Source organism: Arachis hypogaea, chromosome 10 (assembly GCF_003086295.3).
Source record: "Arachis hypogaea cultivar Tifrunner chromosome 10, arahy.Tifrunner.gnm2.J5K5, whole genome shotgun sequence".
Taxonomy (NCBI): Eukaryota; Viridiplantae; Streptophyta; class Magnoliopsida; order Fabales; family Fabaceae; genus Arachis; species Arachis hypogaea.
The window spans coordinates 21862880-21934968 of NC_092045.1; the positions used below are offsets into that span (position 1 = coordinate 21862880).

The 72089-nt window shown below is 35.0% G+C and overlaps 3 protein-coding genes across 3 annotated transcripts; 1 reads left to right on the forward strand and 2 right to left on the reverse strand.

The window, feature by feature from the left end:
- The first annotated feature begins 27754 nt into the window (after positions 1–27754).
- Positions 27755–32002, forward strand: LOC140175603 (uncharacterized). Its single transcript, XM_072204126.1, has 9 exons — positions 27755–27936; positions 28233–28538; positions 28969–29162; positions 29234–29406; positions 29712–30256; positions 30368–30449; positions 30615–30867; positions 31350–31433; positions 31764–32002. The coding sequence occupies exons 1-9, from the start codon at positions 27755–27757 to the stop codon at positions 32000–32002; spliced, it is 2058 nt and encodes a 685-aa protein (XP_072060227.1).
- A 922-nt stretch (positions 32003–32924) lies between these two features.
- Positions 32925–34750, reverse strand: LOC112715365 (probable leucine-rich repeat receptor-like protein kinase IMK3). Its single transcript, XM_072204014.1, has 2 exons — positions 33813–34750; positions 32925–33695 (listed from the first exon to the last, which is right to left on the reverse strand). Exons 1-2 carry the CDS (start codon positions 34603–34605, stop codon positions 33082–33084), a joined length of 1407 nt encoding a protein of 468 aa, XP_072060115.1. The 5' UTR covers positions 34606–34750; the 3' UTR covers positions 32925–33081.
- A 7386-nt stretch (positions 34751–42136) lies between these two features.
- LOC140175604 (anaphase-promoting complex subunit 5-like) lies at positions 42137–44245 on the reverse strand. Its single transcript, XM_072204127.1, has 8 exons — positions 44078–44245; positions 43764–43926; positions 43528–43649; positions 42999–43248; positions 42598–42775; positions 42418–42496; positions 42258–42343; positions 42137–42173 (listed from the first exon to the last, which is right to left on the reverse strand). The coding sequence occupies exons 1-8, from the start codon at positions 44243–44245 to the stop codon at positions 42137–42139; spliced, it is 1083 nt and encodes a 360-aa protein (XP_072060228.1).
- Between the last annotated feature and the right edge of the window lie 27844 nt (positions 44246–72089).

The window sequence follows — 72089 nt, forward strand, 5'->3', positions numbered from 1 at the left end:
AAGCCTCTAGATATAGACCTCAATATTGTGCCTGAAACTGATGAGGAAGACACCACTATACATGAACAATGTATTGTGAAAATGAACGACCAAGATGTCAAGATTACCAAGGAGCAACCTATGGTACCATTTTACAAATTCCCACCAACATATCCTACCAGTCAGCTTCTCAATGGTACTCCGCGTGTTTTTTCCTTTGCTAGATTCAACAATTCATGCATCATTCCATTCTTCCCTAGCAAATGGTCAGACAATGCACTTTATTACTCATTCATGTGCATCCTTACTAATCAGGAGGTCTGATGCTCCTACATGGTAGCTTACATTTACATCGATGCGATATATAAAATGCAGTAATTGATATCTTATAAATTTATTAGTTTCTATGAATATAACTTTTGTCACTTTATGATGCAGACTAATTTTGCCATCCATGCCTTTCCGTCTAGATTCAATGATGTTTGTGTTTTTCTATCTAGCGAATTGCAGTACCACATGTATCTCAATTGGAATATTTCCTATAGGTTCGTTGAGGTCATAATGGATAGAGAATGGAGAGCTTTTGTGAGGAATCACTTTCTAAGGGCTGGCAGTGTTTTGAGATTCAGAGCATCACCCTTTAATGAGTATTTCATGTATGTAGAAGTCTTGCATGTTTGATGGACTCACTACGACATTAGTATCTATTAGTTATTTCATGTTTAGGTGGTATATGGGCTAACATGTAACTTTTTTGTAGAGTAACTCTGTGAACCATTATGCATAGATTTTCTCATGTTGTTCCATTGGCATATTATGAACAATTAGGACACATGAGGACATGAAAAATAGTTCAACAAGTTACTTTTCCTGCACTGGTGCTTGGACTATATGATGTAGCTATCAACTCAACACGCTATGTATCATATTAATCTTACCTGATTAATCTTATTATTTATTAATTTGAATGAAAACATAGACTTTGTGAATTCTAAGTATGAAATGATCCACTGATTCTCTTTGTAAAATCTCATATTATTATCCCCCTTTCTTGATCATAGATTATATATTTGGTTCCCTTTGAAGATCGTGCTTTCAATTTTATAAAAATTATTGAAAATTACTAATATATATATATATATATATATTAAAAAGATAACTTTATGTCAAACAAGAGAGAAAGAAGTTACAAATCAAGGGATGCCAATAAATCTTCAGAGATGGCATTTCATGTGTTAAGCATTAATTAACTTACACAGACCAGCACCTCTTACCAGGTTCAGTTTAATTTGTCATCATGTCTTTTGTTTAATATTTAGTATTAATTATTAAATTATGTGACCGTGGAAACTTATCACTATGATTTAAATTTAGATTACTCAACAAGCTGCACACACACACACATGTCAAATTGGCTGATAATCCATACGTGAATTTGCAAAGTTACGTCCAAAAATATAAGGACAAATTTATACAATTCATAATCTCCCTCCTGAAACTTTCATCTCCATTTACAAAATAAATACACAATGATCAGATATTAGATGTCATAAGTTTTAGTTTATTTTGTCTATCATGGATTATAATGATTATATACTGAGACCCAAATTAGCCAGATTAAGGAGGAAAATGATACTGCATGAGAAAAGAGGAAGGAGACAACAATCATTACCCCAAATTCATGCCACGATTGGTTAGTTTATTGCTCGGCTATCCTTATTAGCCAATTCATGGTTTAAATATATCCATTGCCCCCTGTCAAAAAAAAAATACATATATACATTGCCCTACTCCTTCATATACTTCTTCTAACATATTCATTACCCGTCATGGCCTCAAGTGCGGCATCAATTCTTCCTCTTAAGAGGCACTCAAATATGGTATTCAGGGGTTCATCTTCAACGCAACCATCAGTGAGCCCAACGGATCCAACCATACAAAGTTATTCGTTAAATCCTTCTGAGTTGCATGTGATCGGTCTCAAAGATGTTGCTCGCAAGAAAAATAAGTCTGTGGCCCAACCAGATTGTTTGCGCAGTCCACTTACAGCTTTGATTCCTTCTACAACTGAACTTGTTCTATACATTCATTAGAATTCTTATCTTAAAATAATGCTTTTCAATTTACCAGAGAAACCAATATGCACATGAATCCATCAATGGAGGAATTAGAATTACCGATCCATGCTCCTCCATCATTTAATGCATGCAAGACTTTCGACACACGTCTGCAATGAACTGTACCCCCTCCACTTCATAGGATAATTTGGTTAATAACCAAATGCGACAGTGAGCAACTTTGGTGCATTAGATTTAGTTCCAATGACATATTCATTGTCCATTAATGGTTTGCACTTTTTAAAATTAATAATGGAAAGATTTTACCCGATTCCCAGTCATGCGGTTCCATCACCTAAAGCCCAAGTGCAACTAATCAACTTGGAAGCCATGAACATAACACCTCACATGTACCATATTTTTCACTGAATAGGCCCTTTCCGCACAATAATAGGAACAGAGTTGTTGCTCAAGGTCAAGGTTTGTTTTTCAAAAACTGATACAATTCTAAATTCATTATTTTTTTAATATATACATAGATGCCAGGGCATTGCCTAACCGGATACTTATTATTTGGCAAGTGTTATCACGGTTTATAAGCCATATCATGAATCAAACTAATTAATCATTGTTCAATTCGCAGGGCGGATGCAACATCGCTCAGTTATAGAGCAGTCACAGCATCCTTATGCGGTACAAGCGTCCTTCCTTACCACTAATTCGACCTAAAATACCAATGGTGTCATCGAGGATGATGAAGGTACGTCTTCGGAAATGATCGTTAAATTTTTGTTTCAACTTAGCATTCGGAATGAAAAATCTTGACTTGCTTATAACCTATGAGAGCAATGGTGTCTAGGTTAATTGTCCCAAGTAATGTAGTACTTTATATATAACAATTTTGAGTTAACACAGTATGCCTTTGACGATGCCGGCATGGATTCTGACTATGTAGAATATTTTTACACCGATGGACAACAAGGTACACTTATAACCAACACATTACCTAGATAGCAAAATTTATATTCAGTATTTTCAGCATGAAATTTATCTTTGTGCTCAATTCCATTTTTTACTGCTCTTCCCTTAATAAAATAGCAAAGAATCAACAAAAAATAAATAAGAATAAAAAATAGTAAAAAACCATCACTCAAACTTTTTGTATCACTAATTCATGGCATATGGCCAGAAATTCTACTTCTCTTTTGAAGCACATGTTATAATGACATGCAATAACTTGGAACTAGGAACAAGAAGTGGCATGGAGTCTCCATATAATCTATACTAACTCTTTTGCATAATGTAAGAGTAAAGAATCATACTGATAAACCACTATTTTATGGTTTATCTTCTGCTTAATTGAGTGGATTTTATCAATCTTTCATACACTTATTCATATGATTTGCATGGTTTTACATTCTCCTTCCTGATTTTGTGCTATGATTGAAAACATGCTTCTTTGGCTTTTATTTTCTTTTATTTGAATCATCTCTTATTATCATTCGATGCCTTGATATGTGTGTTAAGTGATTTCAGGGATTACAGGTCATGAATGGCTCAGAGGATGGAAAGGAAGCATGCAAAATTGGAAGGAATACAAGAAGTTGAAGAAACTGCTAAGCTGTCCAGCCTGACCCTCTCGCACTAAAACGATCATAACTTGAGCTATAGAAGTCCAAATGAGATGGTTTCACTTGCATTGGAAAGCTAACGTCCTGGGCTTCGATTTGATATATAATTTGTCATAGTGGCCATACAGATAGGCAATGCGAACGCGCACTCCACGCGGACACGTCGCATCTGCGAATCTCATTCCACGCAAATGCGTGGACGACGCTTTTGCGTCACTTTTTCGCGACCTGTACATACCAGATTTCGAAATTAGCGATTTCTGGGTTGTTTCTGACCTATTTTTTGGCCCAGAAAGCACAGATTATAGGCTATAAAGTGGAGAAATGCATCCATTCATCATTATACATTCATAATTCACACTTTTCACAATTTAGATGTAGCTTTTAGAGAGAGAGGTTCTCTCCTGTCTCTTAGAATTAGGATTAGGATTAGGATTTTTTAGAATTAGGATTTCATCTTCTTTAATCACAGGTTCAATGTTCCTTTAATTTATTTTCTACTTTTATTTATTACTTTAGTTGATTACTTGATGTTGCCAATTTGGCTTATGGATTTCTATGTTCAATCTAACTTTCTATTTAATATAATTCGAGGTATTTCAGATCTATGATTTGTTTCTTTTATTTATGATATAAATAATTTAGATTTTTCTACCTTTTGGATTTGGTTAATTAATTGGTAACTCTTGAGTTATCAAACTCATTGTTGACTAAAAATTGGAATTCTTCAAGAATTAATTCGAGTTCCAATAACTCTAGCCTTTCCCAAGAAAAGACTAGGACCTGAGGAATCAAAATTAATTCATTCACTTAACTTACCTTCATAGTTAGAAGTTGACTTAGTGGGAGAAAAATTCAATTCTCATCACAATTGATAAGGATAACTGGGATAGGACTTCTAGTTTTCATACCTTGCCAAGAGATTCTTTTGTTATTAATTTATTAATTCCCTGCAATCCCTTTCTCTTGTTCAAAACCTTTTCAAACCCCAAAAATACTATTTTCCATAACCAATAATAAAACACACTTCCCTGTAATTTCTTGAGAAGACGACCCGAGGTTTAAATACTTCGGTTATCAATTCCAAAGGGGTTTGTTACTTGTAACAACCAAAACATTTGTAAGAAAGGACTTTTGTTGATTTAGAAGCTATACTTGCAACGGAAATTTATTCTGAATTCTAGACCACGCAAAAGTTCTCTCTTCAAAATGGCGCAGTTGCCGGGGAATCGCAAACGTGTGCCTTATTATTGATTATTGTAAATATTTTTCAAAATTTTTTTTTTCAGATTTTAAAAATTTTTAACTTATCTTATCCTTTTTAAAAAATCATATCTTTTTCAAAATCCTATCTTATTTTTTTCAAAAATTATATCTTTTTCAAAATATTTTCTTTTTGTTAGTTTTTGTTTATATTTTCTCCTACTACTATGAACTCTCATCCCTTCGGCTATGAGTCTGGTTATAACTATGTTGCAGAAAGAGAAAGCTATAATAGGAATATGTATCAAGGTCAAAGCAATCAAAGATGGACGGAGCCAAGAGGATCTGATCAACCCTTTAGGCGACAACACCCTCCAAGATATCATGGATAAAGACCATTCTACAATGCATACCAAGATGATAGATATGGTGGACCCCCTTGTAGTTACCAACAAGAACCACCATATGCCCATGAACCCCCTCCTCCTCAATATAATTTTGAACCACCATACTCACAAGCCCCTTTCCACCATTCACCTCCATATGACCCTAACCCGTATCCATCATACCAACCACCTTATGAGCCAAATGAACCATACACAGAACCACCACCTCAATATACACCATCTCCTTATCATTATCAAGATGAACCACCTTCCTACCATGAACCCTTTCTCCCAACAAATGAACCCTCATATCCACCCCAAACCTCCATGGAGAAAGTATTTGCCGATCTAAACTCTACTATACAAGCTCTCGCCGCCCAAATCGGACCACCAAATACCTTCAATATTCAACCGTCAAGCTCCAATGCACTTCCATCTCAACCATATAATGATCCATCCATTCCATCACCACCATCCATGGAAGAACACCCACATCCACCAATCCAAGAGCAAGATAATCCCAATTATGCTATTGATATGGAACAAGAGAGAGAGGATCGTCTTCGCGAATCCATACTTCATAAGGAGCTAGAGGAGGCACTAAAGGTGAAGGTAGAAGAGACCCTTGAAGGTGAAGGAGTAATTGAAGGGAGTTGTCATGGAAAGATAATCATCAAGGAGGAACAAGAGTCAAGGGATTATTTCCAGGAAACAGTAGATCAATTTCATGCAACCCTTCATCAATTGGAGCAAGCAATAAAACAATTACCTTCCAGACGTTCGGACACTCAAGGAACCCCCATGGCTTCATGTGGAGAATCTAATGAAGAACGTAGCATGAAGGAGATACTAGAGACTCCAATGGACAATAAAGAGCATGCCTTTGCACTGGAACAAATGGAGGAAGCCATAATAGTTGAAGAAGAAGAAGTGGTTGAAGACTTAAGAGATGCAGAACCTCCATGGGAAACTCAAGTTATAGAACCTCCTTCCAAGACGTTTGAAATTGATGTTGAGGAGGGTGTACAACCTCCAAGGCATATCGTGGTTGAAGACTTGGAAGAGGTTTATCAAAAGATGGAGATTCAAGAAGAAAAAGTACAACCTCCCATGCTCTTGGTAAGCAATGAAGAAAAGATTAAAGTGGAAGAAAGCTACCAAGCGAAAGAGGTTGAAATTGAAAAAGCTTGCAAAGAGGTGGTAGTTGTCAAAGAAGAACACAAAGGAGTAGTGCTTGCAAGTTCATTAGAAACCCCTCCCCCTAAGTTGCCATCATCCTTCACAACATTCAAGTGGGTAAAATTCATATCCCTTAGCTTTCTAATTCCACTTGAATATGGGCTACTGGAGATGCATGGTCAACTTAGAGTTCTCTGTGGCATCAAGAGTAAGAGGAAGATGGTTAGTGGTAAGAGTTGTCCTGCATCAAAATTTAAACGCAAAGGTTGGTGTAACGCTCAACTGAATGGGTCTAGGAAGTTGTTTGGCCGCTTCAGTGAGAATTTTGATTGCCTGCCACCGGTTGGAAACTAAGGATCAACAAGAAGATGGGTGCAAAAGCAAGGTTTGGGACCCCGGAATTCAGACTAGAAATCAATACTCTTGGGGTCTTGTCACTTGCTTTAACTTACTTGAAGGCTTTCTGTGCCTAGTTTGGGATCCCGGAGGCTACTGGAATTCCAAACATTGATGGAGATTTTTGGATGAATACAAGCACAAACCACCATAACAGAAAGCTCATCAAATGTCCAACTTAAGGACTTTAACTAAAAGTGCTAGGTGGGAGACAACCCACCATGGTATGATCATTCCTTTTCAATTTTAATTTTATTTCATTTTGTTTATTTTTTATTTTTTATTTTATTTTATTGAACCTGGAATTATTCATAACATCTGCATCAGCATCTACGTACTGCATTCTGCATTTTGCATAAAAAAAAAGCACACACATGACGCGGCAGCGTCGCTGATGCGTCTGCGTCACAAGTGAATTAGGAAGAAAAGAAATTAAACAAAGAGTCACGCGAAAGCGTGGCTGGAGGCGCGCTTTAGGCACAAACATGCCCACGCGTCCGCGTGACCCACGCGGCCGCGTCATTTGGAAAAATAGCCTCCCACGCGTCCGCGTCACCCACGCGAACGCGTGCTCCAACAATTCAACGTAAATGGGTGCATGGCCAAAAGTTGTGATGGAGTAAGGCTGGACTGGCGCTAGACGCACAAGCTTTACCATGTGAACGCGTGCCCCACACTACTGCGTCACCCAAATATCTTGGCCATCCACGCGATCGCGTCACCCACGCGACCGCGTCACCCTAAAATTTGGCAATATGAGTTTCAAACAGAGAGTTGTGCGACCGCGAGACTGCCCTCACGTTAATAGCACAAATCGTTCCACGCGACCACATGGATGACGCGTCCGCGTCACTTGACAAAAATCACACACCACGCGATCGCGTGACCCATGCGTCCGCGTCATATGCGACGCACAGAATATCCAGATCAGCTAAAATATCTCATCTTTTCTTCCCCAAATCCTAATTTCTTTCTTCTTCTTTCTTCTTTCTTTCTCTTCTTCTCCCCATCTACTCTTCTATTCCTTTAATGTAATGCATTTATTTGTTCTTTCCTTTTGGTTTCTTCTTTTTAATTCTTTTTCATGCATTTTTATGTTTGTGTTAGAGTCTTATTTGAATAGTACCTTATTTTATTTGAGCATGTGGCTACTCTGAGGAGAGATTTGACAATTGACATTTACTTATGGGTCTCATATACATTTGGATTACATTATTTTCATCCCTAATTTAACTTGCACACCCAATGTATTTGGGAATATCATTCACAATTGTCATCATTACACATGCTCTTTAATTTGGCACATTTATTACTTGATGCTTGAGCTATGCTTCTCATGCCTTTGCCTGCATGCTTTTACAAATCTTACATCTAATTGATTTAATATGCCTTGCTATATTTCTATTGATGTCCTAATTGCATGTAGTCGCGACCATGTATTTAAGACATTATCCCTTACCTTGGCATTGATTATCACTTAAATCTTCCTCCTCCTGGTTCTAGCTATTTGAATTACATGTCCTTTTCCTTTCTCCCTTTTTCAGAATGGCCACCAAGAAGGGTAGAGAGAAAGCTACTCCCAAACCACCGGCAAGGAAAGGAACAAAAAGAGCACCAGCTGAGGAACCACAACCCCATCCACCTGCACATCTCAGCATGCACCGAGGACGGTGCAATCTTTAAGTGTGGGGAGGTCGATACCAATCTCCATGGGTTAGTTATTTTCTGACTCAACACCAATGTTTAAACTTCTCTGTAGTTAGTTCTTGTATTTGCATGTTTGATTGCATTATAGTTAGATTTTGTGCATATTTTACCACCACTTGGTTGAAGTAATAAATTTCTTTTCAAGACTTTATTTTATAATATTTCACTAATTTAAATTAAAAATTAAAATTTTCTATGTGTTAACTTTGTTTGAAGTTGTATTTGGAACATGGTTTTTGAGCCAAAGAACACACAACCTGTGAGATTTGAGCTTATTTACATGGTTACATTATTTAACCATAAATTTTTATTCTTGTGTGTTTTCTTCTCTATGATTGCAATCGTTGCTTTGTTCCATTCTATATGTCTATTATTTAGTGTATGTACATGCTTGCATATGATTGAGGCCATATTTGATTATTAACTCACTTATCCCAAATAAAGCCTACCCTTTTATGTCACCCTTGTTAGCCACTTTGAGCTTTTAATCCCCTCTATTTTATAACCACATCACTAGCCTTAAGCAGAAAAACAAATTAAATATCCCAATTGAATCTTTGGTTAGCTTAATATAGAGGTTGTGCATAAACTAAGTGTGGGAAAACTGTGGGAACATGGGTTAATAAGGGAATGTATCATGTTTCTAATTCTGAATATTGGGAAATTTGGGTATCTACTCATGTAAAATAGAAAATTAAAAATTCCATATGCATTGATATGTTATTTTAGTTTTTATGTCTCAAAAAAAAGAGAAAAAAAGAGAAAAAAAGAAAAAAATATATAAATAAATAAATAAATAAGGGGACAAAATTACCCCAATGTTAAGTTAATAAAAGATCAATGCATATGTGACACAAATTAAAAGAAAAGTTGATACATGAGTATGTGATACAAAAGTGGGAATTATGGGTAGCTAGGCATGATTTTAGAAGTTATATAGAATGTATGTATGTTAGGCGATAGCCCAGGTTATTCAAAGATTCAATTTATAGCTCACTTAGCCATACATATACCCTCACCCTTGCCTTGGCCCCATTACAACCTTGAAAAGACCTCATGATGTTTGCATTAGTACATTAAATATTTATTGATTTGTTAGATGAAGAACAAAGTTTAGAAAGCATGATTAGAGAAGAGTAGAGTGAATAACCCTATACACCTGAGAGACTAGAGTGATATACATGATGAGCGGATATTTTATACGCTTTTTGGGGGTAATTTCATGTAGATTTTAGCATGTTTTAATTAGTTTTTAGTTAAATATTATTAGTTTTTAGGCAAATATCATATTTCTGGACTTTACTATGAGTTTGTTTGTTTTTCTGTGATTTCAGGTATTTTCTGGCTGAAATTGAGGGAGCTGAGCAAAAATCTGAGTTAGGCTGAAAAAGGACTGCTGATGCTGTTGGATTCTGACCTTCCTGCACTCGAAATGGATTTTCTGGAGCTACAGGAGTCCACTTGGCGCTCTCTCAACGGCGTTGAAAAGTAGACATCCAAGGTTTTCCAGCAATATATAATAGTCCATACTTTGCGCGAAGATAAATGACGTAAACTGGCGTTCAACGCCAGTATCATGCTGCTGTCTGGCGTCCAGCGCCAGAAACAGGTTACAAGCTGGAGTTCAACGCCAGAAACAGGTTACAACCTGGCGTTGAACGCCCAAAACAGCCCCAGGCACGTGAGAAGCTTAAGTCTCAGCCCCAGCACACACCAAGTGGGCCCTAGAAGTGGATTTCTGCACTATCTATCATAGTTTACTCATTTTGTGTAAACCTAGGTTACCAGTTTACTATTTAAACAACTTTTAGAGATTTACTTTGCAACTCATGACATTTTTAGATCTAAAATTTGTACCTTTTGGCAGCATGAGTCTCTAAACTCCATTGTTGAGGGTGAGGAGCTCTGTAGCATCTCGATGAATTAATACAATTACCTTTGTTTTCCATTTAAACATGCTTGTTCCTATCTAAGATGTTCATTCGCGCTTAAACATGAAGAAGGTGATGATCCGTGACACTCATCACCTTCCTCAGATCCATGAACGTGTACCTGACAACCACTTCCGTTCTACATCAGACTAAATGAGCTTCTCTTAGATTCCTTAATCAGAATCTTCGTGGTATAAGCTAGAATTGATGGCGGCCACTCTTGAGGATCCGGAAAGTCTAAACCTTGTCTGTGGTATTCCGAGTAGGATTCAAGGATTGAATGGCTGTGACGAGCTTCAAACTCGCGATTGCTGGGCGTGATGACAAACACAAAAGGGTCAATGGATCCTATTCCAACATGATCGAGAACCAACAGCTGATTACCCGTGCTGTGACAGAGTATCTGGACCATTTTCACTGAGAGGATGGGAGGTAGCCACTGACAATGGTGACACCCTACATACAGCTTGTCATGGAAGGAGCCTTGCGTGTGGAAAAGGATTTCAAGGAAGAGTTGAAGTCAGAGGACAAAGCATCTCCAAAACCCCAACATGTTCTTCATTAATAAAGTAACAATTACTTATCCCAAACACTTTTACTTCTTACAATTAAATCCAAATAACCTTATTGACACCCTGACTAAGATTAATAAAATAAACATAGATTGCTTCAAACCAATAATCTCCGTGGGATCGACCCTTACTCACGTAAGGTATTACTTGGACGACCCAGTGCACTTGCTGGTTAGTTGTGCGGAATTGTCAAGAATTGTGATTTTCAATTTCGTGCACCAAGTTTTTGGCGCCGTTGCCGGGGATTATTCGAGTTTGAACAACTAAAGGTATATTTTATTTCTTAGTTTAGAAATAATTTATTTTTGTTACTATAGAGTCATTAAATTCTGATAGGATAATTTCTTTTCAAAAAATTTTTTCAAAAAAATATTATTTTTCTTTATCAATTTTTAATTTCCTTTCGTGAGTTTAGTGTCTTGTTCAAAGTTTGGTGTTAATTGCATATTTTATATTTTTCTTTAAATTTTCGAACTTGTGTTCTTTGTTCTTCATTGATCTTCAAGTTGTTCTTGTTTATTTTTCTTGTTTGATCTTGAGTTTTTCTTGTTTTGTGTCTTTTCTTGTTTTTCTTGTGCTTTTTCAAAACATTAACTTTCAAAAATTATACTTTTATCCACAAAAATAATACATCTTTAAAATACGTTACATTTTTAGCTCAGTTGGTTATAGCGTTGGCTTATGTTCTTGGCAATTGGGCATCTTCTTTTAAAAATCTTTTTCAAAAATAATTTTTCTTTGATTGAATCTTGTGCCAAACTCTAAGTTTGGTGTTTTCTTGTTAATTTTTCTTTAATTTTCGAAAATTTGTCTTGGTTTTCTAAAAATTTTAAGTTTGGTGTTCTTTCTTTTGTTCTTGGTGTTCTTGTGAATCTTCAAGGTGTTCTTGAGTCTTTCTTGTATTTTGATCTCAAACTTTTTAAGTTTGGTGTTCCTTGGTGTTTTCCCTCCAAAATTTTCGAAAATAAGGAGCATTAGATCTAAAAATTTTAAGTCTTGTGTCTTTTATATGTTTTTCTCTTTCATCATAAAATTCAAAATTAAAAAAAAATATCTTTTCTAACTAATTTTAAACAATAATTTTGAAATTTTTATATAAAAATTTCAGATTTCAATTTTAAAATTTTTCGAAAATCTTCAAAAAAAATATTTTCATTTTTTTATTTATTTTATTTCGTTTTTATTTGTTTTATTTTTACTTTATTTTATAAAATAAATTTTTATAAAATAAATAATATCAACATCCATACCATCTCCTTTATTCCATCATGGAACTAAGTGGAAATGAACAGTCCAGGAGGACTCTGGGGTCATATGCTAACCCCACTACTGCTTCATATGGGAGTAGTATCTGTATACCCTCCATTGGAGTTAGTAGCTTTGAGTTGAATCCTCAGCTCATTATCATGGTGCAGCAAAGCTGCCAGTATTCCAGTCTTCCACATGAAGAACCTACAGAGTTTCTGGCACAATTTTTGCAAATTGCTGACACAGTACATGATAAGGAAGTAGATCAGGATGTCTACAGATTATTACTGTTTTCATTTGCTGTAAAAGATCAAGCTAAGAGGTGGTTAAATAACCAACCTAAAAATAGCATAAAGACATGGAAACAGCTGTCAGAAAAATTCCTGAATCACTACTTTCCTCCAAAACGGATGACACAGCTAAGGCTAAGCATCCAAGGCTTCAAACAAGGAGATAATGAATCCCTTTATGATGCCTGGGAGAGATACAGAGAGATGCTAAGAAAATGCCCCTCTGAGATGTTTTCAGAGTGGGTGCAATTAGACATCTTCTACTATGGGCTTACAGAAAAAGCTCAGATTTTTCTAGATCACTCAGCTGGTGGATCTATACATATGAGAAAAATAATTGAAGAAGCTCAAGAGCTTATTGATACAGTTGCCAGAAATCAGCATCTGTACCTAAGCAGTGAATCTTCCATGAAAGAAGAAGCTAAAACAGTAACTGCTGAACTCAGTCCTATAGATCAGGCTAATGAATTCAATCAGCAATTAGACTTTCTAACTCAGCAGCTAGCCAAATTCAAGGAAATACTACAGGAAACAAGAATGGCTAACAGGAATATGGAAGTACAGTTAAGGTAAACAGAAAAGAAACTGTCAAAATAAATAGCAGAAGAATGCCAAGCAGTTCAATTAAGAAGTGGGAAAATATTAAATACCTCACTTCAAAGCAGCAGGAAGCCAAGAAATGAACAAATGGCTACTCAAAATCCCTCTGAGGACAATCAGAGCCCAAAGAGGAATAATGCTGGCGCTGAACGCCCAGACCATGCTCATTCCTGGCGTTCAACGCCAGAAACAAGCATGAATCCGGCGTTGAACGCCCAAAGGGAGCACAGTTCTGGCGTTCAGATGCCAGTAACAGATAAGGAGTTGGCGTCTAACGCCACTCCAGCTCCCACCCCTGGCATTCAAACGCCAGTGGGGGATCAGTCACATACAAGTGCTGATAACAACTCTTCTAAAAAGGCTTTCCAATCCACATCTGTAGGCAATAAACCTGCAGCAATTAAGGTTGAGGAATACAAAGCCAAAATGCCTTATCCTCAAAAACTCTGCCAAGCGGAACAGGATAAGCAATTTGCCCGCTTTGCAGACTATCTTAGGACTCTTGAAATAAAGATTCTGTTTGCAGAAGCACTTGAGCAAATACCATCTTATGCTAAGTTCATGAAAGAGATCTTAAGTCATAAGAAGGATTGGAGGGAAACTGAAAAAGTTTACCTCACTGAAGAATGCAGTGCAGTCATTCTGAAAAGCTTACCTGAGAAGCTTAAAGATCCCGGGAGCTTTATGATACCATGCACATTAGAGGGTAATTGTACCAAGCAAGCTCTATGTGATCTTGGGGCAAGTATCAACCTAATACCTGCATCTATTATCACAAAGCTTGGTTTGACTGAAGAAGTCAAACCAACCCAGATATGTCTTCAACTTGCTGATGGCTCCATTAAATACCCATCAGGAGTGATTGAAGACATGATTGTCAAGGTTGGGCCATTTGCCTTTCCTACTGACTTTGTGGTGCTGGAAATGGAGGAGCACAAGAGTGCAACTCTCATTCTAGGAAGACCTCTCCTGGCAACTGGCCGAACCCTCATTGACGTCCAAAAAGGGGAAGTAACCCTGAGAGTCAATGAGGAGGAGTTCAAGTTGAATGTTGTCAAAGCCATGCAACATCCAGACACCCCAAATGATTGCATGAGTGTTGATATCATTGACCCTCTGGTAAGAGAGGTCAATATGGCTGAGAGTCTCGAATCAGAGCTAGAGGACATCTTTGAAGATGTTCAGCCTGATTTGGAGGAATCAGAGAGAATAATAGAACCTCTGAAAATCCCTCAGGAAGAGGAGAAACCTCCAAAACCCGAGCTCAAACCATTACCACCATCCCTGAAATATGAATTTCTGGGAGAAGGTGATACATTCCCTGTAATCATAAGCTCTACCTTAGAGCCACAGGAAGAGGAAGCACTAATTCAAGTGCTAAGGACACACAAGACAGCTTTTGGGTGGTCCATCAGTGATCTTAAGGGTATTAGCCCAGCCAGATGCATGCACAAGATCCTATTGGAGGGTGACGCCAAGCCAGTGGTCCAACCACAAAGGCGGCTAAATCCAGCCATGAAGGAAGTGGTGCAGAAGGAAGTCACTAAATTACTAGAGGCTGGGATTATTTATCCTATTTCTGACAGTCCCTGGGTAAGCCCTGTCCAAGTCGTCCCTAAGAAGGGAGGCATGACAGTGGTTCATAATGAAAAAAATGAACTGGTTCCTACAAGAACAGTTACAGGGTGGCGTATGTGTATTGATTATAGAAGGCTCAATACAGCCACCAGAAAGGATCATTTTCCTTTACCATTCATAGACCAAATGCTAGAAAGACTAGCAGGTCATGAATACTACTGCTTCCTGGATGGATATTCAGGTTATAATCAAATTGCAGTGGATCCCCAGGATCAAGAGAAAACGACATTCACATGTCCATCTGGAGTATTTGCATACAGAAGGATGCCATTTGGTTTGTGCAATGCACCTGCAACCTTTCAGAGGTGCATGCTCTCAATTTTCTCTGATATGGTGGAAAAATTTCTGGAAGTCTTCATGGATGACTTTTTAGTATTTGGAGACTCATTCAGCTCCTGTCTTGACCATCTAGCACTTGTTCTAAAGAGATGCCAAGAGACTAACCTGGTTTTAAACAGGGAAAAATGTCACTTTATGGTAACTGAAGGAATTGTCCTTGGGCACAAAATTTCAAACAAAGGAATAGAGGTGGATCAAGCTAAGGTAGAGGTAATTGAAAAATTACCACCACCTGCCAATGTTAAGGCAATCAGAAGCTTTCTGGGGCATGCAGGATTCTATAGGAGGTTTATAAAGGATTTTTCAAAAATTGCCAAACCTCTAAGTAACCTGCTAGCTGCTGACACGCCATTTGTCTTTGATAAGGAGTGTCTGCAGGCATTTGAGACTCTGAAAGCTAAATTGGTCATAGCACCAATCATCTTTGTACCAAACTGGACATTTCCATTTGAACTAATGTGTGATGCCAGTGACCATGCCATTGGTGCAGTGTTGGGACAAAGGCATGACAAGCTTCTGCACGTCATTTACTATGCCAACTGTGTTCTAAATGACGCACAGAAGAACTACACAACCACAGAAAAAGAGCTACTTGTAGTGGTTTACGCCATTGACAAATTCAGATCCTATTTAGTAGGATCAAAAGTGATTGTGTACACTGATCATGCTGCTCTTAAATATCTACTCACAAAACAGGATTCAAAACCCAGACTTATAAGATGGGTGCTGCTTCTGCAAGAGTTTGATATAGAAATAAGAGACAGAAAAGGGACAGAGAATCAGGTAGCAGATCACCTGTTCCAAATAAAACCAGTAGAAGGGGCGTCCCTCCCTCTTACTGAGATCTCTGAAAACTTTCCGGATGAGCAACTCTTTGCCATCCAGGAAGTGCCATGGTATGCAGACATTGCAAACTACAAGGCAGTGAGATTCATACCCAAAGAATACAGTAGGCAGCAATCAAAGAAGCTGATCACGGATGCAAAGTATTATCTTTGGGATGAGCCGTATCTCTTTAAGAGATGTGCAGACGGAGTAATCCTTAGATGTGTGCCTAAAGAAGAAGCGCAGAAGATCCTATGGCACTGCCATAGATCCCAGTATGGAGGACATTTTGGAAGTGAGCGAACAGCCACAAGAGTCCTCCAATGTGGCTTCTACTAGCCTACTCTCTATAAAGATTCCCGAGTGTTTGTACTTAATTGTGACAGTTGCCAAAGATCTGATAATCTGCCTCACAGTTATGCCATTCCTCAACAAGAAATCTTAGAGATTGAGTTGTTTGATGTATGGGGTATTGACTTCATGGGACCTTTCCCACCATCATACTCAAACACTTATATTCTGGTGGCAGTGGATTATGTATCCAAATGGGTGGAAGCTATTGCAACACCCACTAATGACACTAAGGCAGTGTTAAAATTCCTCCAGAAACACATCTTCAGCAGATTTGGCACCCCTAGAGTACTAATTAGTGATGGGGGCACTCATTTCTGCAATAAACAGCTCTATTCTGCTTTGGTTCGTTATGGAGTTAGCCATAGGGTGGCCACTCCATATCATCCACAGACTAATGGGCAAGCCGAAGTCTCAAATAGAGAAATCAAAAGAATCCTGGAACGGACTGTAATTAACCGTAGAAGGAATTGGGCAAGAAGCTTGGATGATGCTCTGTGGGCATACAGAACAGCATTCAAGACCCCTATAGGGACCTCCCCATACCAGCTTGTGTATGGAAAGGCATGTCACTTGCCAGTGGAACTAGAACACAAGGCCTACTGGGCAACCAGATTCCTAAACCTTGATGCCAGGGTAGCTAGAGAAAAACGATTGCTCCAATTAAATGAGCTAGAGGAATTTAGACTCAATGCTTTCGAAAATGCAAAAATTTACAAAGAAAAAGCGAAAAGATGGCATGATAAGAAATTGTCATCCAGAGTCTTTGAGCCGGGGCAGAAAGTTCTGCTATTTAATTCTAGGCTCAAATTATTCCCTGAGAAATTAAAATCCCGGTGGAGAGGTCCATATGTGATTACAAGTGTATCACCATATGGATACGTAGAGCTTCAGGATAATGAATCTAACAAAAAGTTCATTGTTAATGGACAGAGAGTTAAACATTATCTTGAAAGCAATTTTGAGCAAGAATGCTCAAAACTGAGACTTGATTAAAAGCTCAGTAATAGTCCAGCTAATGACATTAAAGAAGCGCTTGCTGGGAGGCAACCCAGCCATTCACAAAAGTTAATTTTATTTGTTTTTGCTAATTAATTGATCTTTACAGGTATATGTCAAAGTATCTCCAAAAGGTAAAATAGCAATTGATTGATTTCACAGAGTTACAGGGAAATTTGAAAGCTCACTGGCGTGAAAAAGCCAGTAAGAAACGTTTTGGGCGTTGAACGCCCAAAAGAAGCACCCACTGGGCGTTCAACGCCAGTAAGGGTAGCCATCTGGGCGTTAAACACCAGAAAGGAGCATCTTCTGGGCATTGAACGCCAGAAAGAAGCACCTTCTGGGCGTTTAACGCCAGATTGACAGCTTCCTGGGCGTTCAGAAAAACGCCCAGTGACAAAGGACTTCCTGGCGTTCAACGCCAGAAAGAAGCAACAGCTGGGCGTTGAACGCCCAGGAGAAGCAGCAATTGGGCGTTAAACGCCCAAAACATGCAGCGTTTGGGCGTTTAACGCCAGGATGGTGGGGAGGAGGTAAAATTCGTTTTTCTTCAAAAATTTTCTAATTTTTATTTCAATTCATGATTTCTTGCATAAACATGTTTCCAAATATCATCCTTCAATTCCAAAAATTTTAATCCTAATTTCTAAAATCCCTAATTTCTGAAATCCCTTTTTCAAAGATTTTACATGCATCTTCATCCATAAAGACAAATGATTTCCAATCCAATCCAACTTTTTTTAAGTTTTTCAAAATTTAATTATCTTTTAAAATCTTGTTCAAATTAAAAATTCAGATTCATTTCATATCTTTTTAAATTATATCCTTTTCTTATCATATTTATCTTTTATAAATCATATCTCTTATCTTATATCTTTTTCTTATTTTCGAACACCCTCCCCCCTCCCTTTAAATTCACTTTCGGCGCCCCACTTATCATCCACCATTCCACACTTGCTCTCCTCCTATCCCTCTTCCCTCTCTTCTTTTGCTTGAAGACAAGCAAACCTCTAAGTTTGGTGTGCTTATCCGTGATCACAAAAACATACTCACTTTGATCATGGCCCCTAAAGGAAAACAACCCAACCCAAGAGGCAAGAAAGAGAATATTCCAAAGCCACTTTGGAATCAAGGGAAGTTCTTAACTAAAGAACATTCAGACCATTACTATAAAATAATGAGTCTAAGATCAGTGATCCCGGAAGTCAAGTTCGATCTAAAAGAAGATGAATATCCAGAGATCCAAGAACAAATTCGAAATAGGAACTGGGAAATCCTAGCTAATCCTGAAACGAAAGTGGGAAGGAACATGGTTCAGGAGTTCTATGCTAATCTATGGCAGACAGACAGGCAAAGAATAGTTGGAGCTGCCCTCTATGACCATCGGACCTTAGTCAGAGGAAAGATTGTTCATACCCATCCTGAGAAAATCAGGGAGATCTTTAAGCTTCCTCAACTGAAAGATTACCCAGACTCCTTTAATAGGAGAATGATGAGGGTAAATAAAGGCTTGGACAAGATTCTAGAGGATATATGCATCCCTGAAGCCAGGTAGACCACCAGCACGACTGGCATCCCAAATCAACTCAAAAGAGAAGATCTCAAACCAGCAGCCAGAGGCTGGCTGGATTTCATTGGGCGTTCTATATTGCCCACCAGCAACCGTTCTGAAGTTAATATTAAAAGAGCAGTGATGATTCACTGCATCATGTTGGGAAAAGAAGTAGAAGTCCATCAACTGATCTCGTGTGAACTATACAAAATAGCAAACAGGAATTCCAAGGATGCCAGATTAGCCTATCCAAGCTTAATTTCTATGCTCTGCAGAGATGCCAGAGTGAAGATGGGAATAACAGAGTATATCTCAGTTGAGAGGCCAATCACTAGAATATCAATGGACAGACAACAGCTGCAGGATAATCCAATCAAGAGGAGAGCACAGGAAGTCCTCCCAGAACTTCCTCAATTCGAATATTGGGAACATCTTGAGGCATCTATTTCCAAATTGCAAGAAGCTATGAACCAAATAAAGAAAGAACAGAACAATCAAAGTAGCATGCTTTGCAAACTGCTTAAGGAACAAGAAGAGCAAGGGCGTGATTTAAGGGAGCTGAAGCGCCAGAAATTAATCCTTGAAGGACCAAGCACCCCACAGATCAGAGGAACATCTACTTCTCAAAACACAGGTTGTTGAGTTCTAATTTTAGCTTTAACTCTGTGATAGTGTTATTATAGAAATTTACCTTAGGAGATATATATAGTAGTAGTAGTAATTAGTATATCTATTCTGGCTTTATTCCCAATTAAGTTATAATTTATTTTTCTCGTCATCATCAGACATCAATAAAATAGTAGATAATTAGAATAAAGAAGTAATTTAATTTTTTCGAGTTCTTAATAAGGAAAATTCTAATTATTTGTATGTGGTGGCAATACTTTTTGTCTTCTGAATGAATGCTTGAACAGTGCATATTTTTGATATTGAATTCTATGAATGTTAAAATTGTTGGCTCCTGAAAGAATGAGGAACACGAAAAATATTATTGATGATCTGAAAAATCATGAATTTGATTCTTGAAGTAAGAAAAAGCATTCAAAAAAAATTTACAAGGAATCATTGGATTAAGAAAAGGATCCAAGGCTTTGAGCATCAGTGGATAGGAGGGCCCAAGGAAATAGTTCCACGCCTAAGCGGCTAAACCAAGCTGTCCCTAACCATGTGCTTGTGGCATGCAGGTCCAAGTGAAAAACTTGAGACTGAGTGGTTAAAGTTGACACCTCTAACTGGGGACTCTAGCAAAGCTGAGTCACAATCTGAAAAGGTTCACCCAGTCATGTGTCTGTGGCATTTGTGTATCCGGTGGTAATACTGGAAAACAAAGTGCTTAGGGCCACGGTCAAGACTCATAAAAGTAGCTGTATTCAAGAATCAACATACTTAACTAGGAAAATCAATAATACTATCTGAATTCTGAGTTCCTATGGATGCCAATCATTTTGAATTTCAAAGGATAAAGTGAGATGCCAAAACTGTTTGGAAGCAAAAAGTTACTAGCCCTACTCATCTAATTAGAATATGAGCTTCACTTAAAACTCTGAGATATTATTGCTTCTTGATTTCTTTTTATCCTCTTTTATTCATCTAGTTGCTTGAGGACAAGCAACAGTTTAAGTTTGGTGTTGTGATGAGCGGATATTTTATACGCTTTTTGGGGGTAATTTCATGTAGATTTTAGCATGTTTTAATTAGTTTTTAGTTAAATATTATTAGTTTTTAGGCAAAAATCATATTTCTGGACTTTACTATGAGTTTGTGTGTTTTTCTGTGATTTCAGGTATTTTCTGGCTGAAATTGAGGGAGCTGAGCAAAAATCTGAGTTAGGCTAAAAAAGGACTGCTGATGCAGTTGGATTCTTACCTCCCTACACTCGAAATGGATTTTCTGGAGCTACAGAAGTCCAATTGGCACGCTCTTAATGGCGTTGGAAAGTAGACATCCAGGGCTTTCCAGCAATATATAATAGTCCATACTTTGCGCGAAGATAGACGACGTAAACTGGCGTTCAACGCCAGTATCATGCTGCTGTCTGGCGTCCAGCGCCAGAAACAGGTTACAAGCTGGAGTTCAACGCCAGAAACAGGTTACAACCTGGCGTTGAACGCCCAAAACAGCCCCAGGCACGTGAGAAGCTTAAGTCTCAGCCCCAGCACACACCAAGTGGGCCCCAGAAGTGGATTTCTGCACTATCTATCATAGTTTACTCATTTTCTGTAAACCTAGGTTACCAGTTTACTATTTAAACAACTTTTAGAGATTTACTTTGCAACTCATGACATTTTTAGATCTAAAATTTGTACCTTTTGGCAGCATGAGTCTCTAAACTCTATTGTTGAGGGTGAGGAGCTCTGTAGCATCTTGATGAATTAATACAATTACCTTTGTTTTCCATTTAAACACGCTTGTTCCTATCTAAGATGTTCATTCGCGCTTAAACATGAAGAAGGTGATGATCCGTGACACTCATCACCTTCCTCAGATCCATGAACGTGTGCCTGACAACCACCTCCGTTCTACATCAAACTGAATGAGCTTCTCTTAGATTCCTTAATCAGAATCTTCGTAGTATAAGCTAGAATTGATGGCGGCCACTCTTGAGGATCCGGAAAGTCTAAACCTTGTCTGTGGTATTCCGAGTAGGATTCAAGGATTGAATGGTTGTGACGAGCTTCAAACTTGCGATTGCTGGGCGTGATGACAAATGCAAAAGGGTCAATGGATCTTATTTCAACATGATCGAGAACCAACAGCTGATTAGTCGTGCTGTGACAGAGCATCTAGACCATTTTCGCTGAGAGGATGGGAGGTAGCCACTGACAATAGTGACACCCTACATACAGCTTGCCATGGAAGGAGCCTTGCATGTGGAAAAAGATTTCAAGGAAGAGTTGAAGTCAGAGGACAAAGCATCTTCAAAACCCCAACATGTTCTTCATTAATAAAGTAACAATTACTTATTCCAAACACTTTTACTTCTTACAATTAAATCCAAATAACCTTATTGACATCCTGACTAAGATTAATAAAATAAAGATAGATTGCTTCAAACCAATAATCTCCGTGGGATCGACCCTTACTCACGTAAGGTATTACTTGGACGACCCAGTGCACTTGCTGGTTAGTTGTGCGGAATTGTCAAGAATTGTGATTTTCAATTTCGTGCACCAATACACTACCGGTAAGGGTTCAATGCTTGATTCTATGTTCCTTGCTTTCATTAGCTATCTTCTTACAAGTTTACTTGCTTTTTATTGTAAAATTTGAATTAGTGGAATTTGATTCATATTTGTCTTGAAGAACTTATTTACTTTTAACTAAGTAGGTAGAAACATTTTTGAAAGAGGGTTCCATGATGCTACATTCCCATGGACTTTCAACATCTCCTAAATCTTCAACCACTTCTTCCCGTTCTTCAATGATCATAGGCTTCTCCAATTGTTCCAACACAAAATTGGACTCTTCCTTCTCTACCGGATTTCCCACTTTCTCCTTCATGCGTTGCTCTTCTTTTAACCTTTCACATGGGGCTACGGAAGCACCTTGAGTGTTCAAGCATTGGTATGCTAAGGTAGACACTACCTTGGTCAAATTGGTCACAAACTCAAGTGTATCTCGCTTTATGGCTTCTTGTCCTTGAAGTAACAAAATGAGAGGATCATCTAGTGGGGCTTAATCATTATTTTGGAGAGAGGGTTCATAATAGGAAGGTGGTTCTTCCTGGTAAGGTTGTGGAGATTGTGTGTATTGAGGTGGTTCTTGGTGGTAATCTAGATAGGGTTGTGGTGGTTCTAAGGGTTCTTGCTCATAATGGTCATAAGAATATGGTATGGATGATTGGTTATATGATGGATATGGATCATAGGAAGGTGCTTGGTATGGAGAGGCTTGTGAGAGTGGTTGAGAGTTATGTTGTAGGTGTGGTTCATAAGCATATGGTGGTGGTTCTAGAAAGTCGCAAGGTGATCTACCATAGCCATTGGGTTGATATGCATCATAGGATGGCTCTTCTTCATAGCGCATTGGTGGGGGTTGTTGCCATGAAGATTGATTATATACATATGGCTCCTCCCACCTTTGGATGTTCCATCCTTGATGCACATCCTCATTGAAGCTCTCATCACCTACAACATAATTGTAATCACACTCATAGCCAAAATGAGAATTCATGGTGAAAAGAGAAAATAAAATTCTACAACTAGCAAATGAGGCAAAAAGCAAGATATTTACACTATTCACATATGTACAATAACCAATAACATAACACCATTGCACATCCCCGGCAACGGCGCCATTTTGACGAACGGATTTTTGACGGTTTAGAATTTCACTAATGAAATCTCGTTGTAAAGTATAGTTTCTAAACCAAACAATAATCCTTTCATACAAAAAGTTGTTTGTCACTAGTACAAACCCCTAAAATTTATAAACCGAAGTATTCAAACCTCGGGTCGTTCTCCCTAGGAATTACAATGAAGTGTCTTGTTATTGGTTTGAGTTATTTTGGGGTTTTGATATGAAGCATGAAAGATAAATGGCAATGAAAATAAACTAACAACTATAAAAGACTCTTGGCAAGGTATGAGAACTAAAAGTCCTATCCTAGTTATCCTTCTCAATTGTGGTGAGAGTTATTCATTGCTACCACTTAGTTAACCCTTACTAGATAGAGGAAAGTCAAGTGGATGAATCAATTTGATTCCTCAAGTCCTCATCAACTCCTAAAGGAAAGACTAGCTTTAGAGGCATTCAAATCAATTAGCAACTTCTAAGTATCAATCAACAAAGGAACTAGATAACTCAAGAGTCACTAATTACTCTACCTAGGCCAAGAGGAACAAAGCCTACACTAAGTTCCAACCAAGCAATTCATCAAACACTTGGAAGGCATAAAAGAAAAGCATGGTAAATTGATAACAAGAATAGAATCTAACAACAATTATTGTAAAGAATTAACAACAACAATCAAGGAAATCACAACTATCATGAATTACCTCAAATTGAATTATTGAAAGGAAACAAAGGAACAACAATCTATCCAAAACAAAATGAAGAGTTACAATTATGAAAGCACATAACTAGAAAGAGAGAGATGAGAAGATTAAGAATTGATAAAGGAAAATTGAATCAAAGCATGAATTAAATCTAGATCTAAGAAGAGAGATTAACCCAAACCTAATCCTAATCCTAGAGAGAAGTGAGAGCTTCTCTCTCTAGAAACTAACTCTAAACTAATCCTAGTGAATGTGTATTATTGCCTTAGTCCATTCTCCCCCCTTCCCATTAACCCTTCATCCTTATATTCCTCCTCCTTAGCAATTGGCGCCAAAATGGGTTCAGAAGCCCTCTCAAATCGCCAGGCACGTGTTGCATTAGTGAGGTCATGTGCCATCATCGGCGCGTGCGCGCACGGTACGCGTGCGCGTCCTTGGCCCGTTTCGCAATGTGCGCGCGAGCGCCTTGTGCGCGTGCGCGTGCATAGCTGACTTTGCTTCTTTGACTTTTTATGCTTCTCTCCACTTGTATGCTTCCTTCCTTGCTTCCTTTGATTCATGCCTAGCCTATTTCAATCCTGAGATCACTAGCAAACACATCAAGGCATCTTATGGAATCAAAGAGAAACTAGAATTCATCAAAATAAGGCTTAAAAAGCATGTTTTTACACTTAAGCACGAATATGGGAGAGATAACAAAACCATGCTAATTCCTAGGCTAAATGTGACGAAAGGTTATCAAAATATTCTAAATTCAATGCGAAACAAACCGTCAAATTGGGGCTTGTCAAGGACATGCTAATGTTTAAGTGTGGGGAGGTTGATAAACCACTATTTTATGGTTTATCTTCCGCTTAATTGAGTGGATTTTATCAATCTTTCATACACTTATTCATATGATTTGCATGGTTTTACATTCTCCTTCCTGATTTTGTGCTATGATTGAAAACATACTTCTTTGGCTTTTATTTTCCTTTATTTGAATCCTCTCTTATTATCATTCGATGTCTTGATATGTGTGTTAAGTGATTTCAGGGATTACAGGGCATGAATGGCTCAGAGGATGGAAAGGAAGCATGCAAAAGTGGAAGGAATACAAGAAGTTGAAGAAACTGCTAAGCTGTCCAGCCTGACTCTCTCGCACTAAAATGATCATAACTTGAGCTACAGAGGTCCAAACGAGGTGGTTCTACTTGCGTTGGAAAGTTAACGTCCGGGACTTTGATTTGATATATAATTCGCCATAGTGGTCGTACCGATAGGCGACACGAACGCGCTCTCTATGCTGACGCGTCGCATCTGCGAATCTTATTCCACGCAAACGCGTGGACGACGCTTCTGCGTCACTTTTCCGCGACCTGTACGTACCAGATTTCAAAATTAGCGATTTCTGGGTTGTTTTTGACCCATTTTTCGGCCCAAAAAGCACAGATTAGAGGCTATAAAGTGGGGGAATGCATCCATTCATCATCATACATTCATAATTCACACTTTTCACAATTTAGAGTTAGCTTTTAGAGAGAGAGGTTCTCTCCTCTCTCTTAGGATTAGGATTAGGATTAGGATTTTTTAGAATTAGGAATTCATCTTCTTCAATCACAGGTTCAATGTTCCTTTAATTTATTTTCTACTTTTATTTATTACTTTAGTTGATTACTTGATGTTGCCAATTTGGCTTATGGATTTCTATGTTCAATCTAACTTTCTATTTAATATAATTCGATGTATTTCAGATCTATGATTTGTTTCTTTTATTTATGATATAAATAATTTAGATTTTTCTACCTTTTAGCTTTGGTTGATTAATTGGTAACTCTTAAGTTATCAAACTCATTGTTGACTAAAAATTGGAATTCTTCAAGAATTAATTCGAGTTCCAATAACTCTAGCCTTTCCCAAGGAAAGACTAGGACCTGAGGAATCAAAATTAATTCATTCACTTAACTTACCTTCATAGTTAGTAGTTGACTTAGTGGGAGAAAAATCCAATTCTCATCACAATTGATAAGGATAACTGGGATAGGACTTTCAGTTTTCATACCTTGCCAAGAGATTCTTTTGTTATTAATTTATTAATTCCCTGCAATTCCTTTCTCTTGTTCAAAACCTTTTCAAACCCCAAAAACACTGTTTTCCATAACCAATAATAAAACACACTTCCCTACAATTTCTTGAGAAGACGACCCGAGGTTTAAATACTTCGGTTATCAATTCCAAAGGGGTTTGTTACTTGTGACAACCAAAACATTTGTAAGAAAGGACTTTTGTTGATTTAGAAGCTATACTTGCAACGAAAATTTATTATGAATTCTAGACCACGCAAAAGTTCTCTCTTCACATACCAAAAAGGACCAGAACAAAACACAGAGAATTACTTAAAATTCAAGTGGAAAGTGAATGAAAGAGCTTGAATTAAAAAAATAAATTGGTTGAATCTAACAAAAAATTATAACTCAAATTTCACACCATTTAATATTCAAATCTAATTTGCAAAAAAAAATAGTTGAAATTTAGAGAGACAGCAAAGCAAATTTTTAGAGGACTCTTTTACCTTTGAGGTGTATGGAAAAAATGTAATACCGGTGGAAGAGAATGGAAGAGATCTAGCATTAAGTACGCAATCAATAGAGGACTTATTAGCAACATAGTCAGCAGTTAATAGAGGAGACGGAATTGATACTTTTAGAACTCAAATTTTAGACAATTTTAGAATTCTAATTTAAAACAATATAGCAAAAATTTTGAACAAAACAAAAAAAGAAAGTTTCAAATATATCCTTTCTCTTTAAACGGTACTTAGAGAATGGAAAAGCTAAGGGAAAATATTGCAGGAGAGCTTCCAAAGTTGGAAGAACTACTGGAAGAACCATTGGAAGAGAATGGAAATAGAGTTAGGGGCATTGGCTTTATATTTTTTTATGAACCATACGGTAAAAAAAAATTTTAAAGATATCCTTTGTCTTTAAACGATACTGAGAAAATGGAAAACCTAGGGTAAGATAATGGAGGAGAGCTTCTAGAGTTGGAAGAGCTATTGGAAGAACATTGGAAGAGAGTGGAAATATAGTTGGGGGCGTTGGTTTTATATTTTTCCTCGTACATCAGTATGATTCGGTTCTGCCAGGTCAGAGACAAAGGGATGGGTAGACGATCGAACAGGGTAAGTCATGGAATCTCAACTGAAAAAATCGTGTTTTGACTTGGAAATAATTTTCATCGTTCTAAACTGAAAAACCTAAAACAAGAAAATATTATGTTCAATTTATGTGCTCTTTTTGATAATATTGTCACTGAAAATAATATTAAAATATTAACCAAAATCATATTTGTATATTCCCATTATTTTTGTTTTTTCCAAATTATGATTTTTTTTAGTTATCAATTTTTTGGTTCACTTTCTGGATTTTATTTTCTTTGATTCGATTTTGGACACCCCTATTAATTATATTTTGCAATAACTTTGCCACCAGATTAAGACCATCAGTCATTTGACACGAACATTGAATCAATTATAGAAAAAGATCTGTACATACATTAAGTTTTTATGTGCAATTATAATTAACGTATATTATATACAATACGAGATTGATCATCACATTTTTTAAATGAAAGAACAGAGATTCGGGATGTTGGTGATGCGATCCATTGTTGTATATACTGTAATGCATGCATGTGGGAAGGTAAGAGACTATCGAAAAGCAAGAGGAATAGAGTTTCCAGATTTGGCCTTTGTTGCATGGATGGTAAAGTCGAGCTGCCACGGCTAAACACGATACTGCAAGTTCTACAAGATTTGCACAGTATGAATGATGACAAAGGGAGATATTTCAAAAAGAATATAAGAAAATTTAACTCTATGTTTGTATTTACATCCATGGTCGGAAAAGTCAATCCGGTTATTAATAACGGCTCAGCACCACCATGTTTTTCAACAAGTGGTCAAAACTATCATTCAATCAGGAGTTTGCTTCCTATCGTCGATGATAGGCCAAGGTTTGCACAGTTGTACATATACGACACCGAGAATGAAGTTAACAACAGAATAACTACTGTAAGGTATTTCTTCTAATTTGTTATTCACAGGAATGGATACTCTTTAATTTTTTTCAGAATTGAGGGGGTATAGTGTGATCTGTCACCATTAATTTTATAAGTAGAACCAAGAGAGAGAGAGAGAGTATTGACGCATTAGCGATCATACTATACTCCCTCAATTGTTGAAAAAATTGAGAAGATCCATTCCTGTTATTCAGGACCATTTCAATTTAAGTATTAATTGCACGATTAAAAACTATTTATATTTCCCCATGCAAATGTATAATTTACGGTGTAGTTCATTTGTGTGATTTCAGTTCTGAAACAAAATCCAACACAATTGAGGCACAGATTGTGTATGAACTAAAAGAGATGTTAGATCTTCACAACCATCTTGCAAAGAATATCTGTTTTGCTAGAGATAGGTTCGTTGAGGGTTCTAATCCAGAAATCAAATTGAGGCTAATTAGAAAGCGTAAGAAGGATGGAAGAGTATATAACTTACCAACTGTGACTGAAGTTGCCATTCTAATTGTAGGTGACATTGATGACTCAATTCTTAAAAGGGATATTATAATAGAATCGACGTCAAACAGATTGCAAAGAATAAATGCTTTACACCCGTTATACTTGGCTCTTTAATACCCCTTATTGTTTCCTTATGGAGAAGATGGTTTTAGATTGGGCATTGAGACATCTATTCGTTACGGGTTTGACCGTACTAAGAAAAGGAAGACCATCAGCATGGGAGAGTTTTTTTGCCTACCAACTATAAATGCGGTTCAACGAGTCACCTATCCTTTTCCAATCAAGGAGGTTATTTCAGCAATTCTTGGTTGATGCATATACCATGATAGAGTCTGAATGACTTAGCTTCATTGGGAACAATCAACCAAAATTGAGGGTAGACAAATATAGTGCACTCCATGAGTCATTCATCAGCGGAGAAGCTAATGTTGCGTCAATTGGACAGAGGATAATCCTTCTAAGTAGCTTCACTGGTGGACCCAGATACATGTTTAACCATTGTAAAGATGCCTTCGCAATATGCAGGTATGCTGGCTACCCAAGTTATTTTATCACCATAACATGCAATCCCGAATGGGGTGAGATTAAACGTCTACTGAAAGACATCGGATTAAAAGAAGAGGACAAGCTTGACATAGTTTCGCGGATTTTTAACATAAAGCTAAGTGAGTTAATTGCAGACTTCAAGCAAGGAAGGTTCTTCAGGAAAATAACTGGCTGTATGTATATCTTATTTTATGTATATTCATAAATTTATTAAACTCCCTTAATTGTGTATTACCAAGTCCAGATGTCTGCACAATGGAATTCCAAAAACGAGGGTTACCATATGCTCATATATTGTTATTCATGCACCCACTATATAAGCCTAAATCACCCAAGGATATAGACAAGCTTATATCAGCCGAAATCCCTGACAAGCGCAAGAGACTTAAGCTCTACGCAGCTATTGAGAAGTTTATGGTTCATGGTCCATGCGGGAGATACAACAATACCAGCCCATGCATGTCCAATGGGCGGTGCTAAAAGGTTTTTCCAAAACAATTTAGATCAAGGACTGTAATTGATGAAGTCGGGTTCCCCAAATACAGACGGGTAGACAATGGTAGAACAATCATGAAGAAGAACACAGTTCTCGATAGTGCATACATAGTTCCGTACAACCCATCTCTATTACTAAAGTATGCTTGCCACATCAACGTTGAGCATACATGTTAGACATCTGCCATAAAATATATGTTCAAATATGTTCACAAGGTAAATGATAGAGTCACAGCTTCTTCTTCCAAAGCAATGATGAAGGACAGCTCGAAAAGGTAATTGATGAGATCAGAAATTACTACGATTGTAGGTACATATTTGCATGTGAAGCTACATGGAGAATATTTGGGTATGAGATACAACTTAAGCAACCATCAGTTGTTAGACTCCCTTTTCACTTACCAAACAAAAATCCCGTGGTTTTTAGAGACTATGAGAACATAGTTGATCTCATCGACAGGGTGGACGGCAAGCCAACGAAGATCCTAGCATGGATGCTTGCAAATAAACTGTTTGCATTTGGTCGTGTGCTTACCTATAGTCAGTTTCCAAACAAATTTGTTTGGAAAGAAGATATCTCCATGTGGATGCCTAGGAAACAAGGCTTCTCAATTGGCAGATTAACTCATGTCCCACGTGGTAATGGTGAAGACTATTACCTCAGGCTTCTACTTAATATTCAAAAAGGTTGTTTGAGTTTTGTTGACTTGCGGACGGTTGAGGCCATGGTGTATACAACGTTCAAGGAAGCATGCTATGCATTGGGGCTTCTGTAAGATGATAAAGAATTTATTGATGCAATCTTAGAAGCGAGTTCTTGGGCATCTGCAGCTTACATCCGCAACCTTTTTGTCGTTCTCTTATTGTCAAACAACATTGGTAGACCTGAAATCGTTTGGCAACAGTGTTATGGTGTGCTATCTGAGGACATTTTGTATAATCATAGAAAAAATTGCATTTTACAGGTGAGTTTAACACTTATATCTTTGTTGTTTAGTGCCAAATTATGTTTTTGTGAACTTAAATTCACATATCTGACAACTCTATCTTTGTATATGGGTGACAGACTTACAACTTTTCGAGGACCGAATCATGAATCTCACCTTTCAAAGATACAAAAAAAACTCCAGGCTAATGGTAGATCACTTAAAGAATTCGACCAAATGCCTTTTCCAAGTATTACCTCTGTAGATGGGTTAGACGACCGTTTGATCATGGATGAACTGAACTTTGACCGTGGTGTTCTACACAACGAGTTTACTAAAAACTTCACAGAAATGAATGTAGATCAAAGGAAAGCATTTGAAGTGATTATGAAGGCTGTAGATGCGAATGATGGAGGGTTTTCTTTTTTATTTATGGTTATGGAGGTACTGGAAAGACGTATCTCTATAAGACTCTATCAGCAGCAATACGAAGTAGCGGTGAAATTGTTCTAAACGTGGCATCTAATGGTATTGCTTCTTTATTGCTTCCAAATGGACGAACAACACATTCAAGGTTTAAAATACCCTTTGACTTGAACAAAGACTCGGTTTGTTGCGTTAAACAAGGCACTTCATTGTGCAAGCTAGTTTGCAAGGCAAAGCTTATTATATGGGATGAGGCATCCATGCTAAATAAATTGTGCTATGAGGCTCTTGACAAATGCTTGAGGGACATTCTTAGGTTTGAACCATACTATAACACAGAACTGCCATTTGGAGGAAAGGTGGTTGTTTTAGGGGGGACTTTAGGCAGATATTGCATGTAATACCAATAGGTTCTAGGCAAGATATAGTACAGGCATCCATAAACTCATCCTATTTGTGGCAACACTGTATTGTTGATGCTCACGATTAACATGTGTGTAACTGTTGGCCTAGATAGTACCACACTGAAAGACGTTGATGAATTTGCTACGTGGTTGTTAGGGATAGGTGACGGCCTTGTTGGGGATTCGACTGATGGTTAGTCGATTGTGCTTATGCATGATGAAATTGTAATTGATGCATTCGAGAAACTGGTGGACTTTGTTTATCCCAACCTATTGTCTAACATCCAGATAACATCTTTTTTCAAGGACAGATCAATCTTGGCCCCAACATTGGAAGTTATAAATGAGGTTAATGCTTTCATTATGCAACATGTAAACGCTGATGAGAAAACTTACTTGAGCTCTGACACTTTATGTGTGGAAGAAGGAAACATGGAATATGAATTAGATACATTATCGTAGGATGTTCTTAATGCCATCAATTGCTCTGATTTACCGCTTCACGAATTGACTCTGAAAGTAGGTATTCTCGTCATGCTACTGCATAACATTGATCAGTCAAATGGGTTATGTAACGGAACAAGATTGCAAGTCAGAAGATTGGGTAACCACGTGATCGAATGCATCACACTAACAGGTGACAAGGTAGGTCAAGTGGTTCTAATACCCCGCATGATTATGATTCCCAATAACCAAGCTTTACCTTTCAGGTTCCAGCGTAGACAGTTTCCTATTATTGTCTCTTTTGCTATGACGATTTAACAAATCACAGGGACAGACACTAAGTACTGTTGGATTATACTTACTGAGACCAGTATTTACACATGAATAACTATATGTAGCATTATCAAAAGTCAAGTCAAAGACTAGGTTGCGAATACTTATTCAAAACCGTGGATATATGTTATCAAAGTCAACATAAATATTGTATATAGAGAAGTCTTTCAAAACATATAATTTTTGAGATGTGTTGTATAATATATTTGGTATTTTTCACAATTTAATTCTACAAAGACATACCCGTGCATCGCATGGGGAGCTGCACTAGTGTTAACTTACTAAAAGTTAGTTTCCTATACCTTCTCTTATTATCAATAATTTGGTAAATTTCTCTATTTCATTATGTAAAATTTTGATGATCACATAGCAATTTTGGTTCAGAAACGTGACAGTCCTGAATCATGTGGTTGGTGTAAAGATAAAATGGCAATGTAGGTATCAATAGGCCACGCTCAAGAGCAGAGAGCGCATAGAATTAACAAGAGTGTATATATGATAGTGTGATGAGTGATTGCATTGCTCTGTTTACTCTCAGATGCAAGTTATATATAATAGTACATAAAGGTTCTAGTATCTCTTAATACACACGTGACAAAAACTAACCTCCTAACAACTCTGGTAAGTTGGCACAGTAACTAACTCAGCTAACTACCTTGCTGACTTGGCCTAACTGTTTCGAAAATCCAGAAAGAGCATAACGGAGATGAGGTTGGTGAAAATATCAACAACTTGAAACTGATGTGCAGGAATGAATGTGGTAAACTAAGATTCTGCCGTTCATAACCAAGTCTGAAACATAATGTAAATCAAGCTCTACATGCTTGGACTTAGAATGCAGCACTGAATTTGTTGCCATCATGATAGTGCTCAAAGTGTCATAATAAACCTTGGGAAGAACTGTAAATTAATGTAAGAATGAAAAAGGAAACACTTACTATATAAAACATAGAAGTATGTACAGACATGAGCACTCAAACATTCAAAATCAACATAAGAATGAAAGAATAATAATCATAACAATAATAGAAATAGACTATATAATTCCTTGGAAAAAGATTGGCCTAAACATGATGCCAAGACTCTTCTCCAGGGCTAACTGGTGGTAACTCTGGCCTAATCTCTTCTAGCTGCTGGAGAATTTGGTGAGCTTCCGGCCGTGGCGACGGTGTAGGATCAACGCAGTGCAAAGCAAGCTTCAAGGTGTTAAGCAACTCATCATTAACTGTTGAGGATGATGCCTTGTCCCTCATCAAATCCGAATCGAAAACCTCATTTGTCCACTCTTCTTTGACAATAGAAGCAACCCACTGAGGCAAATCCAAGCCATTCCTAGTTTCACCTGGTGACTTTCCTGTCAAGATTTCCAGCAAGATCACACCATAGCTGTATATATCAGATTTTGTGTTAGCCTTCTTGAGTTTCGAGAGCTCAGGCGCGCGATATCCTAGTGCTGCGGCTGTAGCTATCACATTGGAATTAGCAGCAGCTGTCATCAACCTAGAAAGGCCAAAATCTGCTATCTTAGCATCTGTGTTCTCATCAAGCAGCACATTGCTGGATGTAAGGTTTCCATGTATGATGTTCGCCTTCGAATGAAGGTAAAACAAGCCACGCGCAATTCCCTGCGCAATTTTCATCCTTGTTGGCCAATCAATGTATGTTTCAGGTCTAAGAACTGCATCAAAATGGGAAATACTTAATCTAATTCTATCATCAATCAATAAAGAATGAAACAAGAGAAATAACTAACAATTATGAGCATAGCAACCTCTGCAAAATCGAAATAGCTTACCATGTAGGAAAGAAGCAAGGCTTCCTCTAGGCATGTAATCAAAAACAAGGAGCTTTTCCCCTTTTTGTCCCAAGTAATAGGCCCTTAGAGCCAAAAGATTGGGATGTCTAATTCTCCCAAGAACACAAACTTCCGATTCAAATTCTCTCTGACTCTTTGTGATCTTTTCTCTCAATCTCTTCACTGCAACTTGCCTTCCATCCTCCATTGTAGCCTTGTACACAGTTCCATAGGTGCTCTTTCCCATTATTTCCGCCGTTGCGCACAAGAGATCGTCAGCTGTAAACTTAATTGGTCCATCAAAATGGACTAGCTTCCCTCCAGCATCGCCGCCCTCTTCAACTTCACCAGAAGAAACAGGCAGCGCGACTCCTCTTTCTGTCCTAGTCGTACCAGCAGCTCTCCTTGTGGCCTTTCCATTATCCGCCGTAGAATTCGCCCTCTTTCTGATCAAGCAGAAGAGCAGGATGCAGCATAGTGTAATGAGGACTAAGAGCAGTGCCCCTGCTGCTATGAGAATCTTGTCTTTGGTACCTAGTTTCCTATGATGGCGATCTTTCGACTCTTGATGTGGAAACGGTGCTAGAACTTCATCTGATGGAGCAGGTGCAAGACATGGAGATGAAAGGCTATAACCACATAATTGATTGTTTCCCACAAAGGAACTTGAGTTAAATTTCTTAGCAAGCATAGTTGGAACGGGACCTGAGAGATTGTTGTAAGACACATTGAAAAACTTAAGACTAACTTGTGTCCCAAGAGATAATGGAATTTCTCCGCTGAGATTATTCATTGACAAATCGAGCTGTGAAAGCGCGGAAATCTTTCCAATACTTGCAGGAACATGACCACTAAACTTGTTCCTACTCAGAATCAGAACAGAAAGATTATGCAGTTTCCCTAAAGCTTCTGGTATTTGGTTACCAAGATGGTTGTTATCTAAATTCAATAGTTTTAGTGAGGATAAATTAGAGAGTGTAGCAGGCAAGCTTCCATTAAGTTCATTATTCGAAAAGTCAAACGATTCGAGCCTAGAAAGTGTTCCTAATTCATTTGGTATAGCTCCAATAAACCGATTATGACCAAGCCTGAAAAAACTTACTTTTCACATGGAATTTCTAAAAAATGTTACCATGGAAATGATTCCCCACATCTTCATCATACTTTTAACCCACAATTAAATTCTATAGTAGATATGCTTGAAGAAATATTACTATCTATAAAATTTCAAAGAAATAAGGAAAAAGAGAATCCCAAAGAAGAAAAATTTCAAAATATAATCAACATAACAGACTTAAAAGTAAAACCACCATTGAAATTATGAATATTGAAGAAAAATTAGAAGAAGTTACAATGCTTTTTAAACAATTAAAAATGGCTCAAGAAAATAATATTATGGAACATGGTTTTCAAATAGAAGAAGAATTAGTAAATTCTGAAAACATAGAAAATGAAGAACACATTCTAGATTATTCAAGTGACGAAGAACCAGCAATTCCAATACAAGTAAAAAATGATGCTGGAACATCTAAGGATAATCAATCTCAATTTAAATGGGAAACAGGTTTTGATAATTATGCTTTTAAAAAAGGATTTATAAATAAAGATTCAAAATATACAAAAATACCATCAAAATACGTTCCTAAAATCCAGGAAATGGAAGGAGAAAGAATGCTCGATTTAGACTGCAAAAAGAACGAAAAAGAAATTTTTGAAAACTGGTTGAATTCCTTCTTATTAGAAGCCTTTACTAATCCAAAACTTAGTGAATTGTCTGGAAGAGACATTTGGAATTACATAGGATTTCATACTAAAGGAACTATAAGAGATTATATGACATCAATAGAAAACCAATTAATAGAAGAATTAGAAACAAAAACAACAGCTTATGATAAGATATTATATATAATGATGATTCTATATAAAGAATTTTTTGGAAAAAATATTATAGATCATAGACAAGAAGTCTATAATAAAGAATATCAAGAAGCAAAACACCATTTAGCTAATATTCAGATATATGATTTATGTAATGTGGAGTCTTATATATGTGAATATAGAATACACTATTACAAATTAAAATAAGAAGATAAAAATCATTATCTCAGTATGTATATAACAAAACTGCCATATCCTGCTAATGAATTTATAATGGGAAGATTTATAAGAGAAATAAATAGAGGAACAATTGAAAATAATTTTGGTGGAGCAACCTCTGCAATAAGAGAGGAAATAAAAGAACGTTGTATGCAAGAAGCAACTCAAAAAAGATTTGCAAATATAATTAGAATTTGCTGTCAGGATAATGAAGAAATACCTCAAAAATATGGTCTTAATAAAAATTTTCAAAGAAAAAGAAAATATCAATTTAGAAGAAGAAAATACTATCCAAACTGGAGAAAAAAGAGATATTTTAGGAAAGAAAATAACAATAAAAACAAAAGACAAAGAAATAATTATTGCCCGAATAAAAAAGAAAATTGTAAATGTTGGTATTGCCAAGAAGAAGGACACTACGCAAATGAATGCCCAAAAAAGAAGGATAAAAAGGATCTTACTAAACAAATAGAAATTGCTAAGTCTTGTTTCATGGAACCATTAGAAGAATCTGATGATAACTTAGACTATATTTTTGAATATGTCTCAGAAACAGACTCAGAGACTGAGTAATAATGCTACATTTATTACTATAAAAATAACAGAAAAATTTATAAATGCTTTCATAGATTCTGGAGCAACACAATGCTTTGCTAGTTCAAATATAAAACTTGATTGGAAAAAATTAAAGAAACCATTAAGAGTTAGAATAGCTGACAAATCAATACATAAAATTGACCAAAAAGCAGAGATGGTTGAAATTTTTATTCAAAATTATAGGTTCATTGTTCCATCTATATATATGTTAGATTCTGGAATGGAATTTATCATAGGAAATAACTTTTTAAAGCTATATCATCCATTCATTCAAGAATTAACATATATAGTTTTAAAAGCTCCACACGATTCTTCAATAAATCAAAAATCAAAACGTATAAAAATACCAACTACTACTATAGATAAGATCTTAAAATTTAAAATATTTTCTATACTAGAAACATGTTATTTAAATCTATACTTTCAGATAAACATTCCAAAAAATAATCTTGAAATAAAAATAGAAGAACTTTTGGATGAAATTTGTGCTGAAAATCCTTTAGATATTAAAAATACAAATAACGAATTAGTAAGCATTAAATTAAAAGATCCCACAAAAAAGATAAATGTTCCAAATAAAATTCCTTATTCCGCAAGAGATAGAGAAGATTTCTCACTAGAATGTAAAGATCTTTTGGAAAAAGGAATTATAAGATTAAGTAAAAGTCCTCATGCGGCTCCAGCTTTTTACGTTGAAAACAATAATGAAATTAAAAGGGGAAAACGAAGAATGGTAATAAACTATAAGAAGATGAATGAAGCAACTATTGGTGATGCTCATAAACTTCCAAGAAAAGACTCTATTTTAGAAAAAATCAAAGGAGCAACTTGGTTTTCATCTCTTGATGCAAAATCAGGATATTGGCAACTTCGTTTAGACGAAGAAACAAAGAAATTAACTGCTTTTACTTGCCCAACAAAAGAATCAACAAGTGTGTTGCTCTATGAATGGAATGTATTACCATTCGGATTAAAACAAGCCCCAGGTATTTATCAAAGATTTATGGAAGAAAATCTAAAGGAATTAAATGAATTTGTTTTAGTGTACATTGATGATATACTAATTTTTACAAAACAGGATAAAGAAGATCATCTTCAAAAATTATTAATAGTTTTAGAAAGATGTAAAGAAAAAGGATTAGTTCTTAGCAAAAAGAAAGCAAGAATAGCAAAACAAGAAATAGAGTTTCTTGGATTAATTTTATCCGCTCAAGGAAAGCTAAAACTTCAACCAAATGTTCTAGAAAAAGTAAACTTATTTCCTAATAAAATAGAAGATAGAAAACAATTACAAAGATTTTTAGGGTGTATAAACTATATTTCTGATCAAGGATTCTTAAAAAATATAATAGAATATACTAAAAGCTTATTTCCAAAAATAAGTACTAAAAAAGAATGGAAATGGGATGAAAAAGATAGTATGCAAATTCAAAGAATTATGTGAAAAGCTTCCAGAACTTTATATTCCAGAAGAAAATGACTACTTAATAGTAGAAACAGATGCCTCAGACATAACCTGGTCAGGATGTCTAAAAGCTAAGAAAGCTATAAAAAGCTTAGAACAAGAAAAAGAATCACTAGATTCTAAATATCCCCCAAAGGAATTACTTTGCAGGTATATTTCAGGAACTTTTACTCCAACAGAACAGAGATATACCACTCATGAAAAGGAAACTCTGGCAGCAATTAAATCTCTTAAGAAATGGAAAATTGATTTACTACCCAAAGAATTTACATTAAGAACAGATTCAAGTTACCTAACAGGTTTTATACGATATAATTTAAAAGTTGATTATAATCATGGACGATTGGTAAGATGGCAATTATTTTTGTTACAATATCCAATAAAAATTGAATATATTAAGGGTGACAAAAATGTTATTGCAGATACATTAACAAGAGAATGGAGTTCGTCTACAACGCATTAGATCAAGAAATTTAAAAATACAAACAAGAACTTGAAAAGTGCAAGCATTGTCAGCAAATAAAGATACAGATCCAATCCCTCAAGAAGGCCATCGAAGCAATGAAATCAACACAACAGCCCAAACCATCAGAGTTCAGCCAGCTAAGCGTGGTGGACAAATCAGGTGAGGAAAAAATTTCAGAAAATAAAACAATTGCTGAAATTATCAAAAAATCCACCCAAGATAAAAAATATTATGTAATTTATAATGGCCCCATGAAAGGAGTATATGATGCTTGGGAAAAAGCAGCACCATTTACACATCAATCAAGGATAATTCATAAAGGAGGGTTTTTAACACTGGAAGAAGCAAAAGAATCCTTCAGGGAATATGAAACTCTTCATCTAGAGCAAACCCTAAAAAGAGCAGATAAAGCTCCAATTCAAACCCAGATAACAGGGATAATAAGAAACATTCCTACAAGGGCTGAAATCAAGGAAAAGAAAAGGGTCTGTAGATCAAATCTCAGAGAAACCCTTAACATAGTCCTGAATTGGACTGAAGGAAAAAGGGCAATCTTGGGATATTATCCTATTGCGAAAGAACAGCTAACAAAGCTGGTTATATTTCCAGAGGCTTCCCCATCTGACACCTATCAGTTTTTCCAGTATGGATTAATTGATACAATTTTAATTTTTAATGATTTAAAAATTATTAGTGAGTTTCCTGCAGGATTCATTGATGCAGTAAAGAGATTTAAAAATATGATTGACAACGTAAATCCAAGGGATATATCCCTAAAATTTACGAATAGTCAACCTATTTTTAATGAAGAAGAAGAATGCTTGGTTCCAGCACATCAAGTAATCTTCATGTCCATCTTCCCAGGAAATTTTCAACCAATTGATCAAGTTCAAGATTTAACAATCTACAGTCATGAAGGAAGACTAGCCAGCACACTAGCAAGGGTCTTCGAAAGAACTCAAAAGATAACAAGAGAATCTCACACAAGAATCAATTATAAAAGCAGAAATACTTTGCTTGTGTCTAGTAAAAGAAATGAAATTGAAGAAAGAGAGATGAGACTCTTAGTAGAATTTGAATCAGCATTCTACAACTTATCTGGACTCTTAGAAAAGCTCCCCGAAGGGATAAAGAGGAATCTCTGCTATTTGATAAAAGACAGAGAAGACCACAAGTGCCAGCTATGTGTCTCAGAAAGCAATAATGAAACGGAATCAACCCACATGATAAAGGAAGAAGACAACGCATCTGAAAGTCACATGATGAAAGAAGAGGACAGCACATCTGAAGCATCTCTCAACATTATTGCATAGTGACGTAAGCGCTTAGGTCATAGAGCACCAACGATGTAGCTGGTGCAAGATAATAAACAATGACGTAAGCAATGACGTCATAAGAAGGGTAAGGATGGGAATTGTCCATCAGACCCAACCATTATAAATAGGTTGCTTAGGCAATTGTAAAAGGCATCAAACAATGGAAAGCAGGAGGCTAGGAGTACTCATATGCTAGGAGAGCAAGGAGGAAGCGGCCGAGGCGATTCTATAGTTTGAAGAAGAATTCCCTTAGGAAAAACCAATTCTAAACTCCCCCCTGGAGTTAGTATCTACAATCTCCCATCTGGAGATAAAAACATCTTATGTAAAATATTCTAAATAAAGGAAGTTTTTCTCCAGAAAGGTACGCCTTTATCTTAATCTCATAGTTATGAATTATTTAGAAAGTTTAGAATTAACGGAAGAATCTGATTATTATAGATTATCTGCCTTATTAGATAACGAAAAACAGGCTGTTCTAAAAACAGAATTAAATCTCAAATCAAATGAAAATTTTAATAAACAAAATCTTTTAAAAGAAGTTTTTAATAGAAAAAATATAATATATTATGGAAAAATTCAACTTGAAGCCCCTATAAAGATAAAATCTGCTAATGGAGAACTTGAAATAGCTTTGATAAATGATGAAGAATTGAGTAAACAGATTGAGAAAATTAAGGATCAACAAAAAAGATCTAAAATTGGATGGATTCATATTAGTACTATACAAGTCTTAATCAAATCTACATATATGAAAGGAATTAATTCACTAATAAGCTTAGCAATCTGTGACAAAAGAATTACTGATGACCCAATAGATCAAATAATTGGAATTGTTCATGGAAACTTGGCAAACGTAAATGTTAAATTCAATGCCCATCTTGGATATGCTATACCATTATCAACTGAAAATCTTGGAAGATCTATAAGTTTGGCTTATAAATTTCACAGAAAGAATCTAATGGAACAAGACGATGAGCCATTTTCAATTACATATGCAATAAATTATGCTTTAACAAATAGCCATCATAGTATAATATTTAAAAACAGAGAAAGAATTTATGTCGATGAATTATTTCAGAAAATTGTAAAAACAGAAATACCAAAATATAAAGCTATTGAAAACCCAGTTCTTTTACTAAAAGAACCATCAGGAAAATTAGTTTCATCAAATTTTCAAATAAGAGAATCCAAAATTAATAGCCCTTTAAGTTTATCTAAGTTAAAGATTAAAGAAGAAAATTCTGAAATAAAAGAATTAACAAAAAAGGTCGAAAAATTAAATGACACCCTAAACACTAAGTTATGACAATAAATAAAGAGAAAATATATGTAACCTATCAAGATAAAAAACAAGAACTCTTTGAAAGAGAAAATCGGTTGAATTATTTACGGTTTTCTGAAATAAATCAAAGAGCATTTGAAGCTCTAAAAATAATCTATGACAAATTGAAAGGAGAAGTTGAAGAGTTAGAAAAATTAATAGAATCTCTAGAAAATAGTGATGAATCAATGATAGAATTTGCAGAAATTCTAATATGAATAATGAAGTATACAAAGATTGAAAGACCAGAAAACAAAATAAAAAGACATAGGGCGAAAAAATTAAAAAGTAAAATAAAGGAGTATAAAAGGGAATTAAATAGTCTTCAGTTCGAAATTAATGACCTTATAATAAAAATGATAGAAATAAGAACAAATATAAACAAGTTGGAGCTAAACTTAAAAAATTTATAAATGCCTGGAACACCATATTATGACTTAAAAGAATTAAAGCTGTTGAAAGAAAAAATGGAGAATGAAGTTGAAAAATTAAAAAGATATTTAGAAACAACAGAAAGAGTAGAAATAAAAGAAGTTTTGGAAGACTTGAAAAATTATATTAAAGAAAAAGACAAACAGATAAAAGATTTTATATATAATGATCAATGCAAAAAAGAATATTATAAACTAAAACAAGATTGAAAAAAAAACTATAAAAATGAAATCAGACTTAGTAATAAATGCTCAATATTTATTCGAAGCAAAATATGAAGAGTTAATAATTTGAAAAAGAAATTACATCTTAAAAATTGGTATCAGAGCCAAGTTAACGATTAAGGGTAACACTTTCTCTTTAAGCAACACTTTTAGTGACACGCTTTTAAAATCAACAGAAAACCATAAAAGACAAAAATCTTTACAAATGCATCTGTACACTAGATGCCCCCATTGAATAATTGTCATGAAAATTGATACACAATTCCTACACAAGGTAAAGTCAACCTTTTGAGGAAGTACTACACAGACAAATAATGGTTTGACAGATAAGTTACAACAACCGAGAAAAGTGATACTTCGCAACATAGTGCAACAATGCCTCGTTTGTACCCAGGCACAATGATTATGCCTTTTTACCTCTATCACTTGCTTTAAAATAACTAGTCACCAAATGAGGAATTAACAATTCATTGTCCAATTTCATATCAGTAGAGAGACTAGAAAAGAACTAACAGTTCAAATACCTGTAATCGAAGTAGCAATGAATATTCTCCAAAGCAGCAATATAATCATCATGAGAAAGACTATTCAAGTAACTCAGAAAGTGAACCTAGATGGATGTAAAATTCAATATCAGCAAACTTAAAGAATAACAAAAATAAAAAATCAATATCCTAAGCTTACTCGATGTAGTTCAGGTGCCAACTTCTGTAGCTGTCGTAGAACAATTTCAAACCCATTCAAAGAGACAACACCTCCATTCCTGCAACAAAAATAAAAAATGAAATTTACTATAGATGAAAGGCACTTCTACAATTCCATATTCAAATATATCGAGAAGTTTAAGGCCTACAAGATGCATACTTTTCAATTATATCAGCTTGCTCTTGTAAGCACCCTTGCACCTGCCAGTTTGTGCGCAGGAATACTGCACCACTAGGATCATCATCTCTAAGCATGTTACTTGAAGGATCTCCATAAGGACTAGCTACTCTAACTTTCTCACTATGTTTAGATGCCAAATCACCCGAAACATCAATATCTGTGTGTGTAAATTTTGACCAAGCACAATTAGATTACTATATCAAGAAACAGGAAAAAAATTGCATAAATTATAAAAAGTCCTGGTCTATAATATTCAGACACCTTCGTGAACCAGGATGAGCTTATTTAATGTTCTGATTTTATGTTTTTATTTTCTATCTTTAATTAAAGGATGAACTATACAAAGTAGCAAACAGAGAACAGCCCAATCACAACCATACCATCAACTAAACTCACAAGCGTATTTGGTACATGAAGATGGAATGGAATTCTTTCATTAGCCTCCTTTCTTGCTTCAATTTCTTCTGAAACCTTTTCATATACAAAATTCTCCAGTTCCATGTTCTCATATTCTAAATGCATCTCCAAATTACTACTAGAATCATCTAAACTAGGTGCTTTGTCAAGAGGACAATTTGAGAATTCTTCTTTACAGTATATCCCTATGTTTGTCAAGAGGTGACACACACCCTGAACATTCAAATAAAGTTTTTGCTAAAGACTCAAAATTGCATGTTAAGTTCCCAATAGCAACTTTTTTCATGAAAAAAAATAAAATAAAATCAGGGCTGTCATGCTGATTTCACAACAAATTTTATTACATTAATACATACTCATTCAAAGGCAAAGCACGTCTATGACGCCATGATGGTAGCGGCTAGTACTAGAAATAATGAATACAATGGAACATCAGAGAAAGCAACTATCTAGCCATACACTTCTCCCACCTTTTATTGTCATATGTCATACCTCAAATGATAACAAATTGAAAGCAAGCACACAGCGCCGAAGAAATATGCCCAGGTTACTGTTAAGGTCCAAAATAATTTGATCATCTTCAATGGCACCCGAATCAGGACCCCCATGTATTCCTGTACAATGTCATTTTTAGTATTAACAAATTTCCAAATTCAATCTAACAAATAATCGACAGCCAGCCGCGTAAATAAGATGAGGTCTACTAACATCATTGCTGTTCAACCCACCTCGTATATCACTAAAAAAATTAAACAAATCATCAGGTGACGACAGAGACGACAGCATAGTCATCAACTGATCAATAATCCAAGTCGACATCCAATTTTGGCTCATCATTCTCAACTGATGGATGAGTTCATCCAATTTTGGTTCCAATATATCATCACACGACTGCATAGTCACCAACATTTTCAAACAATTAAGAAACCAATCACACAAGTCAAACTTTTCCATAGACAAATTACAAATATGACATAAAAATTCAAGTTATCCTTGATAAGAAATGAAGAAGAAGCTAGGAATGGAAAATTCGAAAGGGAACCTTGGTGAGGGAGAGCAAGAACAATCCGAGGCGGTTGTGGTGGGCAACTGAGGATAAAGGGAAAGGGAGGGAGATTTGAGCAGGGGGACATAGATCTTGAGCAGAATGCAGACTGAAACCTTGTGGGGAGATGGCGAATGCACCTGGTTGTTTCAATATCCCACTCATTATGCCTGCTTTGTGTTTGTGAAAATGCTTAGCTGAAATTGAGTGTGTAAAATAGTGCGTGTTGGGTGCAACAAAGCGAAGGTGAGTAAGATTGAAGCTCGGATGGCTGAGGGATGAAGAATGAGGATTTTGATTTGGATTTGGTATGATTTTGAGAAACCGGAAACAGAAAAATCGTTTTAGATTAAAATAATAAATAAATTATAAATAAACATCCTAAGTATAATTATAACTTAATATAAATCTTAAAATATCTTTCAAATTTAAAATATTACATAAAATATCATCAAACAAAATCATATAATCTTATCAAAATACAAACTTAAAATGATAACTCAAAATAATAATATATGTATATACTTTATTATTTTTTAACTGAGCGTGCTAATTAAGATGTAAAGCAGAAGCCAAACTATGCTCTAATAATAGTGCAACACAAGGTATGGAGTCATGAGACTCAAATGTCATAATGGTGGAAAATAATTCATAGAAGTAGAAAATAGATTCAATATAAGATACATGATTAGATATAATTATTGGAGCAGATTTTTCCCTTCGTTTTATCTATTGATACCTATAATAAATTGAATGAGACAACAAACATAAAGAAAGCTATCACTTTAACACCAAATTAAACTTAAGGCCAAAATGGACAAACTCTACTAATAAATTATCATCTTTAAACTAAAAGTTAACACAACATAAGCAAGATCTCCCGTAGTAGTTTCACTGAGACTATGATCAAATTGGTTCAACAGTTATTATGAGATTATTTTACAATTATATATACACTAGCTTAATTTGAATATTCTAAGAATATTTTTTTCACCTTAAATTTTAGAGGAAAAACCATTTTCAAGAGCTATGTCTTGAATTTTTGTATTACAGGTTATTATTTTAAACACAAACTAACTTAATCAAGCAAACACTAAAAAGCATAGCAAACGTTAATCATGTTGATAATTTTCTCACTTAAGAGATACATATAACCAAAAATGCACATAATACAATAGCAATACATATTTAAAAGACAATTGCTTTATCAGCAATTGCTTCTTGATTAATACTATCATCCATAACTGAAATTAATAAATCATCCACAAAGTTAAAAACAGTGCACAGCTAGAAATCAAATAATCATTCATAAGAGTATAAAACCATAACTGAAATCAATAAGGCAACACCATAGTGAAAAACAACAGCTCTCAAACGATAAACCCAATCAAAAATTTCATTACCAAATATTGAACCGAGCTAGAAATCAAGAACAATCAGCAACAAAATTTAAAAAAACAACAATAATCACCCTAAACTCTGAAATCAATAAATCTATCAAGAAAAATTCAAAAACATCATACTCAGAAATGAAAAACTAGCAGCAGCATAACAAATTCTTCTTTAGCAATAATATCAACAATACAAAATCAATGATTTGATTGATTTCACATTCAAAAATTACTAATCAGACATTCAAAACAAACTCAACAGAGCATAAAAGAAAAAAGTGAAAAACCTGTGTAAGCAGTGCCACTAACCTTTAACAGAGAGTAGGATAACAAAGAGACAACGGCGACACGACAGCGAGCAGCAAGACGATGGCGACACGATGTGCCAAACTAGAAGAAAGGGTCTGGGTTTGGAACAGGGGGAAGGAGGAGCCGCGGAGGCACTGACAACCACGTATGGCGGCGGTAGAACCGTTGAAGAAGCTACGATTTTGATTTTTGAACTTTGAAGAAGGGCTTTCTTTGCTGCTGAGTGACATTCACGAAGGGGGTGTTGGGGGACGGGTGAACACGGGTCGGGTTGGTTCGGGTTTAAGGTGAAATTAGAACCGAACTAATTGAATTATAATTGGTTCGGTTTGGTTCGAATTTATGTTTTTTTATGTATTTACCCGAACCAAACCAAACTAATTAAGAACGAATTGGTTCGATTCGGGTAATTGGGTACTCGATGAAATAAAAATTCATAAAAAAATAAAAAATGAAATTTTTATCTTAAAAATTCCGTAAGTACAATAAGCATGTAACATCAATAGAAATACTCCATGTTAGAGAATCATTAGAATCAATTTAGTTCAATTAGTATCGTCTATATTTATATAGTATATCTGTATATTAATTGTAGGATTCTATGCCTTTATTACTTTGATTCATTTAGCACCCATAAATACCCCTTATATATTGTATCTTTCATCACACTCAATAATACACTTTTCATATTACTCTCTCAGTCTCTTGTTTCTAACATGGTATCAGAGCCATGGTATCCTCCTTGAAGAGGATAGGTTATTTTTCTTGTGGTGAAATCACCATAGTTTTTGCATTTTTTTTTCACCTCACCGACTAGCCTGTTTTCTCTGTTTTGTGTTTTTTCGAGTCGAATGATCAAACACTATTGTCATCCGCTGTTTACCTTTCTCATGAAGAAATCACGTAGTTTTCGCTTTCTTTTGACAGTTCCATATGTGTTCTCTCGTGGCAGTTCCATCTGCGTTCTCTCGTGACAGTTCCATCTGCGTTCTCTCGTAACATGGTATCAAGAGCTTAGGTTCTTTTTTTCCATGAAAATTTGTTTATAGTCCTTTGTTTTTCCTCTTCCGGCAGTGTTCTTTGGTCTCTCTTTTCGTTCCATTTCTGACGCTTTGGTTCGTCACCGCCTTGACCACCGCCTTCATCTCGTCGATGCAAGTTCAACAAGTACAGCCTCGTCGCCGGAAACCACCGCATGCGCCGCCACGCCCCGTCTGAAGGTCGCCGTCCATTTGTTTCTGATCAATACTTTGTGCTCACTTTTCGAGTCTCTCTCGACGCTTTGGTTCATCACCGTCGCCACCCTCGCCTTCTCCTCGTTGGAAGCTTTCCAACGCCATCGGAATCATCACCAAAAGACGCCGGACGCGCCGCCCAAAGTTGCCTATCTGCATTCAGCCGTTCTCCTTCTAGACGCTTCCAGTGCCGTTGGATCAGCGCTCCAGATCCACGGCTCCGCTTTTGCCACGTGTCACGCCGCTGTTCTCCTGACCCGAGATTGACCCGTGCCCCCGACCCGCTCCGTTCTTCTGCCCGTGTGGCACCTCGCCCCCGTCAGCCCTGACGTGTCCTGCTCATCCAATCTCGTAGCGCCACGTGTTCGTTTTTGCAGACGTGTCCTCTGACGTGGCAAACAGTGGGACCCTGCCTAATATTTTTTGGTGAGCTCTTTCCGATTCTGCACTCTGATTTCTCATTTTCTGCTCCAAAATTGCCGTTTTTCTCTCCTATATTTGATATTTGTGACTACTATCATGGAAAAGCTAGATGTTTTTGCTGCCACCGCCAAAAAGGGTAAATTCTATCGAAACTGTAACCATTCTGGGCACCTCTTTCCCGACTGTCCTTTTGGTGAATGTCGCACATGCCACCAGAAAGGTCATATTAGCTACCATTCTTCACAGCTGTTCTGTCGTTATTGCAAGCTCTCGGGACATTTAATTACTGCATGTCCTACTCGCCCACCACGTCCTGATCCACTCAACTCGTCTCCTGTCTCTCTATCCGATATTGCATCTCTTCTTCAGCATCTTCTCTCTGCTTCTGGTAATACCCCTGCTACTTTTTTCACCCCTCCAGGTAATTCTACATGGTACTTTGACTCAGGTTACTTTAATCACATGTCTCCGTTGCGTAATATTTTTTTGTCTATGTCTACCACTACAAATGGACCTTCTGTCAATACTGCAAATGGCTCCCTCTTGCATGCAACATACAAGGATTCTATATCTCAGTCAACTCTTAATCTTCTTGATACTTATTATATTCCCAAATAAAACTTCAATCTTATTTCTGTTGGTCAACTTGTTGATCTGGGTTTTGAAGTCACTTTTTCCGTTTCTGGTTGTCGTGTACAGGATCCTCGAACGGGACAAATCATCGGGACTGGACGTAAGATCGAAAGGCTGTTTAAACTCGAAAATCTTCATATTCCTCCTGTGCCAAATCTGTGTGCTGCTTCTTCTCCCTCTACCCTCCACTTATGGCATCAACGTCTTGCCCACATCTCCTTAGGAAAACTGCGTCCTCTTGTGTCTCAGGGTGTTTTAGGTCAGGTTCCAAATGAATCTTTTGATTGCATTTCTTGCCAAACTTCCAAACAACCTGCTTTATCCTTTCACAATAATTCATCTCTTACTTGCTCTCCTTTTGATCTCATTCACTCCGATGTTTGGGGCCCCGCTCCCACAGCCTCTATGGGCAGAGCTCGATACTTTGTCGTTTTTATTGATGATTATTTCCGTTTTACTTGGGTTTACTTGATGAATAATCGCCACGAGTTACCTCAGATCTATATCAATTTTGCTACTATGATTAAACTCAATTTTCCAAGGTCATTAAGGTTTTTTGACGTGATAATGCTATAGAATACCGTGATTCCAAACTCTTAGCCTTTCTTGCAGAACAGGGTACTTTGTCTGAGTTTTCTTGTCTTGGTATGTCTCAATAAAATGGTCGAACCAAACGCAAACACCGTCACATTCTTGACTCCGTCCGTGCAATGCTCCTTTCTTCTTCGTGTCCTGAGCGTACTTGGGGGGTGTTCATTTTGTAACTCAATAACCCATTGTACACATTGTACAAATAGTCCATTGTCTCCCTAGCAAACTCATAGTTAAATTACATATATAGAGAAATAAAAATAATATTTTATGATTTTTTTTGAAAATACAATTGTATGTATTAATTATTTTGAATTTAAACTATCGTGTAAAGTATAACTCGTACTTCATATTTTATATGAAATTCTATAATCTATTGATGAATGATTTTCATTCAAAAAATGAATATGTTATTCTTATATTATACGTTGATTATAATATTAATTTTAAAACACAATTAATATAATTATTTACACTGTTCGGACCAATAACAATTATATATTTTTATCAAGTTTTGTATTCTGCAATCCTGACCAAGTTGATTAGCACTACTTTACATATTTGATATGCCTCTTGATTCTAGAGATAATTATTTAAGTAAAATAATTTTGATAATTTAAAAATACATATTAATCATTAAAATTATTTGTGTATAATACATGTTTAAATTTAACCATACTTCAATTCTATTTAGTAATTAACATAATGTGTATTTTTTATTTATGTTCTTTTTATTGATAATTAATTCCACTTTATACTTTTATAATTTATTCATATCATTTCAGGATCGTCTTATCTGAAACTAATTATAGTAGTAAAAATAAAAGGAAGTTTTTCACTAAAGAGAGTAGCGGGAGGCTTGAGACAAAATTTATTAATATCCATGATAGGGTGATAGCTATTTGATAACAAAAAATAATAAATTTCGATAACCTTCTAACATTTTTCTATAGTAGTCTGCAATAATGGAGAGACCATTCAATAAAATTAAAATGACTTTGATTTATCTTACTATAGTGTAATCTGTAAGTGAACATGAGAGGCAAAACATCTACCATGAATGAGTAGCTCCATTCATCTTTAAAGGTAGTGAGCAACATCAATCAACTTAATTTCTTAGAAAATAAACACTCGTGAAAAAATTTACATAGACCTCATCGTTTAAGGAAAGTATTATCCAAACAAGCTCATCATGAATTGCTATCAAGAAACGAATAAAATTTAACAAAAATACACTTAGATGATGAATATGCAAGTAATCCTTTAATCATAAAGGAAGAGGGAAGTCATTATTGGTGATAAGGATAGTTTTCCACACCACCGGAAAGTCAAGCTTCGTTTGCACTGAATTTGCCAATGCATTAGTTGTCAACTCCAACAAGCTCGGGATAATGAGATAGTTGGCAGCCTACAAAAGATTTAAAACTCTTAGAGCATGTACACTAGAGTTTTTCAGCAAATATGCACATCTTTTCCAAAGTTGAGCTGACATCTAGCATTTAATAATTAATGTCAAGAACAAGAACTGAGTATGTATGTGATATAGAGTTAATAAACTCACCTCATTAAAATTGGAAAGAATATTTTTGTTACGCTTCAAGTAGAAAGTGGCCCATCTCTTGAAATGATTCACCAGAATTCCACGAAAATTCTATTTCTTTTGACAGAAGTCAAGTATCTATGAAAGAATGTCTAACAACGGGTGCCTCGACCTCATGCAAATCAGGATTAGAATCAATGTGGTCTTGCACAAATAGGAATTCAGCAGTAGCAACACTCTTGCCCACCTTCAAGACAGGTTCATCGTAAATTCTTAAGGAAATCTGATCCACTTCCGGAAATATGTTTTGATACATAGAAAGGCAGAGTTCTTGGAAGGGATGGGATTCCATGATACTCTCGAAATCCTTGTAAAGGGACTTGGCCGAGTTACCAACTTTGGTGAGCCATTATCTTAAATCTTTATAGGCGACTACCATGTCTGAGTCTCTAGTTGAGTCATCACAAATATTGTCTAATTCAGTCAGGATGGTCTCTTTGTGTGTCTTGTCACTAGCCACACAGATAAAATAATTGAACATTTGTCGGCTCAAACAGTCATTGAGGCCCTTCAGCTCCGTGGTTGGGATCAGGAGTTTTTTAGCAGCCTTCTTATTTGTCAAAGCCAACAAGCTTGAGATACGGAGTTCTTTCGCAGCCTACGAAACACATGCCCACCGAAACTTTATTGATATGCAAACTAAGTGTATAAGAAAGTTTTACAGAAACTGTTAGTTTAGGAAGTAGAATTCAGGTCACAACAATGAGAAACAATTAACAATGTAATGAGGGATAATAAAAATGAGAAAGAGTACTAAGGAGGACGTATGTATATTAACGAAAATAACTATGTTAGATGTATACTAAAATTAACTACTAAAATAGAATACATATTAGAATATAAAATACGTATTAAAAAGTGAGTTAAATTACATATGTATACAAATATAGGAATTTGGTGTCCAAATAGCATTTTTGTAGTGAAAATATGAAATCAGAATTCTACAAGATCCCCTCCTTCAATTCAAGGGAGAAACTCCTAATAGAACTCCACTAAATTCTTCTGGACACCTCAATTCACATTATTTTTATTTTATTCAATTTGCCGTTCACTCTAACGAACTATGGACACTCTTAACAATCTATCACTTAGCATAATCCTTCAACCAATTTGGGGCTTTGTCACCCTCTTTGGCCCCATTTTCCCTTATGTCAGTTTCCTCTAGCCCAATTTTCAACATTCACATTCGATACAATCATGTAATTATATAATACCCATTGGTGATTGAAGTGCATGTGCATCAAAATTCAAAAGTAAATTAAAGTCATAATGAAGTCACCTTATACAATTCGGGTAGAATGTTAGTGTTACAATTGATGAAGTATTTGGACCAGGACTTATACCCGTCAACAACTTTGTCGTAGACTTTGACGACATGCTGAAAATCAAGTTTTTTTTCCAAGAAGAGGATGACCTTTTTGAGCACCTCGGCGGAGACGACATTAGTAGGCACTTCAAGCTCATCATGCATTTCATTGAGTAAATCAATGATGGCCTTCAAAACCTCATGTTCTGATTCAGCGAGACTCTTATCAATATATAGCACCTCCTTGTTGGAGCTTCTTAGTCGAATAGTCTCTCTCCAAGTATAATCGAAGGGCTTTAAGTAAATTTCTTTGCGGAGCTTCCTCAGGTCATCAGAAGAAATAATAAGTTTGTAAGGGCTCTAGGAGCGGGACATGTCGGCAATAATGGCTTTGAGGCGGCTACTGTTTCTGCACACAGTATCGAAATACGTTTCCATCTTTGGGACCAAGCATGTGAAGTGTAGATCATTACTGCTTATAGTCGAAGATGCCATTACCCAATTACTCTAATGAAATGGAGAAGGAAGAGAAGAAAACCCTGAAGAAAATGGCCACCGCAGCCTCAGGCCAAAATGACCATTCTAAATTTAACTAATGATTGCTGCCCTAATCTATAGTCCCCCTTTTATAGGGTTATATTATTGGAACATCGTTTATTCCGTTGTCAATTTCGTACCAAAAGTTGTTGTATCCGTGTGAAACCAATTATTTTCTGGAAATAATGGTTTTAATAATATGCTCCAGTGCATTACCTGGACTCTCATAACCCAGTGTTTTTTGACCGTTAATATCACTTTTGCCAATCATTAATCATTAATTATTAATTATAAGTTTATAACAAATAGCTCCTAATATATTTCTTGCCTATTATTGTATAGTTTGACCAACCATGCAAAAAATAAATATAATTATTAGTATTTTTTTCAAAAAAATGGTGAAATAAGAAAGTATGTTATCTATATATTGGTATTCTTTATTTGTTTATATATATTATTTCTTCAATGTTTAACTTGTCTTTATTTATATGTCACAATAAAAAAAATTAAGCTTTGAATATTACAATCCATGGACTCTATAATTAAGTAAGAGATAATAAATAGTCAAACAATCTTTTAAAAAACATACAAAAAATCAATATTTAATTATGTGAATATTCATAGTTTTTTTTATAATTAAACTGATAAGGAAAAAAAAACAAGAGGATAGATAAAGGGGTTTTTTCCTACTAGACCTCAAGATATCTGTTCTTAGCAACCTAGGTCACCGGGAAGGATTCCCTACTAGACCTTCAAAGAACTTGTCCTTGACAACCTAGATCAGAGGGATGAAAATTGAATCACTCAATTTTCTCCATGCAACAAGTGAAGCAAATCACTCACCTCACTTAATCACACAAAAAAATGTGCATAAAGCACTAAAGAAATTTTATTCATCAAAAGTTATTCCAAATTGTCTCACCAAAGGTGTTTAAATAGACCCCTAACAAACTAACTAAAAGATAAGATAACTAATTTAAATCAGATTTGATCTTTTGGATTAGATCATATTTGATTTAAATTTTAACATTCTAAAGATATGATAACTAATTTAAATCAGATTTGATCTTAATTGATTAGATCAGATTTGATTTAAATTTAAAATTCCTAAAAATACTACTAAGCAAATCGGAAGTAAATCAAATCTTCCAACAAACTCTAACAGCAAAACAAATTAAAATAAATTATTAAAAAATTCGAAAATAATAATAATTTATGCCTCCCACAGAATTTGAAAAGCATTATTGGGCTTCTGCAGTCTTGACTTAGCCCAATGGGCCTTATGAATTGTTGTCCTTTCAGCACCACTATTTTTGAGACGGACTCTTGGTCTTCTTGATGTCCAAGATTGGCATGGAACAATTCTTCTAGAATTCAGATATTTGAATATGACAAGATTATCATTCCATCCTTAGCTCTAAGATGACGAAAATGCCCTCTTGACCACGTATCATTCTCTCTCTCTTCAAAAAGATTCGTCCTCGAATCTTGCATGAGATGCTCTTCGTCCCTCCAAGGAATCCAAACCCAATATCCAGGTTTAAATACCATGGTTTGATGACTTTTCTCTACCCACTAAATTGTGGCTATGTCCTTCATGTGTGCTAGTTCAATCTTTCCAACCATATGTTTACCATCTTGTCCAAAGTGTGCAATTTGTCTTCCTTTTTTTTCATCCATATTAATGCTTCCATAATTGATAAGTGAATCTACAAAGCCTGAAAAAGTTGATATAAAAACACTAGGAATATCATGGTTAGATGTATGAGAAACTAAGGACTCTGTGGATTTGAATGAGACTAATGCACTCTTGTCTAAGCTAGAACTTTCTAGATCTCTCTCACAAGTGTGTTTATTGAACTCAGTTTCTTTTTCGCTCATTCACTCCTCTCGCTCACTATTCTCATCTTTTCTCTCAAACCCCTCGCTTTCAATCAAACATGGATTCTTTTCACTCAAACACTCAATCTCTTTCTCAATTTCTTTTCTCTCATATTCTTCAAATTTCTCACATCCCAAGGACCCAGTTGAGAAATTCTGCACTGTTGAATCTTCCAAGGACACATCACCCTCTACAGCATACTCAACAAATTCTTCCATCTCTGCCTTTGAAGAAGAATGAAAGATAGGCGTAGAAGAATTCCTCTTGTTATGTCGAGCTATCATTTGTTGCACCTGCTCCCAGTCAATGGCCAATTTGACCAAATTGTCCATGGTTGTGTAACGGTAACGTTGGACTTCATCTGCAAGTTCTTCACGTAATCCAAACATAAATCAATCCTTAAGAACCTCAGGACTCCTTTTAATATTAGCCATGTCCATCAAATATAGAAATTCCTTGTGGTACTCCATTACTAATTGTGAGCCTTGTTGTAACGTAAAAATTTTTTCAAAAAATGTATTGTGGTATGATGATGGTACAAACTGCCTCCTCGTGATTTTCTTCATCTTCTCCCAACTGCTAATTGTGCGCTTTCCGTACCGTCTTCTAGATCTTCCTAATTCAGTCCACCATATACGGGCAACATTGGAAAAATTGGCTTGTACCAATTGAACCTTCTTTTCTTCTGAAAGGATGCAATTTGCAAAAATCGATTCTACCTTCCTTTCCCATCTGAAATACGCTTCAGGATCATTCCTCCCTTTGAATGCAGGGATTTGAAACTCAGAACTCTTTTTCGCATATGAGCTTCCTTCATCATCACTATCGTAATACTCAATCATTTATTATTATTTTTTTATATTTTTTTCAGACATTGACGTAAAGAAAAGATAAATGCAAAAACAAAATTAAAAAGGAATTTTTTTCCGATTATTTTACTCTAACGTGAATTTACAGAAATTAAAAAAAAAAAACAAAGAGACTAAACAAGACCTATGGAACGTGTAGATAAATAAGAATTTACCTACGACCTGTAACTGATACCAGATGATAAGGAAAAAAAAACACAAAAAGGATAGATAAATGGGGGATTTTTCCTACTAGACCTCTAAGATACCTGTTCTTAGCAGTCTAGGTCACCGGAAAGGATTCCCTACTAGACCTTCAAAGAACTTGTCCTTGACAACCTAGATCAGAGGGATGAAAATTGAATCACTCAATTTTCTCCATGCAACAAGCGAAGCAAATCACTCACCTCACTTAATCACACAAAAAATGTGCATAAAGCACTAAAGAAATTTTATTCATCAAAAGTTATTCCAAATTGTCTCACCAAAGGTGTTTAAATAGACCACTAACAAACTAACTAAAAGATAAGATAACTAATTTAAATCAGATTTGATCTTATTGGATTAGATCAGATTTGATTTAAATTTTAACATTCTAAGGATATGATAACTAATTTAAATCAGATTTGATCTTAATTGATTAGATCCGATTTGATTTAAATTTAAAATTATTAAAAATACTAAGCAAATCGAAAGTAAATCAAATCTTCCAACAAACTTTAACAGCAAAACAAATTAAAATAAATTATAAAAAAATTCGAAAATAATAATAATTTATGCCTCCCACAGAATTTGAAAAGCATTATTGGACTTCTTGCAGTCTTGACTTAGCCCAATAGACCTTATGAATTGTTGTCATTTCAGCACCACTGTTTTTGAGACGGACTCTTGGTCTTCTTGATGTCCAAGATTGACATGGCACAATTCTTCTAGAATTCAGATATTTGAATATGACAAGATTATCATTCCATCCCTTAGCTCTAAGATGACGAAAATGCCCTCTTGACCACGTACCATGAACTGAAATTACATCAAACTATATTAAATATTATAGAAACTAAATTAAATTGATTTTTCATATAGCAATTTAAATCAGTTTATAATAGGATTATCTTAAGAAAAAAGATAATAAGATTATCTTCTCAAAGATAGAAAAAACCAAAGATATATATATAATTCGAGCGAATAAGTATAAAATGCCATTAAAAGATCATTGTGATTAACTTAGGAAGAGGGTTAACTGCTCTGTACTCGAAAGTTCATGGCCTCTTGGTTGGATAATGGTGACAAGATGAACGGAGTTTCGCATACTAATCCTTCTAGAGATCAAAACAAAGAAAGAAGCAATCATCATTCATTAATGATGGTAATGGTGGATGCAAGTGTAAAAAGAGTCAATGCATGAAGCTCTATTGTGAATGCTTCCGTACTGAAAATTTATGCAACAAGGATTCTTGTACTTGCCAAGATTGTCAGAATAACGTAAAGCATAGGGAGCATGTGAATGAGACAAAGAAGGAAATAAAGTTGCGTGATTCACACGCCTTTGAACCTAAGATTGTTGTTGACAACGTGGTGATAAACCCCATTTGTAGGGTTTATCTTGTATTGATTTTATAGGATTTTATAACCTTTTACCCACATTTATTCAATAAAATAGCATGGTTTTGTATATTCTCCTTTAATTGTGCTCAAGAGTGAAAACATGCTTTTTAGATCTTAAAATAGCTAAATATAATTTACCTTGATTCCATTAGATGCCTTGATATGTTTGTTAAGTGATTTCAGATTTAGGAGGCAAAGATTGGATCAAGGGAATGAAGAAAAAGCATGTAAAGTTGGAGAACTAAAGAAGAAATGATGGAACCAAAAAGCTGTCAAGCCTGACCTCTTCGCACTTAAACAACCATAACTTGAGCTACAGAGGTCCAAATGATGCAGTTCCAGTTGGGTTGGAAAGCTAACATCCGGGGCTTCGAAACGATATAAGATTTGTCATAGTTGCATCATGCATAAGGGCGCGCACGCGCACGGTACGCGGACGCACCGATGGTGGCACATGACCCACTTAATGCAACACGTGGCCAGCGATTTTAGAAGCCTTGTGGGCCCAATCTAACTCATTTCTGATGCTATTTAAGCCAAGGATTGAAGGAGAATCAACATACTGGAGATACTTTAATCATTAGTCATAGTTTAGTTTTAGAAGTAGTTAGAGTTAGAGAGAGAAGCTCTCTCTTCTCTCTAGAATTAGGATTAGGAATTAGGGTTAGATTAGGATCTCATAGTTCTAGGTTCAATTCAAGTCTCCTTCTACTTCTACTTTCAATTGATGATTACTACACTTTGGTTCTTCTTTCTATCCCTATCCTCTTGTTGTAATTTCTCTTATTTTGTTTCTAGGTTTTGTAATTGAGATATTTTTGTTCTTTTGTTTTCTTTTAATAATGCAATTTGAGATAATTCATGTGATTGTGATGTTGTTGATTGTTGTTTTGTTAATTCTTTGTAATTGTTAGTTGTTGATTCCTTTTATTCTTACAAATAAAAATGCTTTCTTTCATTACCCTCCAAGTGTTTGATGAAATGCTTGAGAGGATGTTAGAGTAGAATTCTATGTTCTTGGCTTGAGAAGGTGACTTAGGATTTCTTGAGTCACTAGTGTCCAATTGATTGATAGTTGATAGCCATTAACTCTAGCCTTCATTAATCCAATTAGTGGAAAGCTAGGATTTATGGACTAGGATTGATATAACTCACTTGACTTTCCTTTGTTAATTGATTTAAGGATGACTAAGTGGGATTAATCCTTGCAACTACCATACTTGTGGCTAGTGATAATGATGAAAACCCTTGACAACCAAACCTTGCCATGGCCATTTTGTTAATAAAGTTTTCTTACCATTTACTATTCATATTTCTCATCCAAAACCCCAAAATAAACAAGGCCATAACCAATAACAAGAATACTACCCTGCAAGTACTTTGAGAGACGACCCGAGGTTTAACTACTTCGGTTTATAGATTTTAGGGGTTTGTACTTGTGACAAACAAATTTTTGTATGAAAGGATTATTGTTGGTTTAGAGACTATACTTTACAACGAGATTTCATTAGTGAAATTCTAAACCGTCAAAAATTCAATCATCAAAATGGCGCCGTTGCCGGGGACTTGCAATGGTGTTACATTATTGGTTATTGTGAATATTGTGAATATGTTTGTCTTCTGCTTGTTTGTTAGTTTTTGTTAGGTTTAGGACTTCGTTGCTTATCTTTGTTAATTTTTGTTTTCTTTGCTATTATGAATTCTCATCCTCACTTTGGCTATGAGTTTGGCTCAAATTATGTTGTAAGAAATGGGAACTACAATGGTAATATGCATCAAGGATTTGGGCACAACCAAAGATGGGAAGAGCCTCAAGGGATTGATCAACCTTCTTGGCAACAACCTCCAACTCCTTATGGGTATAACTCTTATCCTAATGCATATCAATCTAATGGATGTGGTAACCCTTATTCTGATTGTCAACAACCACTACCACATGCCTATGAACCACCTCCTCAACATGATTTTGAACCACCTTGCTCACAAGCCCCATATCACCAAAACCCTCCATATGACCCCAATCCTTATCCACCATACCCACCACCTTATGAGCCATATGAACCATACATGGAACCACCACCATTCCAACACAATTACTCTCAAGAACCACCTCAATGCACACCATCTCCATACCCTTACCAAGAAGAACCACCTTCCTACTATAAACCCTCTCTCCAAAATAATGAACCCTCTTATCCACCCCAAGCCCCAATAGATGACTCTCTCACATTGCTACTTCAAGGACAAGCGGATATGCAAAGGAACACCCTAGAGTTTGTGACCAACTTGACCAAGGTAGTGTCTACCTTAGCCTACAAATTTTTGAACACTCAAGGTGCTTCCGTGGCCACATGTGAAGAATCCATTGAAGATCATAGCATGAAGGAGAGATTGGAAAACTCGGTGGAAAATGAGGGAGGCTATTTTGTATTAGAGCAATTGGAGGAGCCTATGGTTATTGAAGAAAAGGAAAAAATGGTTGAAGATTTAGGAGACGTTGAGAGTCCATGGGAATGTAGCATCATGGAAAACTCTTCCAAGAAGCTTGACATTGATGTTTAGGAGGGTGCGCAACCTCCAAAGCATATCATGGTTGAAGACTTTGAAGAGGTTGATCAAGAGATGGATTCAATTATTGATGAGTTCCTATCCACAATTGAATCCTCTCCCATTGAGCTTGACATAGAGGGTAAGGAAGAAGATACCTCACCTCCCATATCCTTGGTAAGCCACGAAGAAAATATTAAATTAGAAGGAAGCTACCAAGGGGAAGAGGTTGAAGTTGATATAAGTTGTCAAGAGGTGGAAGTTACAAGGGAAGAGCACAAGAGCGTAGACATCGCAATGGCTAAGTGTGGGGAGGTTCCCCTTCCCAAGCCACCATCACCTAACATAACATTCAAGTGGGTAAAATTTCTATCCCTAAGCTTCACTTTCTCACTTGAATATGGTTTGATTGAAAATGATGGTCAACTTAGAGCTCTTTGTGGAGTTAAGAGTAAGAGAGAGTGGTGTAATGGTTGGAAAAAGAATGTTAGGCTCATTAAGGATAAACCCTCAAGGCATAAATACTATGGTTGGAGGAATGCTAAATTGTATAGGTCTAGAAGGAGAATTTGGTGCATAAAGGAGAATTTTATATGCCTACCACCCAAGTTGAATCATGATGATCAACTAGAAGATGGGTGTGAAAATAAGATATGGGATCCCGGATCACAACATGAAGACCAATTTTGGGAGCTCATATTTTGGGGAGAACCCCACCAAAGTTTGGTGATGATGGTTGGAAATTCTGTCAACCAATTGAGGAGCAAAGATCCTTGGAGATTCAAGGATGAGTACAAACATAAGCCACTATGACAATGAGCTCCTCAAAATGTCCAACTTAAGGACTTAAACTAAAAGTGCTAGGTGGGAGACACCCCACCATGGTAAACTCTTTCCATCCTCTTTTAGTTTTGTTTAATAAGTGATTTGAGTTGCCATTGTAGGTAGATTTTCATTTCATATTGATTTGTTGGTAAAGATTGGTTGTTAGTATGTTGTATTCATTAGTAGTAGATGAATAAATCCTAAAATCAAATTGCATTTTTGTGAATTGTTTGATATTTGATTGAATAAAGAAGAGTTTTGGACATTATAGGGAGCTCTTGGGCAAAAAAAAAAAGGCCATCGGCGCGTTGTGCGCGCGCGCGTACATTGCACTTCCGCACATTCTGGTACAAAAACCAGAGAGTTGTGCGCGCGTTGTGCCAGCATTGTGCTGGGAGCACAAGCTCATCCACGCATAAGCGCGCTGTGCGCGCACGCGCGGATCGTCCCAACCTCATTCACGCGTAAGCGCGCTGTGCGCGCGCGCGCGGATTTGCTCCCTGCTTTTCTCCTTCCTCCTTTCTCCTTCTTTCCTCTTCTCTTCTTCTTTCTTTCTCATTTTTTTTCTTCTTCCTCTCTTGAAAGATTTTTTTTCTTTTCTCTTTTAATATAAAAAAAATTAATAAAAAAAATATAATAATAAATAAATAAATAAATAAATAAATAAATACTAAAAAAAAATTTCTCTTCTTCCATTTCCTTTTGTCTATTACATTTGCATACTTTTATTCTTTGCATTTTAATTTTGTTTCTATAATTTGTTCTCATTTTATTTTCTAAAATTCTCATTTTAATAATGGTGTTGAATTCTCTCACTCAATTGTTGAGAATTCCTTGCATTACTTTGGTGCCTCTTGACTTGTTTCATATTGTTGGGTGATGTTTCTCTTCAAATCAATGCTCAATCTTTTATGAACTTGTGTTCTTTGTGCATTGATAGGACCTTATATTGTCTTTCATGACCCACTCTCTCTTGTTCGAACTTGATGCTCTTCATGCTTTGACCTTACTCTTGCATCAAGTATCAATTGATATGCCTTTTGCTTATATTGATTTCTCACTCACATGTTGTAGCTACCATGTAGTAGAGAATCATACTCTTATTTGGCATTAGCCCCCGCCTATGTTCTATTTACTTTGATATCTTTGTTGTAGGCTTAATTTTCTTTCTTTTTCTCTCCTTTTAGGCTTGCCACCAAGAAAGGAGGAAACGGAAAGGCTTTTAAATGGGGCAACGAACAAGTCATCCGCACAACCTTTCGAAGAAGCTCATCAATTGTAGCAACCCATCCACCTTGCTCTTCTTTGCATGCACCGAGGACGGTGCAATCCTCAAGTGTGGGGAGGTCGTTCGACCGATCTCCATGGGTAAAAATTTCCTTTTCAACACCAAATTTTTTATTTTCTTTGTTAGATTAGCTATTGCATTACATGATAGGTTGCATGTTAGTTAGAATTTGTACATATTTTTACCACTTCTTTCTTATTAGGACTACTTGGTTAGGGTGATGATTTTCTTTCCAAGAAACTGTTTTAGGGCACCCTACCAATTTGAAAAAGAAAATTTGTGGAACTTGCTTGAAAGAATTTATTTTGGAACATGGTTTTTGAGCTAAGAACACAAGCATGTGAGTTTTGAGCCTAATTGTGTGGTTACATCTTATAACCACTTATTTTCCTTCTTGTGTGTAATTGTTCTCTTTCTATGATTGTAATCTTTGATTTGTTTGAATCTATATGTCCAATTATTCCTTTTATTCATGCATTTATATGATTGAGGCCATCATTTCATTAGCTCACTTACCCAAATGGCCTTACCTTTTATCTTCCTTTGTTAGCCAAATTTGAGCCTACGATTAACCCACTTGTTCTTATTTTAGCACATTACAAGCCTTAAAGCGGAAAACAATAAATGTCCTTATTTGGATCTTTGATTAGCTTAGGCTAGTGTGTGTGTATCACTCAAGTGTGGGAACCTTGGGACATTGGGTGAATAAAAGGGTAGTTTTGTATTTTCATTGAAAATATTGGGAATTGGGTACATACTCATGTATTGATTAAATGTATAGACCTTATGCATTGATATTCTTGTATGTAGCTTGAAAGGAAGAAAAAAAAATGAAAAAAAATAAAATAAAAGAAAAAGAAAAAAGAAGAAAAAAATAGAAAAAGGAAGAAAAGAAAAAAAAAACAATAAAAAGGGGACAAAATGCCCCAAGTGAAGCTCAATAAAATCAATGCATAAGTGTTGTAAAATGAAAAGGGATACATGAGTATGTGAAAAAATGAGAAATGCCCTCTTGACCACGTATCATGAACTGAAATTACATCAAACTATTTTAAATATTATAGAAACTAAATTAAATTGATTTTTCATATAGCAATTTAAATCAGTTTATAATAGGATTATCTTAAGAAAAAAGATAATAAGATTATCTTCTCAAAGATAGAAAAAACCAAAGATATATATATAATTCGAGCGAATAAGTATAAAATGCCATTAAAAGATCATTGTGATTAACTTAGGAAGAGGGTTAACTGCTCTGTACTCGAAAGTTCATGGCCTCTTGGTTGGATAATGGTGACAAGATGAACGGAGTTTCGCATACTAATCCTCCTAGAGATCAAAACAAAAGAAAGAAGCAATCATCATTCATCAACGATGGTAATGGTGGATGCAAGTGTAAAAAGAGTCAATGCATGAAGCTCTATTGTGAATGCTTCCGTACTGAAAATTTATGCAACAAGGATTCTTGTACTTGCCAAGATTGTCAGAATAACGTAAAGCATAGGGAGCATGTGAATGAGACAAAGAAGGAAATAAAGTTGCGTGATTCACACGCCTTTGAACCTAAGATTGTTGTTGACAACGTGGTGATAAACCCCATTTGTAGGGTTTATCTTGTATTGATTTTAGGGGATTTTATAACCTTTTACCCACATTTATTCAATAAAATAGCATGGTTTTGTATATTCTCCTTTAATTGTGCTCAAAAGTGAAAACATGCTTTTTAGATCTTAAAATAGCTAAATATAATTTACCTTGATTCCATTAGATGCCTTGATATGTTTGTTAAGTGATTTCAGATTTAGGAGGCAAAGATTGGATCAAGGGAATGAAGAAAAAGCATGTAAAGTTGGAGAACTCATGAAGAAATGATGGAACCAAAAAGCTGTCAAGCCTGACCTCTTCGCACTTAAACGACCATAACTTGAGCTACAGAGATCCAAATGATGCGGTTCCATTTGGGTTGGAAAGCTAACATCCGGGGCTTCGAAACGATATAAGATTTGCCATAGTTGCATCGCGCATAGGGGCGCGCACGCGCACGGTACGCGGACACACCGATGGTGGCACATGACCCACTTAATGCAACACGTGGCCAGCGATTTTAGAAGCCTTGTGGGCCCAATCTAACTCATTTCTGATGCTATTTAAGCCAAGGATTGAAGGAGAATCAACATACTGGAGATACTTTAATCATTATTCATAGTTTAGTTTTAGAAGTAGTTAGAGTTAGAGAGAGAAGCTCTCTCTTCCCTCTAGAATTAGGATTAGGAATTAGGGTTAGATTAGGATCTCATAGTTCTAGGTTCAATTCAAGTCTCCTTCTACTTCTACCTTCAATTGATGATTACTACACTTTGGTTCTTCTTTCTATCCCTATCATCTTGTTGTAATTTCTCTTATTTTGTTTCTAGGTTTTGTAATTGAGATATTTTTGTTCTTTTGTTTTCTTTTAATAATGCAATTTGAGATAATTCATGTGATTGTGATGTTGTTGATTGTTGTTTTGTTAATTCTTTGTAATTGTTAGTTGTTGATTCTTTTTATTCTTACAAATCAAAATGCTTTCTTTCATTACCCTCCAAGTGTTTGATGAAATGCTTGAGAGGATGTTAGAGTAGAATTCTATGTTCTTGGCTTGAGAAGGTGACTTAGGATTTCTTGAGTCACTAATGTCCAATTGATTGATAGTTGATAGCCATTAACTCTAGCCTTCATTAATCCAATTAGTGGAAAGCTAGGATTTATGGACTAGGATTGATATAACTCACTTGACTTTCCTTTGTTAATTGATTTAAGGATGACTAAGTGGGATTAATCCTTGCAACTACCATACTTGTGGCTAGTGATAATGATGAAGACCCTTGACAACCAAACCTTGCCAAGACCATTTTGTTAATAAAGTTTTCTTACCATTTACTATTCATATTTCTCATCCAAAACCCCAAAATAAACAAGGCCATAACCAATAACAAGAACACTACCCTGCAAGTCCTTTGAGAGACGACCCGAGGTTTAAATACTTCGGTTTATAGATTTTAGGGGTTTGTACTTGTGACAAACAAATTTTTGTATGAAAGGATTATTGTTGGTTTAGAGACTATACTTTACAACGAGATTTCATTAGTGAAATTCTAAACCGTCAAAAATCCAATCATCATGTGGCCAAACACAGAAAAGATTGTAACTGCAACAAGTCAGAGTGCAAGAATAAGAATTGTGGTTGCTTCAGTTTTGGAGTTGGTTGCTCTCTTCTGTATCGTTGTCTGCGTTGCAGGAATGAATATGGAATTAAATACTCTGACGGATCCAAAAAAATTAATTGACGGGGCAAAAATATATAAAGATAAAATTTAGATAAAAATATATTTATAATTTGAAATGAAATATATATATATATTTATTTATTAACTCATAAATAATATATTAATTTAAATTATGATAAAAAGATCATTTATAATTATTCTTTCTTTATTTTTAATAAAACTAAATGTTATTTTTATATATGTATTCTTAAATAATTATTTAACTATTTATTATTTCTTACTTATGATGTTTATTTCTTATGATATTTACAATACAAATAAAATTTTTAATTAAAATAATTATTATAGAAAAGACTGTTTTAATAAAAAATATTAATATATAAATAGTATGTTTTTAGTATTAACTAATATTTAAAAAATATTACTAATAACTAAAGTTACATTTAATTTTAAAATTAAGTTTCAACATGATTATTAACTAATTTGCCAGTGTAGTGAAGTTAATTATAATTATTTGTTAATTAATTAATTTATTTTTTATTTTTGAGATAACATCGTCTAATAAAAAGATAAATATATACATCTACATATATTTATTAATTACTTTATAAAATATTTGTAAGGGCAAGCGCTCCCTCTCTCCACCACCTCGGTCCATTCCTCTAAATACTCCTCTCTTCTCCCAAAGGAACAAGAACTTTCTAATGAGAATAATGGCTGCACTCTTATTTGAAATGAACAAGAACCAGTTAATGAGAACAACAACGGCAAGAACAAGTCGAAAAGAATGGATAATGGATCATCTTCTCAATCTCATCATCCAGTTGTCGATTACGCGAATTTTTTTACTCAGGTTTGTACTGCTACACAACTCGATTGGTCATAGTCATCAAGAAAAAAAAAACGAAAGAAGATTATGTTATCAATGGCTAATATTTCATCAAGATTTTTTCTGGAATAAAATAAAAAATGCTTTTCACAAAAAAATTATTCTGAGATTATATCTCGGAATCCAATTTTTTTTAGTGGGGACAAATTTGTCATGTGTGACACATACATGGAGGGAGCAATGGTGCTCTCCAACATTAAACGTTGTAAAGCTGAAGTATTTGAAGTTCGCCAAAAAAATGGCAAACTTACTTCCACCCAAAAGAAAAAAAAAAATAGATTCTACCGTTGTAAAACTGAAGTATTTGAAGTTCGCCAAAAAGATGGCAAACTTACTTCCACCTAAAAGAAAAAAAGATTTTGGGATATATTCCAGAATTATTGTTGTGTGAAAATATTTTTTTATTTTATTCCAAAAAACAAATCCTATTTCACCAACATTAAAACTTAAATATTAAATTTTAAATCCTAAATTATGATGTTTAAATATTAAATTCTGTACTAAAATAAAATGTTATCCAAGATATTATTAATATTGATAAAAAAATATTAAGTTCTATAATAATCCAAAAAAATAAAATAAAATATATTATTATTAGGGTTTTAAGAATCTTATGTTCATAATAGTTTTATTATTATATATTAAGAATCTAAAATTATGATAGTTTGGTAGGTAAATACTATTTTCGTTATATTGCTATTATGGTTTTAAGAATATTTTTTTAAAAAAATTATTTAGTACCTATTTGTAATTACCCTACATACCTATCTATATTTTATTATATTAAATAGTAGTTATACTACTAATTTTATTGCTCTTTTATTGTCCTTAAATAGAATCAAATGTATATAGGTGCAGCTTTGTTGTAATTCGTCATATGTGGATATCAATATGAATGAAGAGGAAGAGAATTATTATTCATGAATTTACAGCAGCAATGTGAATAATATTAATTTGTCAATTATCCCATCAAATCAAGTTATGCGTGTCCCAACACAAGGATCTATTGTTGTTTCTACTTATTTTGATAATGTTGTTAAAAATCGTATTCCTACACTTCATTGTTAACTTCAAACCCAGTGTATTAAATTCAATTTTCAAAATATAAATATAATTATTAGTATTTTTTTCCAAAAAAAAAACGTTGAAATACGAAAGTAGGTTATTTATATATATTGGTATTTTTTTAATTATTTATATATTATTTTTTTAATGTTTAACTTGCCTTTATCTATATGTCACAATTTAAAAAAAAATATGTTTTAAATATTACGATCTATGGACTCTATAATGAAGTAAGAGATAATAAATGGTTAAAAATATTATAGAAAACATACAAAAAATCGATATTTAATTATATGGGTATTCATAGTTTTTTCATGAAATAGGATTTATTTTTTAGAATAAAATAAAAAAAATAATTTCCACGAAAAAATTATTTTAGGATTATATCTCGGAATCCAATTTTTTTTAGCAGGGGCAAGTTCGTCGTGTGTGATACATGCATGCAGAGAGCAATGATATCGCAGGAATAGTGCTCCTCAACATTAGGAACGAAATAGTTGTGAAGTTGAAGTATTTGAAGTTTGCTAAGGAGATGACGAACTTACCCCTACAAAAAAATGAATTTCCAAATATAATTCAGAATGATTTTTCTGTGAAAATATTTTTTTATTTTATTTCATAAAAACAAATCCTATTTTATCAACATCAAATCTTAAATATTAAATTTTAAATCCTAAATGATGAGGTTTAAATCTAAAATCCTGTATTAAAATAAAGTGTTATCCAAGATATTATTAATATTGATAAAAAAATATTAATTTCTGTATTTATTCAAAAATAATAAAACAAAATTTATTATTATTATTATTATTATTATTACTATTATTATTATTATTATTAGGGTTTTAAGAATCTTACGTTCATAATAGCTTTATTATATATTACGAATCTAAATTATGGTAATTTGGTACGTAAATAGTATTTTTGTTATATTGCTGTTAGGGTTTTAAGAATATTTTTTTTCCAAAACTATCTATCCTTTTGTCTATTAACCTACATACATATTTATATTTTATTATATTAGATAGTAATTATACTACTAATTTTGTGGCTTTTTTATTGTCTTTGGAATCAAATATATATAGGTACAGTTTTATTGTAATTCATCATATGTGAATATGAATATGAAGGAAGAGGAGGAGAAATTATTCATGGATTTATAACAGCAATGTGAATAATATCAATTTGCCAATTATCCCATCAAATTAAGTTATGCATGTCCTAATACAAGAATTTATTGTTGTTTTTACTTATTTTGATAGTGTTGTTAAAAAACCGTATTCCTACACCTCATTATTAGCTTCAAACCCCAGCGCATTAAATTTTAATTTTTAAAATATAAATATAATTATTAGTGTTTTTTTCCAAAAAAAATATTGAAATAAGAAAGTATGTTATCTATATATTGGTTTTCTTTATTTATTTATATATTATTTCTTTAATGTTTAACTTGCTTTTATCTATATGTCAACAAAAAAAATTATGCTTTGAATATTACAATCCATGGATACTATAATTAAGTAAGAGATAATAAATAATTAAAAAATATAAAACAAATTGATGTTTAATTATATGGGTATTCAACTATTCGTAGTTTTTTTTTTTATAAATTGAACTAAAATTGAATCAAACGATTTCAAATATTCTAGAAACTAAATTAAACTAGTTTTTCGTATAGCAATTTAAATCAGTTTATAATAGGATTATCTTAAGAAAAAAGATAAATACAAAAGATAATAGAATTGTCTTCCCAAAGATAGATAAATCCGAAGATATATATATATATATAATTCGAGCAAGTATAAAAAGCCATTAAAAGATCAATGTGATTAACCTAGGAAGAGGGTCAACTGCTCTGTATTCATTTGCTTATGGACTCTTAGTTGGATAATGGTGACAAGATGAACAGAGCTTTGCATACTAATCCTCCTAGTTATCACAACAATAGAAAGAAGCGATCATCATCCATTAATAATGGCAATGGCGGATGCAACTGCAAAAAAAGTCAATGCATGAAGCTCTATTGTAAATACTTCTGTGCTGAAAATTTATGCAACAAGGATTCTTATACTTGTCAAGATTGCTAGAATAACGTAGAGCATAAGGAGCATGTGAATGAGACAAAGAAGAAAATAGAGTTGCGTGATCCACATGCCTTTAAACCCAAGATTGTTGTTGACAACATGGCCAGACACAGAAAAGGTTGCAACTACAGTGAGTCAGAGTGCAAGAATAAGTATTGTGGTTGATTCAGTTTTGGAGTTGGTTATTCTCCTTTGTGTCATTGTCTAAGTTGCAAAAATGAGTGTGGAACAAAGACTCCTCTCTTATCCTAAAGGAACAAGAACCTTCTAATGAGAATAATGGTTGCACTCTTGTCCCAAAGGAACAAGAACCAATTAATGAGAATAACGATGGCAAGAACGAGCCGGAAAGAATGGATAATGGATCATCTTCTCAATCTCATCATCCAGTTGTTGACTACGGAGATTTCTTTACTCAGGTTTGTACTGCTACTCAACTCGGTTGGTCATAGTCATCAGGAAAAAAACGAAAAAAGATTAAGTTATCAATGGCTAATATTCACCAGGATTTTTCTGGAATAAAATAAAAAAAATAATTTCCACAGAAAAATTATTATGGGATTATATCTCAAAATCTAATTTTTTTAGTGGGGCAAATTCCTCGTGTGACACATGCATGCAGGGAGCAATGGTGTAGCAGGAATGATGCTCTCCAACAATAAGAATAAAACAGTTGTGAAGCTGAAGAAGAGATTGCGAACTTGTCCCCACCAAAAAAAATTTATGAGGTTTAAATCTTTAATCATGTACTAAATAAAGTGTTATCCAAGATATTATTAATATTGATAAAAAAAATTAATTTCTGTATTTATTGAAAAAATAAAACAAAATATATTATTATTAGAGTTTTAAGAATTGTATGTTCATAATAATTTTATTATCGTCAATGCTAGGGAATCAACTCTATATAAGTTAAGAATTAGCCAACTGGTAATCGGATGTTGCTACTAATAGACACACGGATGTTTCTTTTTCTTGTAAATTGGATGGTTTTGGATATGATTTCTATGTTTCATGTGTTACGCATTAATAAAACATAATTAATTATATGGAATCAACTAATGAATGATCAAAGCATCTGTTCCGTGATTCTCTCCTAACACTAACGTGGTCAACAATAATTTAACAAACAAATTAAATTATAAATTAATAAAATTAATTATAATTAATTATGTTGTTTCATTATTGGCTAATTATTAGTTGTTCCATATACTTTTCCTTTTATTATATATTACAAATCTAAAATTATGGTAGTTTGTTAGGTAAATAGTATTTTTTCTATATTGCTATTAGAGTTTTAAGAATATTTTTTTCCTAAACTATCTAGGACCTATTTGTATATTAACCTATATACCTATCTATATTTCATTATATATATTAGATAGTGGTTATACTACTAATTTTGTTGCTCTTTTATTGTCCTTGGAATCAAACGTATATAGGTGCAACTTTGTTATAATTCATCATATATATGTGGATATGAATATAAAGGAAGAGGAGAAGAATTATTATTCATGAATTTACAACAGCAATGTGAATAATATCAATTTGTCAATTATCCCGTCAAATCAAGTTATGCATGTCTCAACACAAGGACCTACTATTGTTTCTACTTATTCTGATAGTGTTGTTGAAAACCGTATTCCTGCACCTCATTATCAGCTTCAAATTCCATCGCCAATTTTCAGCACCTCAAACAATACTGAACAGCAAAATACCAAGGTGTTTGGGGATCTTGATTGGCAGTGACAATAATCTTTTCGGGACACTCCTAGCTTATATAATGATAATAATAATTTTGTTGAGTTACACTCACCAGTTGAGCCAACAATGCAGAATAATCAACAGTATCAACCTGATCAGAGTTATAACTTTCATAAAAAAGATGCAAAAAACGTTCATCATCCTCATCTTGATGGCTATAGTTCATCTTCTACGAATGGTGTTTGCTTTCCACCATAGGATGCTTTAGTATGTTTGAAAATCATGGCTATTGCTATGGAATACAAATAAAATTTATGAACATTTTGAAGTATTCACGTCCAATATTTCTGTTTTAGTTGTTATACAAATTTAACCATTATAAAATAAAATTTTATTTTATTTTATACTATTATCTAGTTATATTTATTTCAACGTTAATAGTAGAATGATGGTATCATTCTTAGTCGGACTTGCAATGTGAGGTTTGAATCATACAGGTTCTTCAACCATTCATCAGAAAAAATGCTCCTTTTTCCGACTTCCAAAGGAGGGGGAAATGGAAGCCATGGATGTTTGCATTGACAATTGGTGGTTCACTCTTAGTATTAGCAGTTACTATTTTGCTGTGTACTGCTTGCCTGCTCCGAAAAAGGGACACAGAGAAAGGTGAAACTTGTGTAACTGGAATTCATTAATCATTGCAAAACAAAGAATTGCAAGCCTAAGCTCTCTTTTCCTTACAGGTGAACAAAAGATCAAAAGGACGCTGCTACAATAGTTGGCAAGCTCCAAGAGCATAGCAATTACACAGGAAGGTGACATGATTAGCTCTGATGAACTGTTGTTCATGAACTTAGCAACCATTAAGGATGCCACTCATGACTTCTCTGATTCAAATAAACTGGGACAAGGAGGATTTGGTGCAGTGTACAAGGTGACTCGTTTTGGCCTCTGTAGAATGTTGTAATTTTGGTATCCATATTGTACGGTGTTCTACCAGATGGCAATGAAGTTGCAGTTAAAAGGTTATCAAGAAAGTCTTGGCAAGGCATAGAAGAATTGAAAAATGAGGTCATACTCAATAATCTCATTGCCAAGTTTCAGCACAAGAATCTGGTGAGGCTATTGGGGTGTGGCTTAAAGGGGGATGAAAAGCTTCTCATATATGAATTCATGTCAAACAAAAGCCTTGATCAATTTATCTTTGGTTAGTTCATGTTTTTCACTTTTTTCTATTAACCTTCCAAATGTTTCTTTGCTTCATTTTATTTTACATTTTTTGGAAACTGCTTCATTTTAATTTTTTACATCAACATGGTATTTAATTGACTTGTTCTATTTAATATAGAGATGAGGAAATCTAATTCCTTGGTTGCTTTGATAGAGAAAAATTTTGGAACTATTGGTGAAAAATCGTCTTGTTATATTGCATTGATCATGTATATATCTATAATTATTTAGATTTTATCAATTTAAAACTTACTTTCCCATATCATAGAAGAAAAATCTGCATTATCTAAGGCTGTTAGTGATGGACAAATTTTAGTTCAGTTTTATGGAAATCATTCCAGGTATTGTAGCATATTTAATTAGTAAATTAACAATTAACTGAATTTTTCACTAAGTATATTATTAACCCTCCCATGAAAAAATTATGCATGACCAGTTATTGACCATCATTTTTCGATATGCGGATGAGTTATTCAAGCAAATGACCATTACCAACATTTTGAGAAAGAAGAGAAAACTAATTAACTAAATTTTCATTCATGTATTCAAGAAATCAATTAATCAACTTCATTACTAAAGGCCAAAGGAAAGGAGGCTCCCTTTTCCTAAGATCCTTTTCAACCCCAACCACAAGGATTGAGAGCATTTCTGAAAATGAAAGTCTCCCGCACTACTCTATTATCTTCTCCATTAAGGAAAGCCCCATGGACTGCTTGGCTCCATCAATTTAGGTCAAAATTCCAAAGACAAA

Excerpts from the sequence above, each read along its gene's own strand:
- LOC140175603 (XM_072204126.1), top strand. The coding sequence starts at position 27,755 with ATGGTCGGAAAAGTCAATCCGGTTATTAATAACGGCTCAGCACCACCA. Across the intron at positions 29,163-29,233 it reads CTTCAGGAAAATAACTGGCT|ATGTCTGCACAATGGAATTC; the intron begins GTATGTATATCT and ends TACCAAGTCCAG. Across the intron at positions 30,868-31,349 it reads TATGGAGGTACTGGAAAGAC|ATAGTACCACACTGAAAGAC; the intron begins GTATCTCTATAA and ends CTGTTGGCCTAG.
- LOC112715365 (XM_072204014.1), bottom strand. The coding sequence starts at position 34,605 with ATGAATAATCTCAGCGGAGAAATTCCATTATCTCTTGGGACACAAGTT. Across the intron at positions 33,696-33,812 it reads CCTTGCTTCTTTCCTACATG|TTCTTAGACCTGAAACATAC; the intron begins GTAAGCTATTTC and ends ATTTTGATGCAG.
- LOC140175604 (XM_072204127.1), bottom strand. The coding sequence starts at position 44,245 with ATGAGTGGGATATTGAAACAACCAGGTGCATTCGCCATCTCCCCACAA. Across the intron at positions 43,249-43,527 it reads TCAATTTGTTATCATTTGAG|GGTGTGTGTCACCTCTTGAC; the intron begins GTATGACATATG and ends TTGAATGTTCAG. Across the intron at positions 42,174-42,257 it reads CATTGCTACTTCGATTACAG|TTATTTTAAAGCAAGTGATA; the intron begins GTATTTGAACTG and ends TTTGGTGACTAG.